This window comes from Pezoporus flaviventris, unplaced genomic scaffold, assembly GCF_033815535.1.
Source record: "Pezoporus flaviventris isolate CSIRO_AGI_PZ_B2104156 unplaced genomic scaffold, CSIRO_AGI_Pfla_v1 ptg000057l, whole genome shotgun sequence".
In the NCBI taxonomy this organism is placed as follows: domain Eukaryota; kingdom Metazoa; phylum Chordata; class Aves; order Psittaciformes; family Psittacidae; genus Pezoporus; species Pezoporus flaviventris.
In genome coordinates, this window is record NW_026892605.1 from 5,150,311 (window position 1) to 5,221,751 (window position 71,441).

Sequence of the window (71,441 nt, forward strand, 5' to 3'; positions counted from 1 at the left end):
TGATAGGAACACATTCGAGTGCCCTTTTCTTCTGAACTTTGTGCAGAACGATTCTGTAGACCCCTGTTACTGAGCTGCGTGCATCTCTTCCCCGGTTGTTTTGAATGTGCTCTTCTGTGATTCCCAGATCTTCAAGAATATTTTTGACTTCAATATCTTCCTCTTTGAGTGCACTGATGTCTGATAAGTACCTCGGATCCAGTTTAAAGGGCTGTAAAGGTCTGGGGTACTGTATCCCTTGCATCCATTCACTGTTCATGATAAGTTTGACGGAGTATCGTTTGGTTGGTACTGGCTGAAGGACTCCTTTTATCAGTTTCTGGCAAGTTTCTGAGAGGCAGGAAGGCAAACTGTATGTCCCTTCAAGAATGCACTTTTTCAGTTTGGCCACTGTATCTGCCCGAAATGGCATAATACCCGTTGTCATGAAGTATAACAGGATTCCCAGTGCCCAGATGTCTACATAAATGCCAACATAGTTTTCATCTCGGAAGAGTTCAGGGGCAGCGTAAGGAGGAGAGCCACAAAAAGTATTTAAAGTTTCATCTCTTTTACTTACTGTGCTGAATCCAAAGTCTCCCACCTTAACGCAGGTGTTACTCGTGTAGAAGACATTTTCTGCTTTTAAGTCCCGGTGAATGATATTATTCTCATGCTGCAGAACAGGGGGAAGATTTGGTATTAGCTTGTTCATGGGAAAGTTCTCAATGAAATTGAAAAGTTAAAGTATTTAAAGAAAATTAATTCTCTACTGATACAAAACCAATAGGGTAGGTAGAAAAGATGGGAAGAAGGATGCTGGGGTTTTTAATGATAGCTTTCTCAACTTGTTAACTAGTATCAAGTATTTTCATGAAGCAGATCTCTGGCATCATGGCTAATCCTGAAAGACCAGGTATCTTCATGTGCAAAATCTGTAATTTTTTTCAGGGTTCAGAACCCTTGCTTTAGCAATTACTACATTTCTGTAAAGATGCAACTAACAAAAATAATTGCAATTTTGTATATATTGCAAGCTTCTGGACTTACAAAGTGAAAGTGTTTACCAAGTGATTGTAATCACAGATAAAGTAAGAAGGACACTACAGTTCTGTTGCATGATCTAATGTCCTGTAAGGAACTGGTGGTGGCAGGAGGAAAGGACCATGCACTTGCGCCTTGTGGTATTTCTTGTTGCAAGAAATACCCTCATGACACCAAGTTCAGTAGCATCTTCTACTTTTAGAATCTAAAGTAAATACATACACTGTAACTTGTACATTATTTCCCTTGGAAATGCCAGAAATAGCCAAGGACTCAAACTGAATTTTCTCTGCTTAGTGGTGATATATACCTGTCTTCATTAAGTAAGGGTTTAGCTGCATGTTTGAACCAGCAAGAACAATTGATGTGTCTGAGCAGTCTGCCCCACCTTTGGAAGTAACAAAGTGTCTGAAGGCAATAAGGAAAACCTTCAGCATCCTAAGTTTTTTAAACTGCTATCAATGATGTCAGAGATCTTCCGTCCTCACTGTGGACTGGCAGCACTGAGGTGGGATTTAAGTAGCCTGGATTTTGTGGCTTAGCAAAATTTAAATATTTTGTAGAAGTCTGGGTGTACAAGTGAAGAGGTTGGCCAGCTAGGTAGGTTTGGGCTTAATGCTAAGAAATAGATGTCATCTTAAAATGTAAGTTCCAGTAGCTGCAGAGTACCTGTCCTATGGAAAAGGAGTAGGAGCTAATCCAGCACTTACAGGAGATTTTATAATTTTGTCAGAATATGTAAAGATGCAGACTGTTTATACATGAACAGCTTGTGCTGTAGTTTCTAGAAGCCTGACTGGGGAACACCCTTGCTTTTGAATTTGCTTGAGGCTGTGGCAGACTACAAACCACTGGGGGGCACCCTGAGGCAAGTTTTAATGCACACCACTTTTATTTCTCAGTCCTGCAGAAAAGCTTTCCCTTGGATTTATGCTGTTGCTTGAAGTAGCTATAGTTACTACACAAAGTTCAGAGGAGATGGTACTGAAGTAGTTTATTGCTTCTATTATGCCTTTACAAGATGCTTTGGGCTCTACATAAATAGCATCATACTAAACCCAGATACTGAAGGGTAGGCAAGGGGGAGTGACTTGCTGGGTGTTAATTTCATATATCTGTGCCAAAGCAAGGACTGGGAATCAACTGTTTTAAGTGCCAGTCTCCCACATTCATTAATAAGCAAGTTAGACTTTGCAACACCTGACAAACCTCTTCTGTGGAACACTTCTAGCAGAAGAGTCACTGATCCTATGTTTTGAAATAGCTGGAGGGAGGAAATGAAGATGTGTTAGCTGGCCCCTGCACTAACTTAAAGCAGACAACAGAATACTGTTGCTAAAGGGATGGTTCCACCCACCAGGTGAATCGCAGGTCAGACTCCTCTCTAAAGCTGTCAACAGAGAGCAGTCACTGGAGGTGCATGTGAAAGCTCTCTCTGATACCTTTAAGACATCTCTTTTTCTGTAGCTGTTTGCTGTTCAGAAACACCAGCCTGAAATCTTGGTAAGAGTAAACCTATTAGTTGAAAACCAAAAAAATACATCCACAAAATCTGCTACTGCAGTGACAGGCAACAAATCTGTAGAAGATCAACTTACCATGTGCTTCACAGCAGACACAATCTGGGAGAAGATTATCTTACATTCCGTTTCTAGCAGCTTGCCTTCTGTACTGATTTTAGTGAAGAGCTCCCCACCTCCTGCATACTCCATCACCAGGTGCAGTTTTGAGAGCGTCTCCACAACTTCATACAGTCTGATGATATTTGGGTGGTGCAGTTTTTCCATGCTGGATATCTCACGAGACAGCAAGCGTTGAGTCTTCCGGTCTAATTTCGTCTTGTCCAAAATCTTTATTGCGACTTTCTCTGAAAAGAAGAATGTTTTTCCATGTTTTTAATGCAACAGGTACAGATGCTAATTCCATCTACTCACAACAATCCTTGGCTACAGAAATGCAATGAAATTCCACCACTGATCAGTATAAACTAAGCTGCAGAGGCCTACTAAGCCCTGCAGACTTTCACACACACACATGCCCTTGTCTATGTCATCCTACCCACTGCTGAGGCAGCTGAAGTCTGGTAGTGTATTGCAAGGGATGATCAAATCATTTGCTGCCTTAGTATGCTCCGCTGCTGTCAGGCTAGTATGTGACTGATGGCCACAATTGCATCATCTGCTTTTGGTGTCTAATGCTGGTAGAGAAGGTCCACGCTTTTGTTGTGAGCTCTTCAGATGAGCCAGGCCTGAGCCTGGTAGTTCCAGACTAATGGAGGTGTCAAATTTAGGTGCTTTGTTTCAGAGCAGACAGACAAACTTGGGTGAAATTTTGCGTCTCTGGCAATAACCTGCAGGTTAATCATGGAGAGGTGTTTTTAAGTTGGTGTGACTTACAGAACTTTTCCCTAATTTTTTATCCTGTATCTTCCTTCCTGAATTCTCAGTTACCAAAGTCAGTGTTGTAGAGGTTTGTCTTTCTCAGGATAGCAGTGTCAATTTTTCCAACAGGTTCATGTATGAGTAGTTCTTGGTACTGTACAGAATACAGGAAAAGTACATTTTTTATGTCTGTATGCCACAATGGGCCATGAATCCACATCACACACAGATTCTGAGGAAGAGAAAGAACACAGTGAGGTAGCATAAGTTCCAGGGATCCTGTAAGACAGCAAATCTAGCTGTCTTATGCTGTCCTGGTAATACAAAGCTGCTGTTAAGTTCTACATGTTTCTGTAGCCTATCCACAGTGAAGCCAAGGGCCACAAACCAGATACAAGTTTTCTGCTGCACCATATCATCAGGGTAGCTCAGAGCAGAATGAAAAGATCAATTGCAACTGCCCTCATGTTTCCGTTTTAACTGGTAGGTTATGGCTTTTTTTCTACACTCTACTGAATGCATCTGGTATGTGAAGGATTAGCCTGTTTAAAATAGGTTTACAGTGGCTTTGTATAACTTGTCAGGAAAGCAAAATTAAATTGGATCATGGCAGTAAAAACAACTGTTTATTCCTGGGAAAAAGGTTGTTCCCCAAGAATATCTTAGTTAAACATTCACAGATATCTTAACAATTAATCATTTCCATAAAATCTTTCAGGAAAACACACACTTCACCTTGGTATCTAGTACATAGCAGTAAATGAAAAAAAAAAAGTATTGTTTACTTCCTGCTGTAAGAGTTAGAGGGCTATCACATTTGTACATGTGTTCTGGTATAAAAGCATTCAAAATATTTTTTACTAAATATTATAAAGTTATTTAACTCAAGTTTAGTATTTCATTGCTATCTAAAGGAAGTGTTAAGGATACATATGCATATATATCTGTACAGATCAAGAAAACTCCATGTTTGGGGTATTTACCTTTCGTAGTAACATACATGTATAAATTGATCTCCCTACTAAAGTGCAGATTTCCAAGCAAATGTGATTCTTGTGAAAGGTGATGAGTTGTCCCTTGATGTGCCTATTGTCAGCAGGGAGCCTTGTGCTGAGACTGGGCAGTCTTCCCCACTCTGCTTCTCTCTGACCTGCTCCCACACTTTCTTGTGAGCCCCTTAGGAAACCAGGTATGTACTCTTGCGTGGTGCTGGTGGTGAACTGGGAGGAAATGCAGCTATTGAACAGTAACCACACATGACACTGATCCTGGCAGAGCTCTGATTGATGACCTAGGGGTGAAAGACTAAAACCCTTGTCACATTGGTAGCATATTGATCACCTAAACCAAGAGGAAAGGGCATTCTTAGGTAACACTTGCACAACTAAATCCTGAGATACTACAAGGATAACAGTTCTTACAATCTTAAGTATGTAATTGCATCATTACATCTTAATTTATAGAAGTTGGGGGCATTTAGGCTTTAAAAAAAAAATATAATCTTTTAGGTTAAATTCCTTCTCTTTCCTTTCTCTGGAATGTACTACTCCTCCTGGTCAGTTTTCTTTCAAGGCTTTAAAAGAGAAAGGAGGTAGAATAAAAAAGAAAGAAAACATCTAAACCAGAAGAGCCTGATGCTGTTCACACACAGGGACTGAGCTCCTTTAAATCTGCATCACTGCAATTGTATATGCATGGTATGCAACGAAAAAAGAAAACCAGCCCTTCCAAAAGGGTAAAAACCCCAACACCCTCCTTTTCTTTTTTTTAAACTCATTCCTGCTGCTTCAAAAAATACCCCTTGGTCTACAAACCCCAAATTACCCTTGCATGGCTGCAGCGCTGAACAGAAGGGCATTTTTAGCAGCAAGCATATTTACCAAAATACTAAAACTGAGTGGCAAGAGATTTTAATTGACTATATGCAGTATATGCCGAGGTTTGAAAAGAACTATCTGAAATATTAGGAGAAATCACTTCAGGAAGAAGTGGTGTGTGCTATGATGGCAAAAGGAAACAAAACACAAACAGAACCAAGTTAAAATTGCTTGGACAGCAAGAAAAAAAAAGAATAAGGAAACTAGATACCTGGATATAACTGCCTTTGCAACTGATGTTTCACATTAGAAACCCCATTAGATTGGGTTTTTACTAGCTGTAAATTTTGGATGCTCTTAATTGCATCTATTCAGCTGTGCTTTCACCCTACATTTGTCAGCTGGAAGGTATATAAAATGAAGGTTACACAGAGCTTCGTAACTGACCAGTCCTTACAAGCAACTCTTCAGGGCTCTGGAGAAAAACTCTGCCAAAATTCAGGTTAATAAAATGGGCAACGCTTCTGCATAACTCAATGCACATCATAGCACTGAAGATTTTCCTGTATCCTCTAAGCAACCAAGACAGCCCTTGTGAGAGAAACAAGGTTCTTCATCCCTTCAACCAGTATGATACTGCAGTTTTTTTGTTTCTCCCTTTAGAAAACTTCTTCCCATTACCCAGCCGCGAGAGACCACAAGGGATACAGAACAGCACACACATGTAATTGTTACAAAAGCTCATCTTAGTAAAGGAAAATTGTTTCCTTTTTTCATATGTGGTAACATGGAAAAGACCATACTTAGAACTTAACACCATGACAGTAACTGAAGAGCTGAACAGTCCCCCACAATACTCCTTCCCCTATCACAGGGACTCAAAAAGCATTAATAACAAAGCCTTTGTGTTTGTGTAATAAGCAAAAAAACAAAAACAAAACCAACTTGTACTCATTAGCACTGTGCAGGAACATCACTTCATTAACAACACAACGGTGTGCATCCACTGGCAAAAAAGACTCCTCTTTGTGAGTGGTGTGGTTGTGCATGTGCATGCATGTGTGCATGTGTGCGCACACGTGTGCGTGTTCCTGTTCTCCTATCCACATAGTGTATGTTACGAGGACAGACTGAGTCAGAAGATGTTTATCTTGAATCCTTCCTTCCTCATGACAGTTGCAAACTTAGTATCAAGAAATTAACTCCTTGACCAGTGAACATTTTAACAAAAAAAGCTACTAGCAAACATAAGAAAACATAATTTGAGACATTTCTGTTGAAAAAGAACTTTTAAAAAATTACTCATTTTATTTTGGTATTAGTTTATCCAAACTTACTGTATTCATTGAAGTTCAAAGTTTTTCAATCAATCAGTTCTATTTAAATGTTAAAGCATCCTGTCTCCTAACTAAGTTTGACAGGTAAAAGGTCCACCCAGATTAAATTTATAACTTCATTAGCATTTCTCCTGTTCCCAGTACAAAAGGAGCATTTCCTCCAAGAGTAAACACAGTTTTCTCTGGAAGAAAAAAAACAGTCACAGAAGAGGAAATAACTCGCTGTGGGCCAAGCAGAACATAGATGCTTTGCTGAAACAAGCAAAACAAAAAATGCACGCCCTGTTAAAGCAGGCTTAGATTTGGAAAAAATAAATACCATTAGTTCCCCACTTTGATACCCAGTGCAGCAACTGCTGCACACGAGGGATGAATGTGAGCTTTCGCACATCTGCAGTGAGGGCTGAAAGAGGTGGTTAGAGAAAACAACAACAGGTAACAGTGCATGAAGGCTTTGGGGTGTATCTCATTCTCTTTCCTGTAAGATGATGGAGGGAAGGAAAAGTCTATGAGAAAAAAGATAGTAGAAAACAGAGATATGGGGAAACCCAGTCATCCCTGAGGGAAAACGAGAACAGTTTCTGTTATTGTCAGACAGTCAGAACCAGAAGAGAGACAGGAGAGATTAAGACAAGTTCTTAGTTATACCTGTAACTGAGGTGTCTCCTGCAGTTACCTTGCCTTTCATGTTCTTCCTAGAAGCAGTATATATAGGATTCTTCTTTGTACTAAAAAAAATCATTGATAATTCAACACAAACCCTGGGTTGGCTGTACCAGAACTCATTTCCCTGCCCCTGCTCAGCTTACACCTATAGCCCTGTCCCAGCTTTTTACAGTATTGATCCACCTGCACATGAGCCAGCAAAGCAGACATAACATTTCTCACCAAGTTTACTGTGACCAAATAAAGGCTTTGTCCATACTAGTTAAAGTGGCAATAAAACAAAGGCAGCCTGGCTAACCCTGTCAGTGGGCAGGAGCACCCTTACCCAGGCTGCCCTTGAGGATTCACCACATACAGCCCTGCAGCCCATGAGCTGGGGCAGGGAGGAGGGCAGATGGGCAGGACAAGTTGTAGGAGGGCAAACACAACACGATGCTTCGAAGTGTGGAGTGTTTGAGGCATGGTATGGGATGTGTCAACTCTGAGAACTACAGAGATAAACTTTTGTTTAATAGTTGCCATCTAGAGAAAATGCTTATGGTTTCTTTAAAAGCTGATACAAATGCAAGCATTTACCTGTGACTGTACTTCAGAGGCACTTAACAACAACAAAACAAGAAACATAAGGTTCAGACAGCATCTTTCTTTCCAAAGAGGGCCATTTGTATACATTCAGAACAAGGGCATTAGAACACAGGTGACCCACACACCAGTGCCTACCTTTGACTAGGGAATGAATTCCAATCTTCACTTGTGAGAAACTGCCACTTCCTATTTCTCCTCTGACTCGATAGAAGCCAATTCTCTTTCCCAGGGTTAATTCTCTCACCACTTTTTCATTCTGGGACATGTCATGCATTAGTTTCTCAAATGGGGTCATCCTGTGCTCCCTGCCCTCTTCCTCTCCTCCATAGCACTCCGGGTGCCCATCGTCTTCTCCACTGTCCACACGATGCCACCTGGAATAGCAACGTTTTCCAAGACTTCCTCCATTCATATATCCTGTTGTCATAGTCTATAGGGTAGTCACTTCCCCATTTAAACAAGATGTTCCAATAAGGAGTTTAAATTAAATAATTCTGTATGAATATGCAGTCCCGCACATCATGAACACTGTGACAAACTTAGCAAAAAAAAAGCAGCTTACTGACAGTCCAAGGATTAGTTTGGAATCACTTCAGAAGCGAATCTGGCACATCAACATATTGCAGTTCTGTTTGAAATCAAACATAAAACTGGAAGCTGTTTACATCCATCTCTCACTAATGGATTTAATACATGAGGATCTTAATCTACAAGATAAATGAAGCTTTGCAATTAAAACTGTAAACTTGGTGCAAGAAAGCAGCAAGTTGCTGCTACTATGCAGTACATTTGACACATGCAAGACATTTGACACAAATTTTCAGGCTTTAGATTGCTGCTCTGAAAACTAAATTTGATAGAAGTCAAACAAATAGCTGATAAACTGCCCTGAATAAATCCAGATGTTTCCAGTTCATTTTGAATAGTTGACTTTAACAGAATAGTTCTTGAGTCTGGTACCAGTCCAAAAGCTGAAAGCAGGGTTTGCCTTTGATTCATTCTTCAGCCTGTGAGCTTGTCAGAGTGCCTCGGAAATGTCACTGTGCCTTGAAGCCTTGCTGTAAAAAGTTTGCTGCCCCTCTGTTTCCTTCCCATTGCAGGTTTAACAAAGCAACTGACCCTAAGAGATGACAAGAAAAGCATAATCTGTGCAGCAGGCAAAAGAAACGCTGCACCTCAGTATCCCGCAGTCACATGGCAGGACAATACAGGATTAAGTAACTGCAATGTCACATTAACCCTCCTTTATTTAGATGAGCTTTCTTTAACGCCTTGAGCCTTCTCAAAATTTTGCCAGATGCATGTTCCTCCTAAGCAGACAGATGAAAAAAGTCATTTAAACCTTTACGTAACAGCCCTTCACTATATGACAGCACAGCACGCACTATTTCACCACTTTAACTCTGCTTGGCAGCACAAATGAAGTCCTTATTCTATATACACAAGCATTCACTTACCTTTAAAGCAGTACACCATTTTTTTCTTCTTCACCTTTCTTCCTTAACCTTAAAAACCAGGAGTTGATCAGCAACTGCAGATCACACAGCCGTGTGCCTGAGGGAGGTGAGCTGGACACAAAGGCAGTGCAGGTTATGGCAGTGCTCACCTTCCCTGCCCTCAGCCTGCAGCACTGGTGAATGCAGGAGACACCTCATTGCTGCTGCCCTGCATCGGATTGAGGGGGAGGGAATCAGACCAGTAACTCAGTGCCTGGAGCTTAGGGAAGGTAGACAGTCACCTAAGGTGCCACACTAAAAGGGGTCATGTGACACGGCCAGGAGGAGCTGCTCTCTAAACCCTGATCTGAGTGACCAAGAGGAGCAGAGGCCGAAGGCACCACGTAAGGGTAAAGAAAAGGCAAGTGGTAGTGATTTCATTATATGGGAACTGGGGTGGCACAGAAGCAATTGCTGCTTCTACAGAAAGGCCAAGGTGACAGACACAGCCTCCAGGAAGCTTCTCCTTGCTCCAAGATGCATGTAAGTGTTTTTGATAGTCACATCACCTCTTTGTGCTGTGGCCAAGCTGCCTATAGCTCTGCCTGGGGAAAGGCCCTCAGGACAGAAGGGTCCCCCCACTTCTCTGTCACTGCTCTGAGACAGGGATGCTTCTTACTGAGTGGCTGCAGACTTCATCTGACACAGTTTATAACTGCAGTGGAGGGAAAATGCACTTGTTCTATGACTCCTTTGACCTCTCATTACTTTTTCTGGTTTAGTCCTGTTCGAAGAAAAGGGCCATTTCCATAGTTGACAGGAAAAAAAAAAAGCATAAAATAATAATAAATAATCATATGTTATTCTCTGACTCTAAATAGGGTTAAACCCCCAACAAATGCTGTATGTATGCACCAACTATTGGCTAAATCTTGAAATTGTTAGTAGCAGAGAGACTGTGTGGCAACTGAAGAAAGTCTTCAGCGTTCTCCCATCAAACCAGCCTCACTTAGTACCAAATGTGCCCTCTAACTTTATTATTTGATACCAAGGAAGAAAAATCTGGACAGAAAAAAGAAGGACACCTCCTCCCCAAGCAAACCAAAATCCCATCTAAACCCACACCTTACATTCTCTACTTGTTCTCCTTCTTCTTCAGGGAAAGGACAATTTCTTGCAGGATTGCCTTGATCCTGGCCCATGGCTGTTTTCCGTTTTAACCTGTTTCACATCACAGTTTAACAGCATTTTAGGTAACAAGAAACTTGCAATATGAAACTCAACTGTATTTGAGAATTTCCACAGTGGACACCACTCCACTGTGCAGATCTTTTGGAAGACATCTGTCTGCTGTACACCAACACAGTGATTCAGAGATTAGAAAGGCCAAACTCTGTTCCCATTCTGCTGTTTGATCTTGAGGCAAAACCACAGCAGCTCAGGTTGCCCATATGAAATGCTTGGGAAAATTCACAAGCAATGCCAGTGGTGCCACGTACAAGCTACAAATCATTATTTAATTAAGTACCTTTGGGCAGGAAGCAACATCCTTGTCACCTTACCAAAGAATTGCTGTAGCTTACGGCTACAGCCTGAGCACTCCAGAGTGGCAGGTGTGGACAATTCTGCTCTTGCAGGAGAAACACAAAACTACTAATAATGGCAGGGAAACAAATAACAATAAACCAAACCAGGATGCTCCTGATAGCTGAGTCTTATGAACCAGCCTATTCAGCATTAGCAGTCACTCAGCTAAAGATCATCCTCTGCAAAAATAACCAGGAGCTTTGCAGTTAACTGGCTGTACAGAAAGGCTGTCTTTTAAGATGAGCTATTTCAGTATTCCTGGTGTTAGCAGAATACATACCATCTATTTATAGCCTATGTTCCTTCCTGTAATCTAAATGAGTAAAATCCACCCTGATACCATACAAAAGGGCACTGACTGTAGAAGAAAATAATTTTAAGAGAGAAGGGAGAAACAAGGAAATCAGAAATCATCCAAACACAGTGAGGGACAATGACTTAACTTTTCTGCAGCATGGCTGGCTGTGACCTGAAAAACCTCAGGAGAATTTATTAATAACTTATTAATTAATTATTTAAGTATTTATTACTTTAAAAAACAAAATATACAAGCAAAAATAACCCAAAACAAACCCCACAAAACCAAACAAAAAAACACAGCCCCCCCAAAACAACACCAACACCCACCCCCACTCCCCAAACAACCCACAACAAAAAGGCAACACAAAACAGAGTGAGTAGATGTATCATTCCTTTAAGAACTGTGCTGCTCTTGTTTAACTGTTTTTCAAATATTTCCAGGTACTGACATTCTGGACCTATTCTAAAAAGTGCTCAATACCCTCAGGCTTCAACTGCAGACTCAGTTAAAACCCTGCATCACAGCTCTAAGTACATTTAGAATGAAAGGAAAAAGGATCATGCCAAAAAAGAGATCACTGGATACATAGACTTCAGTTCCTAAAATCCCATCTTGGCATGTATAGAAAAGTCACCTGGTTTTAAGACTGCAGCATATGTGGAAACATAAAAGCAGCTATATCAGAGCTTTGAGCACTCTGTTTTGCCAATTGGTCTTTTATTAAGCCTGTCTTTCAGAGACACCAAAACCCATTCAGCTTTGTCTGCTTGACCTGCTGTAGCTCCTATTCCAGTGAATGTGAAAGAAATCACAGTAGATGGTTTCCTACCACTCAAATACTCAGAGTAACAAGGTTTTTTTTTTCAATGAGGATGCCACTTGATGTTGCAATACATCATTAGAGTTCCTTTTTCAGCCCCTCTGCTGTCTAGCCTGAGAACAGTAGGATTTCGGAGGTATTTCGCTAGGGTAGGGAATTAGCTTGATTTGTTTGACTTACTTACCCTGAAGAACAGCTTGTCTCCTGCTTAGAACATTTTACACTCCAGGAGTCAACTGTGGAACCAAACTGAATTTGAAGTAGCAGGCATTTATTTTTTATGTCATCCATAAGAAAAACATTGAACCTTTTTTTAACCATAGCCTTGAAAAGTTCACTTATTGCAGGAAAATACCAACAACCTAGTACATTCTTATGTTTAGAAGACACACCTTTTATGAAAAAGATGACAGCCCAGCAGAAAAGTCCACAAGACTTGTACCACAGACCAACATGACACAAAAGATTTCCTGTACAGCCACACACCATGTTCACCAACACAGGGAATATCCAAATAGCTGCACTTTCGCATCTCTGCTCAAGTAGTACTGGTTCGATGCATGGCAGTTGTGGCCAAAGGAAATCAGTATTTATTCAAGGTTTCCCCTGACCAGATTTTTTGGATTTGAGTAAGAATCAATCTCAGTGTTATTTCTGTGAATGACAGAAAACACAGTGACTGTGTAAAATGAGTACCTCAGAGCTTCATATGAATTATTAAAAAAAACCAAGATCCAAAACACACAATACTGCACAATTACAGGCTGAACACAGACCTGTGCGTTCCCAACTCAGGTAGGAGGAAACACAAACAGTGCATTGACTGTGGAGAGCCTCCAAAACCAACTTCCTTTCTCTGCCCAGGCCCAAATGCCACCCATTTCAGTACATCCCAGAATTACTACTGTTAGTTAGCATAGCATTCAGTTCTCCTGTTACTGTTTGATGGAAAACAGACATGATCAACACCATTCTTAATCTTATAAATAACCTTGTCTAAGACACAACACTGTCTGTATGCATACAGAGTATTAACACAGGCAGCCAAGGCCAAGGCAATATAAAATAGTATTTATATTGCCCAGCCAAATACACAGCCACTCTTGGCAAGCTGTGCCAGTATATTAACTAGTCAAGCCAAAGCACTCTGCTGTCCTCTATGCACATCTTACACAGACCACAGATGCAAGACTATCTTCAAGATGACAAAATGAAAGAGAAGTTTAGCAAAAAAAAAAATATTCAAGATCATGGTATGTGATTTTTCCTGCTGCACGTTACTTGGTGAAACAGAACACAAACACTTTCAATGGCTTCCATGCAAAAGCCCACCTGATAGCCACAGCACCAAGAGGGGAAGCAGAAAGAGGTAACAAACAGTTGTATTGTATTGACACCTTCACTACAACAAAAAGCCTATTCTGCATGCTGATGCCAAACCAAGAAAATAAGAAATCCTGGTGTAAAAAGGAAAAAAAAAAACAGCCAATCAGAAAAATCCTAACTTGGACCACACTAACTCTAGCCCACAACTTCTTCCTCAACTGTAACTAAGAGGAGAAGACATCGCACTTTGAAACCTACTCAGAAGTTTAATAGACGTGAGTCCTGCATACTGGAGCAGAATACAGGTGGATGCTTGGTCAAGTGCCACCGCAGCCTCATTAGAAAGACTGAAATCCTCATCTTTTGGGTTGATCCCACATTCATACTGGGATGGATCCCTAAAGACAAACATGGGTATTTCTCTGATGGAACCTGAGCCCTAGCTCAAGGACCTTATGAGAGCCTTGGACTGGTGATTGGCAGGAGCATGGAGAGCACCACTCAGCACAGATCACATGCTGGAAGTTTATAGATCCAAGCAAGCTCCCATGTTCATTTAGTCACACTTCCTTCTCACCAAGAGCAGAGAGAAGAAACAGGAAAAACCCACAGGTGTGCCCTCATTTGTGATCCACTACTGAAAGATCTCACCATGATTTCTAACAGTCACTGTGTCCAGGGAGACCACCTAGCAGGTGAACCATAAGGCTGGGCCAGCTTAATAAGCACATTTCATCTGCCAGCAATACCTGTACCCATATCAACACTACAGCAGCAGTTCTTAAAGGAGTCCAGCAGGGCTACTGACAGGCAGTTTGTGTGATACTGGCATCAGTGTGCAGCACAGACTCACCTTTCCACCTCCCCTAGTGTTATTACTTGCTGATGGGCTGGAATTAGCTCTTGGACAAGAGCATCAAGCAAAAGAGGCTGCACAGAGCCTTCAGTGCTGAGATGTAACCCCCAGTCCTAGCTGAGCTGATGCCAACAGGAGTTGGGTGCAGCCCAGTTGGTGGAGTCTAACATCATATGCACAGCCTGCAGACTATGGGGTATATTGAAAAGAAAATAAATGCATTATAATCAAAATACCACAAACTATACTAAGATAATAGATTAAGGCCTGTGAAGTAGCAACTGAAATGTGGTGGGGGGAAAATATCCCTTTCATCCTTTTGCAGCACTGCATGATAAAACAACTGGAGAGAGAATAATTAGCCTTTGAATTGAGCAGAAACTTGCATTAAAAGCAAAGACAAAAAAAAATTATTAGCAGAGCCCATTGATTTCCCAGGCTTTTGAACTACATAGGAGGGATTAATTTGAAGTTTGACTGCATTCTGAAATCAGATTTACCCTCTCAAAACTTCAACCTGGCCAATCTCTTTTATTTCCTTCTCTGGGATATAACATAAATCGGTCAACTTGCCACAGAATTGTTCTGCCAAGGTAAAACCAACTTCCATTAAACACATATTGTGAGGCAATATATAACATGACAAAATTTACATCTAATTCAGTTACTTCACTAAAAATGAATTTGACTCATAGGTTTTCAGTGAAAAGAAAATCAGCTATCTGGAAAAAGCAAGTACAAGAAGTAAGAAGTAAGCTATACTTTGAGTCCCACTGAAATCACTGTGGAAATCAATCTTTGCTTATTTCAAGAAAATGACTGTATGTTTAGGCACTGCTAAGCAGATGGCCTGTAATAAAAACACCCTGCTGTTATTTGCAGATACGAGAAACATAAAACGTGTTTCCATACAAAGGAAATCAGAAATTCTGTTTTATATTGCCTGTCATAGTTTTTCTTTCACTATTTTTGCACTTATTACATGGGCCCCAGCAAATACAAACAACACAGGTTATTTCTTACAAAGTGATCAAGTTTAGCTGCATCAATTTATTTGCACTTCTCCAAAGTACTGAGTAGTGAAAGGTTAAGTATTCATAAGGTAAATTTTAAGTGGATCCAGGCAGAAGATAAGCAGTTGCTATTATTTTCCAGTGAGGTATGTGGAAAGATATAAATCCTGCACTGCACTTTGAAATGTACTTTACACTGCCTGGCATTTCCAGTTTTTCAGAGTAATGTCTGAGACATATGAGATTTACCCTGAATTGGTATTAACAGGCCACTTCACTACAGTAATTATGTTACTGAACCTGACTAAAAGAAGTCATCGATAGAGACGGAGAAGACTGACATAAAAGCGTCAGGAGCCATAGAGAAACAGCAACTCCATAAAGACTTGATTTTACAAACCCTGAAGAACTATCCCCTGAAAATGTCATTGAAACTGCTTTGTCCTTACCAATTTTAAATGTCCCAAAGTGAATGCAGCACTGAGAACTTTTAGAACATTTAGAGAAAAATTTTAGATATAAAGACAAGTAATTGCACTTTTTATCTAATTAACAATTGGATTGGCAATTTCTATAATCCATCAGAAAATAACACTGAAATGGAAAACAGTCCCAGCCATATTTCTCTAGCAATATATGAGCATGCTGCATTCTCAAACAACATGGTCCTCTCACCATGCAGACCACCCACCTGCTCCTCATATGGGTTGCTGCCTCTGAACCTGTATTTACACACCACATACGGAGAAACCTCTGCATCAGGCAGTGGCCTGCTACCAGGTCTGCAGTACGTATGTCCTTCTTGACCTTTGCAGGCACAGGGCCATGCAGGGGAATAAGCACAAGCTTGCCAGAATTGCTGAATCTTCAAATAACCTCTGGAAACTGCTTAATGCACAGTAAATCTTCAAGACTTGGCAAGAAGCTTAGCAGGAAGCAACCTGATCTTACTTGACATCCTGCAGGTCATAAATTACTAATCTCTGCATATCAAAATCTCTGCAGTCTGTTGCCCGTTAAAGACTCCTCTTCCACTAGAGAACAGAAGTGAAATTAGGAAAAGTATTTTTGAAACTGGGACCTAGAGAATCAGTATAAAGGCAGCAAGCAATATTCAAGAAAGACAACTGCAAACTGAACTGTTCTGTTTCAGCTGCTGTGGTGCACATTAAGGATGCTAAGTGAGAGATATTAACCCCAACGAGATGGAGCACAACTCTAGATTTTACTCCTTTTACACCCTTATTGTTGTTTTCAGTATTGCAGCTAAATGCTTTGACATGCATCCTACTAACAACTTCTTTTCTCTTGTTTCTCTTCTCTTTTTTCGTTTCTTTTCTCTTTTCTCTTTTCCTTTCCCTTCTCCTTTCCTTTCCTTTCCTTTCCTTTCCTTTCCTTTCCTTTCCTTCCCTTTCCCCTTCCCTTCTGTTTTCCTTCCCTTTTCCCTTCCCTCTCCTCTCCTTTCCTATTTTTCCTTTTCTTTCCTTTTTTCCTTTCCTTTCTGGTTTTTTTTTTTTTTTTGATTGGTTGGTTGGTTGTTTTGGTTTTTTTTTTACACTTGTCTGGTTTTGGATCCCTGAAAGATTCATAATATCATCTCTCAAATCAAACTCATACCAAATATCTAAATACAGCACTGTGTGCCAGGGAGCCTGTACCCCAAAACATTTAGGCAACTGCCTTATCCTGCTCCAAGGATCAGCAGGGAAGCCAGGGTATGAGGGCAGGGAGGGCTGCCAGGCTTTGAGGGCAGGCACAGACCAATACTTCTCTGGCTGGGAGAGTGCAGAAGACCAGCACGCCACAGGTATGAGCAATACACAGCTTGCTATTCATCCAGTGACAATCAGCGTTATGCTAAAAAAATGCTACATCCTAAATCACTAAAATCATTCTGCTTTTCACATCAGCTTTCTTGGATTGAATGAATATTAATATTAACAAATTTGGCTAGTATTTAATTTCATTAGCTAATCTTACTGAGATTTGTCGACTATCTGTCCTGGAACACAGATTGTTGTTGTTGTTGTTGTTGTTGTCAAATGGAAGACTTGTATAAATTGTGTTCCATTAGAAAAAACAGTGCAAATCTGAGTACCCAGCAGCATTAGGAAACCAGTGAGTGTTCCTTCCATTTACTTTTTCTAATTAAATTCACTGAAAAAGGGACTGTTGTTCCAAAGATTTTGAGAACTGCTAAATAAGTATCATGTGACATTTGAACTGCCATACAAAAGTTTAACACACAGAAGACCACACAGCATCTCAAAAGCTATGACAGCTGATACTAATTTTAACAAAATAACACATTCAGTGTTCAAGTTTGGGGACCAGATTTTGACAAACTTGCAAAAATGGAAATGAAGAATAGGTCTAACTCTATGGTTTTACATAGATACAAATTACAGTCCATGATTTCAGGAAGTGTAGGTTCACTAATGAAGCAAAAAGCCAAGATACACAGAAGCAGATCATAAACCAATTTCACATCTCTAAGCTATAATCTTCCCTGAAACAATCCACTCCCTTGATGCAGACAGTTACATGGTATCTTTATTTTCAGAATCGTCATTCACATCAAATTATCTGAAATCCCAGGTTCATGCAAAAGCCTATAGGTAAAATATTCCAGTTGCTCACCTTCCCTCAATTTCCTTCATAAAGAAATCTGCAGGAGAATTTCAAATTAGAATCCAGAAATACATTTGAGTATAGAGATATGCAGAAGTGTTTATTAGACTAAAGTTCTGAAATAGCAATCCATTTTTAAATAGACGACAATATAATGATTCTAGCATTTCATTCACTGACTAAGGTATCCTAGATTTGCTTAATGCTCTACCTCTTCCTTGCAGCCTTCTATCAACACAATAAAAGGCAGCTGCCTAGGTGCAGCAGAATTCAATTAAAGGGAAAAGAAATCCCTAGTTTCATTTCACTTTGTAAAGCAGGAAAAAAAACATCAGGAAAACAATCACTGGAACTAGCTCATAATTAGGGTTAAAAAAAAAAAAGGCACAAAAAAATTAAGAGGGTCAAAATATTCTGAGTCTGTGCTACTTTAACAGTGATAATTGCTTGAGCACAAGAAGTTGTTTTTTCTTCCCATTTATCATTATAATTAAATTAGAAAAGCTATTCGTGGGGATCTTACAATACTTAAGAATTACACTGCCCTTTAAGTGGTGTGCACATGAAATTATATGCCAGCAGGAAAACATACTGAGGACAAAAACCTGACTTCAAAAGCATGATACTTTTGTGTAATACTAAAGTCAACACACGTCACAGTGTTGCTTGTAGGTCAAATGGCTGCACATTTAAAAATGTGAAGTTGTAAGACCTGCTAAAGTTTCTAGGTTAGCTTTTGTGTATAGAGAAAAAGGGGAACAAGAGATAACAAAACCCAGCCTGTTCAGATTTTCTGAACTGAGTAGGCTAGAACCATGAGGCCAGCAAGCTGAAATGAGGTGAGATTTGCTGAACACTGCCCTGAAATCTGAGCAAGGTGCAGCTGGCAATCCAGAAGGTCACATTCTCTCAGGAAAAACTCTGTGACTTGGTGCTGAACAGGATGGCAGCCTGGCACAGCCAGAGCCTTGGCAATAAAAGGCCAAGTTCCCACATGATGGATGCATCCCCCTGAGCTCAAAAGCATAATGGCAACTCTTTTCTTGAGAAGGGCACCCTTCCTCCATAGTGATTATTAAGAAAATGCATGGTGAAGAACTGTGAACTCAAGGCCAAAACCCTTTACTCTTCACAACAGTTTACAAATGACATTACGTCGGTTGAGAACTACAGAGCAATAGCAGAGAACAGGTCTGGAAATGAAAATACGCAAAGAGTTGCAATATTTGCAGTAACAGATAGTGATATCTACAGCTAAGAGGGGACTTTGACTTGTTTGCTCTCAGCCTAGAAACAGTGTTCCACTAAGCATCTGAAACCTCTTGGGAAGTGGACTCACAACCAGCTCCTACAGAGGTGTACTGGAAGAAATTAATCCTCCAGCAAGCAGCTCAAAGTAGGCGTGACAACATCTTTAATTTTGCCTGATGATAAACCACGCTGCCTTGAGCTAGAAACACCTGCTTTGCTGGCACTAAGCTTTTCAGCCTCTAATGTAAAGTTTACTGATTCTTCCAGCTATTTCAAAAGCTTGTCTCTTACTGAACCTTCATTAACAGTATATTTACTGTCCTGCCTCTCCATAACAGCAGTATCTCTCAATGCCACACCACTAGGTGAGAGAGCACAAGATACAAAATGCATGCCTCTGGCACTCTCTTTGTAAAATTAGCACTTAAATCCAGCTAATCACACTACTTAATCTGGTGACAACATGCAGAGGGCAACAGGACTGGAAAGAGATTATTCTCATAACCTCTAAACCACAGAGCTGACATGAATGAACATTTTCTCATCACAGTTCACTGGAAGAAAGAACTTAATCTATTTTTGTCTCCCATACTTAAACTTGTGGGTACCACTAACCACTCAAAAGGCAAAGATATAGTCATTTACCATAGCGATCACACTGGTACTCAATATAAAAACCAGAGAACCGTTATTCTGAGAGCCTGCTTCTGTCTTAAAACCAGCATCAAGCCTACATCCTGCCCCTCTTGCACTCTCCATCTAGAACTCCATTATTTTTCATACGTGTGATACAGAATTGAACATATACACAACTTGTGCACACTATTAAATCAAAAGCAAAGCAAAAAGACGACCTCTCCTACTACACTCTGCTGTCTTCTTGTTCATGAACATAAAACCAAGTATGCACACTAACTAACCTATTGTTCATTCTAGGCAATGTCACAGCTCCTGCTTTTTACCCCAGATGATGATACTCCTGGTATTCCTTGAAGGTGTCTCTCATATTTTTCCATTATAACAAGCAAATGCACAAAATTACTGCTTGTATGCACAGTTCACTTTGGAGAAGTAAATACGTTCAGCCAACGGCTTTAAGGAGTTGTTAGTGTATGCCTAAGCTGACACATAGCTGACCACAAAGTTTCACATGCTCTGGGAATTGAAAGATTGCTGAGGACTGAGGCTGCCAACTTGATGGCTGTGATCCAAATGATGGAGTCTCATTCCCGATGAAGATGGCATCTGTTCACCTGTTCCATTTTACTATCAACATGGAATTTCTCATCATGTAAAGAAGTACTGGCAATATATTTGCTAATTCTGAATTTCTTGCATTACAACTCTGAATGTAAGACAGGATTTTCCATAATACTATTGAAGCAGATTAAAAACATTTATACTGGGACTTCTACTATGGCCTGATGAAGCTGAGTTCTCTTCCTTCAGCCTATATGAGAATTCCATTTCTAACAAAATTTTCTTTCAATTATTATTTCAGAGCAACCTAGAACTTTTATTCTATTTTCTGACATACCAATTCCAGGAAATGTAAAATAGAGGCATTTTTCAACCTTCCTCAAACAGTTTCACCAGATAACCTAGTATTTGCACTCCAAGATTGAGAAAAAACACAGACATCTTTTGAGCATCTCCATATACCATCTATACTGAAACACATTTGTCAATACCTGTATTAGCAGAATTGTTTACATATATGAGAATTATAGTAGCAGATGTAAAACTTGCCTATAAACGCAAACAGAATCAGAGTCCAAATCAGCTTTAACATTCAGGAAGCCCTGGGAGATGATGTCTGTTCACAGCATTGAAATCCTTTACATACACCATGTTGTAATTCCCTTTGGAAGGACTGGCAGAGAACACAAACAAAAACTGAAGTCCCAGTGCTAAAACTGCCAAATTTAGGAAGTCTTCACAAAGTATTTCTGAAAGTTAAAATTTCTGTGTAACCGTACTGCAACTAATTGTGATCTCAGTACCTACCAGCTGAAACTCATGTCCCTGGTGGAAAGACTCTGACATGAGACAGGCACTAATTCTCATTTTTGTGCAGTCAGAAACCAAGCTTTACTGTATCACCATTCTTTGTAGACCACGAGTCACAATACCAAGATTGTTGCTGAGTCTGCAAGACTTCAAAGCACACATTTGCTTAAGTGCATTCTCCAAAACTAGCTCTGATTTTAAAACTTTTCTCAGCATTTCTCCTTACATTCACAGACAATTACACTTATCTCTAAGGTGACCTGAACAGTAACATAAAATCAGAGGAAAGCCTCTCTCATTGTATGGACACACATGCCAGAGTAACACATGGTCCTTTGATAGAACCACTGAAACAAAAGCAGCATCAGATACAAGTCTGTGACCTCAAGGGTTCTTGCTCAACTTTTTTCCCCTGAACTACAGCCCTTAATTAAACATTTCCTTTCACACACTTCTGATCCCAAATTCAACCAAATCTTAAAATATACCTATCACACAGACACTATCTGTAGGCTGATAGCCACCACAGACTCACACATGCAATATCCAAGAAAAACCACTAACTGCTGGAGAACTGAGGGTTGCTGGAATTCTTCTTCCCACACTGGCTCTGACCACCACTGAGGCATCCACTACTGTTAACACTGGCTTTTCACTCCTCACAGACCATCAGTGCTTGTTCCTCACTTACCTGACGAAAGCAAAGCATGCAGTGCAGGTCTGTGGCAACAGCTTCTCTCACTCACTCCCAGATGGTGTGGAGCCAGCAGCTGCAGCGCTTTCCAATTAAATATTGCTATCACTGTGGCCAGTCCAGTGCAACACAGTACACTCAAAATCATTTATTTTATTCAACCAGCCATGTAAATGCTTTATTACTAATAAGTTCTCAGATCAGACTGAACAGAGGAAAAATAATGAAGAGGAAAACAAGGAAACTGACAAGGCTTTTCTCTGATGGAAACAATTTCTGAAACAACACATCTGTTAAGGGAACCACATTCTTCTTGTTTGTGATGCACTGGCTCTACTTTTAAGTCTCACTGACACCAATATCTTTTCCATGTGAATGGCATAAGAGTCAATGTGCAGAGACAGTTTCTCATTTTGTAAATGTCCTGTGTTGCCTCATAAATTGGTTACATGGAGCTGACAAAGACAAGTTTCTTTAAAGAACCTGAAGTTATTCCACATGTGGATCAAACCAACTTTCATGTTTTTAAATAAAACAAAACAAACAGAACCAAGGCCAAAACTGTTAGCATGAAGTAGACTCATGACAGGAGTGCCTATTCAGACTTTGGTGCTGTATTTGAATCCCTATCCTAAACTCTGCAGGAGGGTTTCAGACACAGTCTTTCACCACACAGGAGAATGCTGTCACTGCTAAACTGTCCTACAGGCCTGCCTTGAAAATTGTCAGCACCATTAAGGCAAGTTTCTAGAGAGGTGGGAGGAGGGCAATTCACCCACTGTGATTCAGACCTATATAGCAATCTATACATAAAGTTTATGTACCCGACTATCACCCCCTCAAGTGAGGAAAAGTAAAGAAATAGCTCCTCAGCATCAGGCATATGGGAATAGCTCTGTGCAAGATACCCGAATGAAGTAATGTGATGATTAGCAAGAATTAAGCCTCAGTTACAAGGAGCTTGGTCTGACCATTCAATACAAAATAATTTGGCAACTCCAGTCTATATTTGCATATATACTCAATATATTTTGCTTGATGACTGCATTTTCATGCCAATTATAAGGCTAGCTTCTGGGTATCCATTACCTCCAAGCTTTCATTGTTCTGCCAAACATGACCTTGGGAGGTCATCAAATCCTGGCTCACCAGATACCAAGAACAGAAAAGAGGATAATATAATCCACATCTGGGAAAAAGGCCAAACCCAGCTTTTACTGATGCTCCAGCACTAGATTCTGGAAGGAAATGTACATCTTTTTGTTCTACTTAGCAGGATACCAGCTGTTTCATGTATCATCAAGAAGCAAAAACGGGTCTGTGACAGAAAAAAGCATAAGGGGGAAAAAAAAAACAACAAAACAAACCCAACAAACCAAGGAAGACTAAGCAAGAAGGCTCTGAAATAAAATACTTCAATAAAAATCTTCATCACTGATGCAAGAAGTTGTCCATGTTAATTATAACTGAGCTGTTGTCAAGACAAATCTCCTCCACCAAACGGAGCTGATTATACTTCAATTAAGATAAAAATTCATTGAAATCCTGCAAAAGAGCTGACACTTTGCATTAGCACTACTGCTGAAATGCTTTCCTTTGATGTTTTTTTATACCTGATCCTGCTGGAATCTGAGCATTTTTCAAGATGTCACAAATGTCCCCATCCTCAGGGGAGCCCTCCACATGCACCCCCAGCCTCTAGACACCTGCAGAAATGCAGCTCCAGTGATAAATACAAGTCCTTAAGGACGAAAAGTGCAGCTGCCTTAACTCCTCTCTGCAGCAGCACACATAAAGGAAACCCGCAATGAATTTAGTTCCTTCCAAACATACATACAATACATACAGGCCCAAAGTTTTGCAGTGTTTGTGTTTAGTGCAGTGGTGCAGCTGTGCGATGCACCCACATAGCATAAACATGCTACAGACTATGAGACAAGGGGCAAGTTTTCTTCATGATGGCCTTTATGAAGGTAACATCAATAAGAAGTTACTAAAATGAAAAATACAAAGGCATTGTGTTCACAAATCAACATTTATATCTTCCAGACCCTTAGAACCTTTAAAATACTATTTTCACTTTTACTCCCAAAATTACTCTCTAGTAAGACACATCAGAAATTCATGTCAGAGCTACCATCCAAGGATTAAAACTACTTCTCAAAACTGTTTTTTTTCCTTTCCCATTCTTAGAAAGAAAAACCTAAGATACAGTAAATTAGTAGAACTAGAAACTAGAATTTAAGAAAAAAGATTGCACAGTCTCACTGCTTCCCACCCTCCCCTTCCCTCTGCAACTCAAGTTGGAGTAGAGGTAATCACCTACTGTGGGGAGAGCAGCCCAAGGCTGCCAGTACTAACTGCAGTATGACACCCCAAGGAAGAGGAAGTGAGGGGGAAGAGAGAGGACCTCTATGGTTTATCACCAGGCTGAGGCAGCAAGCATATAAACTGTTGCCTGCAAATTCATTCCTGCATTTGTTTCACTGCATTTGGAAAAGCAAGACTTCTCTACTAAATGCACATAAAAACGAACCACTGGGATTTAAACACTGACTACTCATTTTCAGTGTTATATTTATCGATGCTGGAAAGCGATCAGCTGTCCTTCACTGCAATTATGGCATGCTTGGCCAGAGAAGTGGAACTTCAAGAGCAGAACCCCAGGCTCAATCCTACAGTATAATTTTTGCATCTTCTGAGTATCAGAGCAGACTTGGGCATGACAGAGACTCTTCAACTTGACTTCAGCAAAACCAAGACTCTAAATGAGGATTCTGTGGAACCTGTAACCAGTAAGAAAAAAAACAAGTTACGTGACTTTGTTGTATAGAAAAATAAAACAAAGAATCAGAAGCACTGGGGGATCCTCCCTTTGTAACCAGTAGCGCAGTTTCAGGCTGTCAGTCTCCACCCAGAATTAACTCAATTCATGGTGGCCTAGCAAGGCACTGAACACAACCACCACACAATCACTTCCTCCATGATGCAGAAAATCCCATTCATTCAGCTGGACTGTTACAGAAAACAGCACTGGGGGGGGGGGGGGGGGGGGGGGGGCTGTCATTTTACACAAGTGCAGCGTCTCAAATAGGCCATCTCACACATGATCTGGGCATGGTTACCTTGACTTCATTAAAGCTTTCACAAACACTGATGCTCACTGCAGCAATCTAGAGGGAAAACTATGTAAGTGATAACGTAGTAATTGTCAAATAATTAAAGAGGGATTTATAGCTGAGGATCAATTCACACAAGGAGTTCTCCCGAACTGTTCAGTGCCATTTGAGTTTTCACGCATGGCCAATCGCCTTACAGGGAATACTCATGTCTTCTAACCTCCTTCCAGGTTAAGTATTTTCTCATATTGCAACAAAAGCTTTAAAAGCCCTGATACTATCAGCACTCATTGTAGAACAGTGTAATAATCACATTATCTTAATGAGGGGCTAAAGAGTCCTACCACTGCTGATACAATCTCTAAAACATAAATAACATAATAATTTAGACTAAGAACAATGGTTTATTGTAAACACCTGAAAAATACCAGGCTTGGGACACAGAGCCAAGTTATACACTGCTATAACAGCAATAAATTGCTCTGTGGCTCTGTCTTTCCTAGATGTCGCAATGCATCTTCCTTGTAGGTGCACCAGTTGGACTCCAGGCACTATTTTAAGAGAAGAGAATGGAGAGCAGCATTTAAACCAGTGGTTATCTAACAGCTCTCAATATTGATGACCTAATCTGGAAACTGGATTAAACTACACAGATTAACACACTCGGTACAGCGGCATGGATTTATGGTTGTCATGACAACCAGCAGAAAATGCATGCCACTGATCCGCTCCCAGCAGATCAGTCTCCGTGCAGCATTAACAAGATCTATCAGTAACACAGACATACTAAGTGATTTCACTGCAGATATCTGGATTGGTATAATCTCTAACTCTCTCTGCATTTTAAAATACCAAATTACAACCAGAAGGGGAGGCTCAATTTACGAAAGAATGCTGGAAGCAATGAGCATCCTTGGGTGTTATCTGAAATGTGTAACTTCTTAGACAATATTAGTGTTAGCTTCTTAGAAAATATTAGTGTTTCCAATTAATCTTCCAGGCTAGTGAGTGCAAATATGTATTTGTTTCATAAACATAATAAAGTGAGTATTACCCTATGCTTTACACATTAGGCAGAGTCCTCCAAGCTTTCAAGCAAGAGACACACTGATTTCTCTTTTGGAGTCATCTTTCTCAAAACAGTGTGAAATACGAGCTCACTCCTCTGATCGAGATAAGAGGGTTTTATTGCAGGACAAAGTCAATAAAAAAAAAAGCAACAGCCCTGGGCGCATGACCATAGCCAGAGGCGTACTGATTAGTGTTTGATACAGGTTCATATACTTTCACTATTGCATTAGTCATATACATATTCATAATTCCCACGTATAGGCGTAGAATATTATAACTAGCTCCAGGAACTTATTATCATATGTCTCCTCCTCTTGGAGTCTGTGTACTGCTCTCCGGTGATAGTGGGCAGGCGTCTTGAGGATGAAGTAAGCAGTCATCCTCATGTGAGTAGCAGTCTTCAAGATGAAGGAAGCAGTCTTCCTCGCAGTGTACTTTTCACCTTTGGCACAATTAAAGGAGTATCTACTGATAAGTAGAAGGATGGTGTGAAATAATTTACACATGTTTAGTGGGGCCACTAAATTCCACAGATTTACAACACAAACATTGTTCTTTATCTTCGACCTAAGTTAGGCTGAAAGTACTTTAACCCTATGTTTTCTAGGCACTAGCTTTACTTATATCAAGCCCCCCCCCCCCCCCCCCTTCTTTTACCTTTACAAATTCTTTTGCTATGTGACTCCATTTTGCTCAAGAGTTCTGGCCATTTTCAACTTGCTGTCTAATCTTGTGTCTTTAGCGAGTTTTGCAAACTCATGCAGTTATATCCACACAGTAACACCTAGGATTTGCAAAAGCCAATACATTAATGTGTTTATCACAACAGTAACTTGTTTTCCTTGCAATGAGAAGAGCCTTCGGTTTTATGCCTTACGAAAGAAAGCCAGGAATCTGGACACTTTTCAGTTACACTGCTGCCTGCTTGCACAATTATGTACTCTCTGTAACCACAATAAGGTACAGCAAAGAAAAAGGAAAGTAAAAGCCATTTACCTACTTTACAGGCACACTCAGAAGCTGAGCTAATTAATATTTGCCAAGTGTCCTAAAAGACAGCTGCACAAAGGAATACATTTTTTCCAAACACAGAGAAGAGCCATGCTGGAAGGTTCTAAAGGCTGAGGTTTATTCCAGGCCTTTCAGTAAAAATCAGCAAGAGAAAAAAACACTTCTGACTTCTAGGGCTTCGGAATAACACCGGAGGCTGTGACTGGCCAAGTAAAAGTTGTGTGCCGTTCCACCTGCAAGGAGCTAATCCCACTGCTCGACAGCGTGGTTTAAATCCATGTGCCCTCATTTGTTACGTTCCCCACCCTAGCGTAACTTCACCTTCAGGGCTGCTCGTCGGGCCGAGGGAAGGGGAGGCGATGCCTGCCAGGCCGGAGGCGGTGCGCGGGTGCCTGCAGTGCCAGCGCCGCCGGCTCTGGCGGCCTTTGCCTGGGAGCGGAGCTGCGTTCCGCACCTCCCTGCGCTGAAACCGGGGCTGCGGGGAGACCCCGCCGGTGTGAAGGAGCTTCCCCTCGGAGCTCTGCTGCGGAGAAGCCATGATAATTTCAATAACACTTTGTTTTCATTTGCATGATAATTTGCATACAGGACATATGCTACCTAAAAGGCATTCTTTCCTCATCAAAAGTATAGCGGCCCATACGTTCCTCTTTCTGACCTTTCCTCAGAACGCTCTGAACGCGGCGACGTGTCCGCGGCTATAACCTGGCGCAGTCCCACCCACAGAGGACGGTGGATGTATCACCGGCCTCAGGGACGCCGCCCGCAGCCCCTGCCCGCTGCCGGCCATTTCCTCCTGTCAGGCGGACCGCCATTTGCCCGCCTCCCTCCTCTTCCCTTCTCGCGGCGAGGACAGGCCTTCCTGCCTGTCTAATAACCGGGCCGACGGGGATGGTAGCCAGGCTGAGGAGCTGGCGGCCTGTCTGAGGGTGCCAGCACCATCGGCTTTTGTCTGAACCTTTGACAGCGGTAGTGGCAGCGGCAGGCTCAGCCCTCTTCATCCCACTTACACCCTCCAGGTCCTCTTGAGACCCACACCCTCGGAGCTACAGGCTGCACCCCATTCCTAGCTTCAGGTCTTTTAGTGATATAATTTATTTCCTCAAAGGGCTGCCACCCCTCATTTAAAGGAATGGGAAGAGAAGACCCAGACGAGTTTCAGATGTCAAGGCTCCAGTTATAAGAAAAACCTGTCATGCAAAATATACCTGTGAGTTGCGCAAGCAGCTCTCACCATCTGCACAGAACCGTGGTGAGGATGCTCACAGGGCTGAGCTGGAGGGTCAGGAGAGGGCCCAGCTGCCAGTTGTTCAGCAAACAACAAAGTACTTGTACTGTTGTTATAAACAGGTTGCTTTAATTTTTAAATTATTTGCTAGCAGTGCAACAACAAAATTAACCGTGCATAACATTTTCATGGTAGTCGCTATAGAAGACATAGGTCAACCCTTGAAAGTAAACAACCAAATGAACTGCAGATGGAAGATACTGTGATTCAGGAAGACTGTTTTCAAAAAAAAAAAAAAAAAAAAGAGGCAGCTAGTCCTTTCTTATATCGCCTGAATAACTCAGCATCTCTCAAACTATAAATCACCTCACTTTCCCCTCCATGCCCTGTTTTCAGAAATAACTTATGGCCTGTCATGAATATCATATATAAATCTACCTCTAACCTTGGTCTCAATTTGATGCCCAATTTATATCCAGAAACACCTCACGGATCTTTGTCCACTTCCACTTTTCTGTTCTTATTGACTAGACACCACTGCTTTAGCTGATGAGTTTTGTCATAAACCCAAACATGCTGCCTCACTGCAAGCAACAGACCAGCACCTGAGTAATACAGGGCACTAGGGACCAGAAGGAAGAACTTCTCCAGTGGTGTGTAGGTAAAGCAGAGTTCGGAGAGGTCTGTGTATCTACACTGACATTTGGAGCAGAAAGAGAATGGGAAGGTGGCTGTTCCAGACAGCAGGCAGACTCTGACACCCCCAGCATCCTCCAGTGGCAGTAAGGAGGCATGAGGGAATCCAGTAGTGGTAGCAATTTGGGCTTCAGGCATTTGGGAAGGTAATTACAGGGGGCTGCAAAGGGAAAGGCTCGCCAGCAGCATTAATTCTCCGCTACCCCTCAGGGTGAGGAGGGGATGGCTCATGGTCCCACCGAACTCTGCAGGAGTCCAGATGAGGTAGCACGGGGCAGAGCATTATTTCTTCCATGTCAAATCTGTGAACCATTGCTGAAAAGGGGAGATCAAACAGAACAAAGAAATAGCCAAACTGTGCTTACCAAACCCCAGCCCTGCTACCAGTACCACATAACTACCCAATTTGCATTGGACTTAAATTACTTACAAGTTCATTTAGACACATAGCCAGATTGTTCCTTTAATTCTGCAGATACAAATGTTGTGACTGTGTGCACAAATACCTAAAAAATTGGAGTATACAGCTATGGAAGCAGGGCTGTCCCCTCTGTGTTGTTCTTATCAGAAGCCAGGTATAAATACAACAGCCAACTTTTACTTTCATGATTAACATTCAGCCACATTCTTGCTTCTGCACAGAATTTTATCCCGTATTACTTGCATCTTCGAAAACACAAAGTATAATAAAAAAGAATGCAAGTTACGTTAATCAGGTTGCTTGAAGTTTTAATTGAGATCCATGTTTGGTTTGCAACAATTTCTCAAAGTCTATGATGAAACAGAAGAATAATTTTAAATGAGAGTAAAAGCACAAATCTGCAAATTCTGCATTTGGAGAACACTGAATAAAAAAAACTGATTTTAACTAAGATCTACATGATTACCAAGAGCATTAGGAAACATCCTTGCAAAAAATCCTCCCTTCAGTTAAGGCTTTGGAAAGACAGATTTTCAGAATTGTGGAGCAGTTTTAATCCCAAGGCAGTAACTGAGAATTAGAAGTCCTTAGCATTCTTGAACATAGAGCTAGGCAATTGTTTTCTAAACAAATCTAACTTTACAGTAAAGAGCTATTAATCTTACTAAAAATCAGATTCTTGGAAGACTCTGGCACTGTAATTGCCAGTCAGTTGTTCCTAAGTTACTGGATGAAATAAATAATGCAACATTTCATGGTTGGCATTGTTTTATTGTCATTGATTAAATTATTTACACTTCTACTTTTCAATTGACAGTTTAGCACTCATACCTATGGCTTTTACTTTTATGTTTAGCACATCTTTGCGTCAAGTGTCAGAATTCATTTAAATAAAACAGGAACGTGATACCATATAGACAAGTCTCTGTGTTTAAACATACTCATTTTAGAAAATGACAATTTATGAAAGAAGAGTCTGATAGTAGCTCTTCCAGCTCAGGTTTACCACAGATTCTATTGAGCTCTTCCTGTTTTAAAGTGTCCTGCTGCCTCCCTGTGGAGGCAGTTTCCTACCTCAACCCCCCCCCCCCGCTTCTAAAAGTGATGCAAAAAAAAAAAAAAAGCAAAATCAGTAGCTGACAATTTTAAGCAAAAATATAAAGCGCTATAACATTACCTAAGCTGCCTTTTACTGAACTAAGATCTTGAATGCTAAGAACTCAATGGAAATTTAATGAGTCAGTGTAAAAAGGCACAGGCTTTTTGTGCTCAGAAACCTCCACCACCATTTGTTCTCCAGCCTGAAAGTTAGGGACCACTTTAGGGAAACAGCGGCCTGATCGAAAAATTCATAGGTAGCTGACTGCCGTTTACAACAGAACCCACCAGGCTTTACTGATTCTTCTGCCACACACCCTGTGAATTTGTAACAAGAGTTTGCTTGTACTGCAAGAGGAAAAGAGGTAAAGTTACTCTTTCATATATCCAGGGATGGTGTAACAATGTACAAGTTACTCATTCTTAAAATCCTCATAAAACTGTCCATGTCTGTGGTAGCTTCTGTTTCATGGTATTACATGAATGGGTAAGTTGTTTTTCACATGAAAAGTTTAGTTTTAGATGAAGAAAGCTAACTTTGGTCCACTTGTGAGCTTCCTAAGGACAGCATATTGGAAACGTGCCCACTGACAATTCAAAACCCAACATAAAAGTTAACAAAAATAACTTGGTATTTAATTCATGTATCTGCACAGTGTTGTTACTTGTCCTAGTTGTTCACTTTTTTGTTCTGCATGTCCGCTAACTGTTGAGTCTTTAAGCCTTCAGCTTGTTCATGATCTTCCTTATCTCCACCATCTACTTGATTAGGTTTCTTTTCTTCTGCTTTTCCTTGATCAACACTTTCATATTCTACTTGTTCAAGTTCTGTTCCATCTATAAGTTCTGCCTGTACTTCTTCCATCTGTATCTGATTTACATGCTCAACATGTAACTGCTCCACATGAACTTCAGCACCTTGTTCAGTCTGAATGTGTTCGACTTCAAGGTAACTAATCTGCATCTGTTCTTGCAGTTCATCCACCTGTGTGTCTTTCACTTGATTGTCCTGTATGAGATCCCGGTGCATCTGTTCCACAGTTACCTGTGCAGGATCCACTTGTACCTGAATTACTGGAAGAACATGGACTTGCTCCACTTGCTCTATTATAGTCATTGATGTTACTGGTTCAGCTTCCACTGGAAGAACCTCTTCTGTCACTATTCGCTCTGAAATACTGTGAATTTCTTTGAGATGCCTTCTCAGCTCACTGCCTTGCATAAACCACAAATCACATAGGGTACAGTGGTTGGGTTTGTCACCGGTGTGTATTACCAAGTGATCTTTGAATTGATCCCAGCTGTTAAACACACTGTTACAAACCTAAAACAAAGATACATACATTTAAAAAAAGTCAACAGAAATATGATAAAATATAGTGCCTATTTCAGATCATGGCTTCATATAATGTAGCTTCTTAATACTTCGATTAAGAAAACCTTATGCATTAGAGGTAAAAGCTGTCAGCTTCAGATGAACAGAAGGCCTGGTATTTATTTGTATCTTTTTAAGAAACAACATGCTAATCTAGGTTGTGCACACACAGGATACCCACAAAATTTATAAGTCAGTACAGCATTAGAAAGTTTACTCATTTTAACCTTATGTGAAATTCACACAGTATCATGCCCCAGTGGTGTGGGTTGCCCTCACTGAAGGTCATGTCCCTACCAAGCCACTCTGTTGCTCCCCTCCTCAGCAGGATAGGGGAAACAAAATTATGGAAGATGGAAAAAACCCTTGTGGGTCAAGATAGACAGTTTAATAAAGCAAAAGCAAAGGTCATGGGTGGAAATTACTCAGTTATACATAAAGGTAATGACTTGGTAATGCCCAAGCACATAATTACTGTTCTTGCTACGTGGAACCTAATTCAGTACTCAAGGCATACACTGAAGAGCACCAGAAATGCTTATCAGGAAAGAACAATTTTGCTTTCATCTCTTTGTTCAGTGAACTAAGAGTTATTTACTGAACACTACTCAAATTTAGTTCTCAAGAGAGAAACATTCAAGAAAAAATTATCCAAGAATTGCTGTAGTTTCTGCGGGCTGAGGAAACATTAATCTACATTGACAACATCTGTGAGAGGATGTGGCATCAATGTGGAAACAAAACCCTGTGACAAAAAGTGATTAGACCAAAGGGTCATAAGACCAAAACAGTGATGCTATTAGATACAAATTCGTGTTATACAGTAATTCTCATATTCAGAACGAACATCTTTAAGACACAGGTATGCTCCCAAGAATTAACTTCACATTGGCATAACTAAATGATGCAACAGCATTGGTGAAACTTCTGATTATGTTATTTGATTAGCAACAGAAATTATTCTCTTGCAGTGTTCAGTGTTTTCTGTAAGTTCACTCTTTCTTTTGAATAAAGACTATACCCACCAGTTTTCTTCACAACACAACCCAATTCAGCCTCAAATCACAGCCATACTGTGAACTAAATAAGGTGAGGGTCTTAAGGGAAAAAAAAAACAAACAACCAGCCAAACAAAAAAGGACAAGAGAAATAGGAGGAATGTGAGAGTGAAAGAGAGTGCAAAGGCATGCAAGAAAGAGCAATGAAGCCCAAGAGGGCACATGATGGAATGAGAGAGCACAAAGCAGAGTACGTGAGAGCAAGAGCGCATGTGCAAGAGCAAAGGAGAAAGACAGAGAGTGAGTGTCCATGAGAGACAGCACACACAAGAAAGCAAGCACAGAAAGACTGAGCCAGAGCGCCAGTGCACCAGAGAGCCATACTGTGGTTTACTGCAACCACAGAATGTTCTGGGTTGGAAGTAACCTTAAAGACCATACAGTTCCAGCCCCACTGCCACAGGCAGAGACACCTTCCACTAGATCAGGTTGCTCCAAGCCCCATCCAGCCTGGCCTCCCAGGGATAGGGCAGTCACAGCTTCTCTGGGCAACCTGTCCCAGTGCCTCACCACCCTCACAGTGAAGAACTTCTTCCTAATGTCTAAATTAAATCTCCCCTCTGTCAGTTTAAAGCCATTCCTCCTTGTACTACCACTACATGCTCTTATAAAAAGTCCCTCTCGAGATTTCCTGTAGGCCCATTAGGTACTGAAAAGCTGCTATAATATCAGCATAGGAAGGAGGTATCTAGCTTGAGTCTGGTACTTCCATTACGCACCTGACATTCATACAGCTTCTTTCTTCCCTTTTTAGCTCCAGCTCCAGACTGACAGGCTGTCAGGTGACATTTGAGTGTGCTATTCCTAGCAAAACGTTCATGGCAGTTTGGACATTCAAATGGTTTTTCACCTGTTAAGACAGATACAGGGATTTGTAAGTGTATAAACCCAGCCAGTTTTCTGACAGCTTTCTCTCTCCCTTTGTGTAGGTTGATAAATATCCTGTAAAGACATGACCAACTGGATTATTCTACAGAAGAAAAAAAGACATTCTATGTAAACTTCATTTATATAAATAAAAGGGTAAAACCCTAATACTTCTCATTTAGAGAAACCACCATTAACATGTAACAATGTAACATGTAACAATTACCAGTGTCATTTAAGGTCCATTTAAGTTTTCATGGAAATTAGATCACTATTTTGATGAAATATCTTGAAGAAATAGCAGCTCTCTTTTTGTCTGATAATATTACAATTAAATAATTTCTTTTTTTTTGTCTGATAATATTTACAATTAAAGAATCAACATTATTAAATATACAAAGTGATACATTAAAGGAAGGATTTAAATAATACAAAATTTTATTTTCAATAACAGCTTGAGAGCTGAAATTGAGCTCCAGAAAAAGAAGTTGGCATGGAATGACCATGAAATAACAATGCATCAGTATCAAAACAACCAACCAACACCCCCTCCCTCCCAAAAGACAGTGAAGAGAAAACACAGAGGACATAAATGGGCACAAGCAACAAAAAAATTGTTTTCAGTTTGGCCCCTTCATTTCAAACCTGGTACCAAACACAAAGCCAGCTGATGACAGCTGGAAACAGGTCATTTTCTCTTTTTCATCCAACGTAATGTATTGTTATTACTGTCATCAAGCAATAGCAAAGAACAGCTGGTGTCTCTGTTTACTAATTTCATCATGCACAAACACAATGAAATTCAAGGGAATTAAAAGTACAAAAAATAAGGAACTGTGTTTCTTCTAAAATTCTGATAATTAATCTGTGGAGATACTGATACCACATCACTACTGAAATGAACAACTTAAACTCCAAAAGAGGCTGAGACATTTTACTGTAATAGCATAAGGATGTATCCTAGCTAGTTTAAAAAAAATATTTGGAAGATCCTAATTAGCTTTTCAGAAGAAATCCACAAATAGCCTGTAATTCTCCCTTACACAACTGAAGGCTACAAAAAAAATGTTAAAGGTTGAGAACATTTCCCTTAACTATTACAAAATGGTATGTTTTGAAGACTGCTGGACAGGTAATGCAGAGGATGCTGAACTGCCGTCAGTCTGGCAGATCAAAAATCATGGACTTTGCCCAAGAAACCAATAGATACTACACAATAAACCTCACACCACAGACCCCCCTCCCTGTGATCTGGTCTTACTCGAATTCTTCAGTAATCTCTAACATATTCTGCCAGAAGTGTCTGAAAGTGACAATTCAAATGTAATGGTGGCAACATCCAAAAGACACTGTGTGACTTTTTGCACAGTGCAAATCAATGCTGTGACCTGGGCTGTACAATGGCAGTGCATCACTGCAGTGACGGAAAACACAGTGTGACAGCTCTCTTCCCTTCTTTATTCTCGGAGGTGCACACTGGTAAACTGGAGCTAACCTCCTCAGCTGAAGGTGACAACTTTCTGCTTCTCCCCTGTGTGTCATCCAACTATGAGTTTAGTTTCAGGTAAGTGAGATTTTATGAAGATTTTATGAAGAATGGGGTTTCTGGCCTGATCTAATGATTATCTTTTCTCCCTTTATGAGAATGGATGAGAATTCACTTGCCAGTCCTAAGTAACCCACAGGACAGAATAATTTATTGAAGGTATGTAAATAAAAATTTATTCACTGCTATAAAAGACAGTACTCACAGTTCAGACTAAACCTCCTGTAAAATATATTTTTGTTTTTCCAAGAATGGCAAAGACCTTGATTAATTTTTTTTAAGAAGTTTGTATACAGTTTACTTCAGCTATAGATTTTTCAGATGAGGCCGATTAATTTGGCTGCTTGGAGCACATCACAACTCTTTCACTTCCACCTTCACTCATAATCAAGTAAATCACTCCTGATCACTTCCAGACACATAATCAAGTAAAATCAGCAGGAATCAAAGCTGTTCAGTGTCTCTGCTAGAGAAAACAAGTTTTGCAGAATAGCAGGATTAGACCAGCATATTGAGAGCAGTAGCTTCATTCCAAGAGCAATTCCTGTATGAGGAAATGGCTCCTTCTGTGTAAACCGAATTAGAATGTAAAAGATACACATTACTTAAGAGTAGCCTTGCAGAGTTTCTCTCCCATGCATTACTTACGATAAGCAAATGACATATCATCCATACTCACAAAGGGGAAATCAGATCACACCAAAACCCTTTCCTCTTTCTAAGTTCTGGAGATGACTGTTACTCTGGCATGCAAGACATTTCTGAGGTGTATTTTCATTGACTCAGAAGCTGCTTAAGGCTCTGTGCACATGAATGAGACAAACTCCATGGTTGTCCTTCCTTTCTTTTATTAAGACAAAGATAATAGCCATTGGTAATGTCAAACTCCTATATCAAAAAGGATTATCAACCCTGAGAAGGTGTCTATTTATTTCATGCTATTGTTGAAGGTATGATGAAGCAGGAATGGGATCAAATGCTTTGTAGGACATTTTCTCCCAGGCCTTTTAATTTCATTTTAGCATTCAACCAGTGCTAGACAAAATTCAGAACTTAGCCTTAAGCTGAATAGGAGGTTTTTTCCACTGGTCTTAGAGCAGACCACAGTTAAATGATAGTATCTGTTTTGATGCTAAGCTTAAGGTCTTTGAAAATGCTAAATCAGAAGCAATTAGATTCCATGAGCTATTCTTGTATCAATATATATTTATGAAGTACTCTGTACCTCCTGTGATAGGCTAAGTTGCTTGGTCCCCAAAATTCTTTGTCACAACAGCAACCAACATATTGTGATTTTTGGCTTAACTTTGTTGGTCTGCCACAAACTTTTCTCTGTTTTGGATTGCTCTTAATAGAGAAACACCCCCTGCTTCTTAGGGGATGAGGATTTGCCAAAGACTGTTTATAAACGGAACTTCTAAGGGCTACTGGGAACAGACTGGACACAGTGTCTTATATCAATACTCAGCAGTCCCACATACAGATACAAAGAAATGAGATTCTTTAAATTTGCAGGCTTTAACAACAATAAGAATCTGTGAAAGAAACAGGGCCACTACCTTCCATTCAGTTCTTACTGATACCTCGTGACTGACATATTAAACAAAAACATCTGGAAAATCAGGATTACATACATTTTACATTCAGAGTTATCTATATAAACCTCAGTATCTGTTCAGATAACAGACTTTTCAGTGAGATGAAGAAGTAATATCTTAACCTCCCATGTAGAACAAGAAAGAAGCACAAGTAATTTTGTACTCAAAACATGCTATTCAGATTTCAAACAGGTACATTTCAGAGAAAAAAGACAGTGTGCATCAGTCACTAGAAGTGTTTTGCTGTGTAAATTAACAAACTAAAATCAAGCCATAGATGAGATGTTAAGAGCAAGGGTGAAGCTTTTCAAACAAGGTAGTACAAGAGGGAATTGTTAGGTTGTATTTATGCCTAATGCATTAATAGGCATTTGCTCAGTTCTATTAGATAAAAACACCTCTAAACAGTATTCCATTGAGAAGTTCACAGGTCAGATCATATTTCAACAGAAATATTTACTCCTAGAATTGCGAAAATAAAAGACACTTCTCAGCTTTGTATTTTTGAAGAAGGAAACATGCCTTAAGAAATAATTTTGGAAACATCTTCAATAGACTTGAGAGAGAAGCTTCATTATTGGTTTCTGGTTTTTAACCACCTCACTCCATTACAAGTTTACATCAACAGAAAAAAACCCAGACAAAACCAAACAACAAATGAACAAACAAAACCCAGCATTTAGTTGTAACTAGAAGCCAAGTATTTCTAGCACTCAAGGGTTATGTGCTCTCTTCAGTATATTCTCTATTTCCCCAAAACATGCAAATCCCCCAAATCCTAGAGCCAAGGCTACAAGGACAGGACTATAGCAGTGCTCTTACCTGTGTGTTTCCGGAGGTGCTCTTTAAAATGTCCAAAGTGATCAAACTGTTTATCACAGTACTGGCATATATGTATTTTTTTGCCAGGTCTTTGCTTCTTGCTGGCACCACCTTCATCAAGATGGTAACAGGTGAGGTGCTGTTTCAAAGCACTCTCTCGTAGGTACCTTTTATTGCATATGTCACACTTGTAACTCTCAGTGGAGTGTGTTTTCATGTGTTCCTTGAAATGGTAAAACAATTTAAACGAACGATTACATTTCTCACAGTGGAATAAATTGTTCATGTGTGACAGCTGAAGTTCCACGATTTCAATACCTTCTACCTGTTTGCACGAGGTATCAGTTGCACTATCACCTTCTTCCTGGATCTGGCATTTTCTTTCCCCCTGACGATACTTGCTGGTGATGTCTGCCAAAAGAGCCAGTGCAGATTCATCTGATGTACCTGTTGTCTGTATGTACTTTATGGATTGCTCTGCAGAAGCCACTTCTTCAAGTGTTTCAATGCTGTCGTCTTCCACTTCAATTGTGCCTTCCGCAATCTCAACCTCAATTTCCACAGGCTCCGATTCTGCAGATGGAAGTGTTTCTGTGATAACATTAGAAGTTTCAGCTACCTTCCTCTTTTTTGGTTTGTTTCCTTGTGCTTGATTTGAGTCTAAAGGAGATGAGTTTTCTTTGTTCCTGTAAAGCGTTTGCATAAACATGGTTAAGATTCATAAGCACTGACATAATTCCTACCTAATAGTGAGCTTCAATATCTAACACTCTTCAGCTGTTTCTCAAGAAAGCTGAATGATGAATGCACACATAATCTGTGTGCATATCAGAAGCTAGTTTGTCCTTTATCTATATATTCCTTAGAGTTGTAGAATAGCATGGTTAAAGCCGAAGAGCCTTTGAGATAGGCAACTGAAGAGTTTTAAACAGGTCTGCTTGCATGATACAAAGCACCTATCCAGAAGAAAGATAAACCTATGTCATGAGGTTAACTGGCCTAAGAAACCTGTGAAATTCTGTACTTGGAAAGAAAACTTCCCCCAAGGAAGGAATTCTTTGGCCTACCTACTCAGAAACAAGATTCAAGTCCTTCCTATGCCTTTGACCTCTTAAGCTCTTGGAGTATGTACAATTGCCTGCAGTGCTTACAGCTTGCTACAAAAACACTACAGGTGTGACTTCACACAATGACCATTAAAACCTCTCGTACTTCTGGAAAGAATACAGCTAACAGGGGAGGTAAAAATGAAAGACAGTGGAGTGTGAAAAGTTTATTGTTTACTTCTCTGGGCTTAAACACAACCAACCCCCAGCTCTGCTCCTATTCTCCCTGCATCATATACACGCAGCCCCCTTCCTCCAAGATGTGAGGGACGGCATGCCACCTCAAACACAGACAGAGCCAAGTGGGTCAATGCTTTCAAGTCACACCTTCAAAATCATCTGCAGCACTTAATGCACTGGAGATTTTATTACTGATAATCAGTTTCAAAAATGAGTGGCTGTCTTCCACTTAAGAGTGACAGAAGTAAGCTGTGCTCTTACCTTCCTCTGCAGCATAATGAATCCTTTCATGTAATCTGTTCCCTACCACTTCATGTTTTCTAGTAATAGGAGAGATACAACTTACAGGTACTGTGCAAAGCCTGATGTCAGAGATGTGCAACTGATGATCTAATGGAGGATACAGCTTATTAAATTGCACCTTACTCAGACATAGAAGACAGAGAGAGCAGCTAGCCTGGACTCCCGATACCTAGAAGATATCAATTACTTTGCACATTACTGCAAGTAGCTACAGGATCACACATCAGAAGAATAATCTGCTTAACAAAGTGGAGACTATCATTGTTGACTGTGTGAAACTTTGGATGGGGATACACACATACAACACTAGTGAAAGCACTTTAAGTAACAGCAGCTGATTGTTTTCTTTCTAGTCAAATGTGGTGTGCAATTCTGATGTATTATACAAATAGTTCTGTAATCATCTGTACTTTCATCTCTAAGTTTCTCAAGCTTACCCCTTTCAGTCAAAGCTCTGACTGAGGCACTGTATTGCAATTCTTCCCCCTCTTACTGTGGAGGAGAAAACAGAAACTGACAGTAGTACACAAGTTTGTCTTTCTAACAACAACCAAAAAAATCCCCAAACCAACCAAACAACCCAAAGCAAAGCAAACTAAACCCAGAAAACTTAAAAAACCCTCACTTCAAAACTCATAAACAATGGGAATAACTCTAAGAATAGACTGGCTTGCATGTGCGTTCATTAAGCAAAACATTGTTTCCCAGCAACATAAGAATTACGACATTTACTAGTGGTGCATAACCAAGAAACTACATAATATCATGTAATAGTGGGACATAATTGCAGGCTGGACAGTTTAGCTTGAGAGATAGATCTGTTCAGTCTGGAGAAGAGAAGGTTCAGTGGGCAACCTTACTGCTCCCTACAACTACCTGAAAAGGGGATGGAGCAAAGAGGTGGCTGGTCTCTTCCCAGAAACAAGCGATAGGACAAGAGGTAAGAGGCTCAAGCAGCATCAGGGGAGGCTTAGATTGGATATGAAGAACAATTTCTTAACAGAGAGGGTGCTCAGGCATTGGAACAGGCTGCCCTGAGCAGTAGTAGAGGAGTAGTCCCTGGAAGCGTTCAAAAAATGTGTAGATGAGCCCCTCAGTGCCATGGTTTAGTGGTGGACTTGGCAGTCCTGAGATAATGGTTGGATTTCATGATCTTAAAGGTCTTTTCCAACCTAGATGATTCTGTGAATCATCGTTCAATAGCTGTAGTAGTGTACACTGACTCAAAGTGATACAAATTTGAACACACATTTTCAAGTTTCTTTTGAATTCCCCAAACAGGCAGCTACAGTCTGCTTTTCTTCCAGAATTTAAAAATCAACCAACCAACCAAAATTAATAATCTTTTGGTGTTACCATACTTAGTCTTAACAATATTAAAAAGGGTGTTTGTAAGGTTGGAGGGTAGGACTAGAAATGCACAATCCTGTATCTTTCCTATTAAAAAAGTCACATACTTATTCAGCTCTATTGCTAACAGAGTAGCATTTAATTTGGAAATAAATGTTGATGTTGAAAACCAAGTTTCCAGCATACCATGTGGTGGAGATTTTTTTAAACAAATGTTATCTAGCTACTAGAGGAACTTGGAGCTAATGCCACTCTTAAGGAAGCAAGTCTTTTCTTAGCCTGAATGCAAAGACCTTTCAGCAGGCCTAGAAGAGAAAATCATAATTGCAATGCTGGAAGCATTTATTGCCCCTTCCTCCACACAGACAGAGCATGCAGACGTTCCTCATGAAGGAATGAAGATGCGATGGCACTTTCTGAAAGGGAAGGAAGCGGCAGAAAAACAGCATGATGGGACTAGCACCTGCTTTTCTCAGGTTGGAGCTTGTCAATGGAGTACAGTTGCTGGTACTGGAAAAAAAGTGTCACAGCATCCTTCCATAACTACTGATCCTGTATAAAACTGATTAGAACCGTTCAAGAAATTTGAGAGGTTAATTTTGCAGCAAGAAGTTTTAAAACCGCTGCTTATTCTCTCAGAAATAGCAGAAAGCTTCATGAAATCAAAGCACCAGCACAAACTTGTTAATGTGGTCTAATTACCTGAGGCCCATTGTCACTCCACAGCTGTCAATCAGGTGTGGACAGTTAGATAGCACAGAGACATGGTATTAGTTATCACAAAGTCATAGCCCTAAAATGTCTGCAAAATTTACCTAGCCACGTCACTTATGACTGAGCTCCAACATAAAGAGTGTGACATTCCTTTTTTAGCCTGTATAATTTTGACTTGTATCTTATGGAAGAGTATGTGGTCCATACAAGTTTAGGAGGTTCCAGGAGAAGGAACAGAATTCTGCAAGCCAGCTCCTGTAAAAATATTCTTGTGACTCTACATTTCAGTGGTGGGAAGAAAGAGAGGTTTATGGGCTTACCTGATTTGAAGTGCTTTGATGGCTTCTAACATCTGCAGATACTCAGCTGCTTTCCAAACATCATTTGCTTCTTCTTCACCTTGGACCATTAGTTTTGCTGTATATGTGAACTCAATTAGGTGACGAAATGCCATGTTACTTACACCTGTATCAAGGCAAGAAAAACAACTGTTTTCTCAGACTTATCTATCTGATGAATCTTGCATACACCTGCTCACCATTTTGTTCATAGTACTGTAGCTCCCAGTTTCATAAAGATGACACCCTTAAAGGAATCATGTTGGAATAAAAAGTCTACTATAGAAACATGTGAATCTGGAACAAGTACAGAGTTATATCACAACAAAGATAAAAGGAATGATAAGATGGACAATAAGATGAATAATAAAAAGTATGAATACAGAAATATAACCTCTCTCCCAAGAGACTTTTCAGCAGCAATTTATTGGAGGCTGAGATACTGCTCCAGGAATTTGCTCCATGTTTACCAGGCAAGTATTGCTCCATGTCTATCCTGTTCTTGCATCCCAGCCAAGGCATCTGCCATTGGTTGTCCTCTTTCATCTCACCCTTTTTCATCTCACCAGAATGGCTGTTTTCAGGGAAAAGATTGTATGTCACACTGCTAGTCCTAAAAACGTAGAAGGTATGCCTGACCTCCATTAGCCATGTACCTGGGGGAAGAAAAAAAGGGAAAAAAAAAAACCAAACCCAAACCATCCATGGAACCTCACACTTTCCTTTCCAAAAGATTTCATGACTGGGTATTTTCTTTTTAATTTGTCTTCAGCAGAGGTTTTTTTTCCAGCGGTGGTAGCTGCCTCAGAACAACACAAGAGCTGAGATGTGGAAAGCTAATTGATATAACCAAGCATGCCTGTTAGCCCGTACTAAGGATACTACATTCATTTCCAGTTTGGGCACACAATTCTGAAGGTTTTATTTGCACAAATCAGATTACCTTCAATCTCCACCAAGGGCTCCTGAGTGAAATCTTGGAAGAATTTGTAGAAGAACTGGCTACAGGCAGCCAGAACAGCCTTATGAGCTTTGAAATGGTGACCTGCAAAAAGAGACAAAAATTTCTGTTTAGGGTAACATCTTCCTCACCCACATTGAGGAATAACTGCAGATGCAGAAAAGAGACCATCCAGTCTACAAATCTATTCCAGCAGCATATAGTCACTTAGCATTTCTCTTTGGAACATGGGATACTACCACAGCAGACTTTTGCTGACATTAGACCTTGTAGAAGTTCTGCAACTCAGTCAGCTGGAGGGCTCACTCACTATAGAGTTTCTCTTCTCAGATATTTAAGTCATGGGAAATTCCTAGGCAAACTTTTTCCTGTATGTCTTGGACTCAGCTCCCAGGTTTCACCCAGGTTCTCCTTGGTTTTTATTGCTCTTACAGACTGATGTATTTTATCTCCTTTCTGCCAGCACAAATACCACTGCAGAACAGAAGAGGTTCTGCTCTTCCACATCACTACGTTGCCTTCCCCTGGGCATGAACATCCAAGAGGCTCCATGAGACAGTGATAAGAGAAGCAACATGGATTATAACTACACAGCTGCACACAAAAGCAGCTCTGAGCTCAACACGTGGATTTGGCAGTACCAGAGCAGGAACAAGCACTCAAGCTAAGCTTTGTGTGAGTGCTGCAGGTGAAGCTACCACAGTTCCTGAAGTGTAATTTTTATTTCATTTGCTTACTTTGGAAACTACAGACCAATCAGTCTCACCTCTGTGCCTGGCAAAATCTTGGAGCAGATTCTCCTGGAAGGCATGCTAAGGCACATGAAAAACAACAAGGTGCTTGGTGACAGCCAGCATGGCTTCACTAAGGGGAAATCCTGCCTGACCAATTTGGTGGCCTTCTATGGAACTATGGGGCTATGGAACTGATGGACAGGGGTAGAGCAGCTGATGTCATCTACCTGGACTTGTGCAAAGCGTTCGACACTGTCCCGCATGACATCCTTGCCTCTAAATTGGAGAGACATCAATTTGATGGTTGGACCACTCGGTGGATAAAGAACTGGCTGGATGGCCTCACACAAAGAGTTGTGGTCAATGGCTCAATGTCCAGTTGGAGCCCAGTAACGAGTGGTGTCCCCCAGGGATCAGTGTTGAGACTGATACTGTTCAACATCTTTGTCAGTGACATGGTGTCCTGGGTTCAGCAGTAGCAGTCATGTTTTTCCTTTGTGTTAACTGGTGCAGTGCTGTGTTTTGACTTCTAGTTTGAGAACAGTGTTGGTGAAGCCGATGTTTTCGGTTGTTGCTAAGTGATGTTTACCCTGACCAAGGACTCTGTGAGGCTCATGCTCTGCCAGGGAGGAGGGGAAGCTGTGAGGAAGCAGAGATGGGGCGCCTGACCCGGGCTAGCCGGGGAGGTATTCCATACCACAGCACGTCATGGCCGGGGTGGGGGGTGACTGGGAGTTACCCGGAAGGACAGGGGCTTCCGGGTGGGACTCGCTTTCTTGGCCGGTGGTATCGTATTCTCTTCCCTTGTTATTTTCCCTTATCATTGTTTTAGCTGATAGTAGCGGTGGTGATTTGTTGCTGGACTGTTCTTGTCTCTACCCGTAGGAGTTGCACTCTCTCGATCCTCCTCCCCGTTCCTCCGGGAGCAGGGAAGGGGAGAGCCCCGGTGCGGGGGGGGGGGGAGACGGACACGGACCTCGATTGTTGTCAGCTCGGCACCACTCACTGGGAGTGAGTGAACAAGTTACCTGACTGGGTTTAAACCACGACACATGGACATTAGAATTGATGCACCCTCAGCAAGTTTGCTCATGACAGCAAGCTGTGTGGTGCAGTTGATACGCTGGAGGGAAGGGATGAGATCCAGAGGGACCTTGACAAACTTGAGAGGTGGCCAATACCAACCTGAGGAAGATCAACAAAGCAAAGTGCAAAGTCCTACACCTGGGTCGGGGCAATCCTAGGCACAGCTGCAGGCTGGGCGGAGAAGGACTTCGGGGTGTTGGCTTATGAGAAACTGAACATGAGCCTGTACATACCATCAACAATCAAAGTGATATCTGTAAACTGGTCCTGCTCACGTTGTTCGTTCAGTCTATCCAAAATAACTTTATAGTGTTCAGGGAATTCCTGGATACACTCCATCGTTTCTTCAGCTTCCATGGTAAAAGGATTAGTCTGCAAAACATATGGCAGGAGGATAAAAAACAGTGTGCCAACTGGTAAATACTAACAGTCAGGTTAGTATACAAACATGAACTAGCTAGCACTATTAAGGGAGTACAAAAACAACAGAAACACTAATTTGTCTTAGAACAGTTTTACCTCATTTTAGTTGACAGGTAGGTGATGGTACACTTAATGATGTAGAATCTTATTTATACACAGAAAGAACATTCAAAGTGGGTAAGTGTATTTCTTTACAGATTCTGCAGGGACCCACCTCTACAAAAGCACATGCTGCAGAGATACAACATTTTCAGAGCTACCTATTCTACGACATCTCAGTAGCATAATGTCAGAATCTTTATACAGTTACTTCTTGCAATTCCACCAACCCATTTGGTGGAAGAACAGTTCTTAACGTTTTCATATTTCTGTCACAGTTTGCACCCAAGGAACACAAGATATTTACTTCCTTTAAATAATGATGTAATAAGCAGCACTTTTCAGTTTCTGAGTACACAGGCAGCAAGTGATTTAACATGCTGTCACACCCAAGAGCAAAGAGTGTCTTATTCACCAGCCTATTTAAACTTCTCCCCCTACAAGGTAAAACATTCTTTGTCAAACTTTCAAAAGAGACAGATACACTTGTAATCTGATGGCTCTTCCTCCCTTACTTACACAATAAGTATAGCTGTGGGTGGGAGTTGCAGAGGTTCTCAAACCTGAAAAGGTTTAGCAGAACTCTGCCTGTTGATGAGATGTGGATGTTAAGTCTGCTGCTTATGTGAAAGAACACTGGGAGAGAGTCCAAGCACTTCAATGAAAGGATTTCACAAATTAACTCCAGGCAAAATGATTCAGATCTGTGGAGCAGCACTCATCTCTTAACTCCCACATTCACATGAGAATGCCGCAGAAAACAGCGAAAGCAGGTCGAAGTCACATTAGCACAGGAACATTGTCCCTTTGCAGCAATCTAACTCACTTTGAAGAACACGTAGTTTCCAACTAGGCTTGAATGAGTCTTAAAGGAATGAGACATACCTTTCACTGTACTGATACACTTAGTATGGACAAGAAAATCAGGAGAGCAGCCAGTATCGAACCAAACACTGAAAACAAAGATGGAAACTTCTGGTGTGGCAAAGAAGCAGTTTTCTTTAAAGTGCTAGGAGAATCTATAAAGCAGGTGATTCCCAGCTTCTGCTGCAGATCCTTTTTGTGTGTGACTTGAATCAGAAAGTCCTAACTACAAAACAGCTCCTAGTGTGTACTGAACACATCTGAGCTCATGTCACCACGCTTCCTAACTCCCTGTGTGACTGTGTAAATTCTACCTCACCTATAGCAAACGCACATAAGGGTATATAGGGTTTGATACAAGTAGAGAAAATAACCCAACTATGATAAAAGCAAAGTTACTTTCTTACGACCTTCCTAACAGTCATAAAGAAATGGTGGAATTGCTGTTTCACCACAACTTCATGCTCCTTCTTGCGTCTCAGAAAAACTGGCACACAAAGAAGACATTTTGCCAAGAGCACGAAAAAAAGAATAGCAGAAGCAACCACCTATGGAAGCCTACCTGCAGCTGCTATTACTGCTTTGCCAAGCAGATGCTGAAATACCTATCAGGGTCTTACAGGGGTTGGAGGAGACCAGCCTGTGAGGACAAGGGGAAGATGAGGTGGAAGAGAGGAGATGCTGCTGCTGCATTCACTTCATCTCATCTGGAACAATGGGTTTAATACAGATGACCAGCAGTTCCTGCCTTTTTTCTGTCATCTGGTGTTCCATATAGTCTCACAAGGGAAGTTGTCAGGCATTTTCTTTACTGTTTAATTCTTCGTGCGCATTTTTGACACTTCATAAAAGGACAGATGACTTGCAGTTGAACACATAATTTCTTAGATATTAAATCAAACAATACTTTGACCTCCAGCTCTCATGATTTCCACCTACCCAAATACACTTTATTTTCAAATTGAATGACTGTAGGGATGTTACCATAAAAAGCCTCAAAATAATGGAGTAACCTCTCACCCCATCAATGCTAAGTTTTTATCTTAGAACGCTTAAAAAAGCATGAATAAGAAAACGTACAATTTACAATAGCTAGTTTATTGTCATGAATTAACAAAGAACTAGTAAAACGTGTGAATTTATTGCATATCTAAGTGTGATTGCAGCATTCACTGAGTACTTGCATTTTAAAAACTCAGTGATACTGCAGAAGAAAAGCCCAACAGAATAGCACATAATCAGTAAGAGCATGACTTTGAGGGAATAAGTGAATGACACAGTTGATAAAAGCAGGAGGGCAAAGCAGGCAGGCAGGCAAGCGTGATTCAAGCAGCCACGTATGAGTAGGCTCACACAGAAGTGCTGGGAACTGGACTACCTGACTGTTTAGCTTGATTTTCTTGGGAAAGGTAGTAAAAAACTAACTTAACCTTATCAGCATGTAACACCAAGCACATCTCATGTGACCTGTATGATTTGCACATCTGCTTTTACAATTCTACCCTGTGAACCAATCTTATTACTGTCCTGGACTAGAACCGGAACTCATCTTTGAAGCACCCGACACCTGTCCTTGCCCTCACTGGTCGCACAGGAATGCAGGCAGGCAGAACAGCGTTAGGGCAACCCAGACGCCCCGAAGCAGCCCGCAGAGCCCTGCCCAAGCCACCGCCATCTGGCTGCAGCCGCTTCAGGAAGCGCTACCCGAAGGGCGTGTGGTGGCGGCCGTCGCTTCCAGGCACCAGAGCGGCGAGAGCTGCCTGTGCTTTTCGCCGCAGGCTTCTCAGAAGCCGCCGCCGGACACGGCGAACACCGCCCCATCCCAGCCACCACATGCGAGGCCGCGCTCCCCGCGAGCCGCCTCAGCCACAGCCAGGCCGCACCACAGCGCGCCCCGAGGCGGGGGGAGCCCTTTCATTCCCCCCCCCAGGTCTTCCGGCTCCCGCTGGCTCCGCCCCTGCTGGTCCCCGGCGGCCGCACGCGTCCCCCACCCCCAACGCGCCTCAGCCCCAGAGCCCCCACTGCCGAGCCGCGGCCTCCCGCGCCCGCACCTTGGCCCGATTGGAGGGCGCTGATGGCAGTCAGCGCCACCCCCGCCAATCGCAATGCGGCGGCAGAGCCTGCCCCAGACCGCGAAGCCAATGAGCGCCCGCCCAGTTCAGGAGCGGGAGAAGGCGGAAGGCCTAGACCTCGCCAGCGTCCTCCGGGCACGGGCGCCCCGAGAGCCGAGCGAGAGACCGCCCTCGGCCATGAGTGTTCCACGCAGCGCCCCGGGGAGGGCACCCGGCCGCTGCCGGCCGGAGCCATACGCTCCGCGGCACCGCCGCCTCTGTAGCCCCTATTACGTCATCAAAGCGCGCATTAAATCGATCCCTTTTCGATTCCCGGCCCGCCTGCGCGGCGCCCCGCGGCGAGAGAAGGTGGTCCGGAGGGGTACTCACCGCCAGCAGGGCCACCCCGCCGAGCCCGCTCCGCCGCGACCTCTTCCTGCTCCCCGGAACGCTGCAGAACGGCGCGGGCGCCGGCCAATCGCGACTCGCATTCCCGGCCTGCACCGCGCGGGGGAAGTGACGACGGCATTAACCTTTCACATGCGGCGGGGCGGGGCGGGGCTGGGCTGGGCTGCTGGGTGTGGGGTGCTCTGGGAGCTGTAGTCACAGCACCGGGAGGGGGCGGCCCTCGGTGTTAGCGGGGATGCCGAGAGGACTGCGGGGCGGGCGGGGATCAGGATGCGGGGAGCAGTGGCAGTGGCTGTCCTGCCGTGCCCCAAGGGTGGTGTGGGTGGTGTGGCGGCGGGAGGGAGGCTGCGGCTGTCCCAAACATGGCCGGGCACAGCTGGTGCGGGGCGGCGGCGTCAGTTAAATCATCACCGAGATAAGATTGATCGCCGCTGTTATTGCCAAGCATCGGGTGGACGCGTTCGACGGCTTTAGAAATGAAGTGACATGGCCGGGCAAATAACCGCGCGGTTCGGCCGCCCATACAGCCGGCACAGTCCGGGAGGCCCCCCTATCTGGTTCTGTCTGCGCAGTCTGAAGCGGGTGTTGTGCGAGGGCTGTATCCCGTAAGCCAGTCTGCCGGCACAGCCCCGCACAGACCGGGCTCGGCGTTTGGGGATTCTCTTCAGCTCCACCCTCCGGACCAGCCCTCCCTGTTGCACAACCACTTTTCCATGCAAGACGTGCACACTGTATTATTTTTCTTTTACAGTTTAAGTTAAGAGTTGTTAGAGTTGCGGGAGTTTTGCGAGAAGCAAGCAGTTGGCTTTGGTGATCCTCACCGGTCGCTTCCAACTTGAGATACTCTGCTTCCATGCTTATATGAAGTGTCAAAAGCTGCACTGAAGTACTGCCCAGCAAGGCTGCTGGTCCTTTCCGTGCTGCTCCTTTCCAGCTCTGTCCTATTAACTCCAAGAATCCACAGCTGAAGATGAAAACAGCCAGCCTGCACCTAATGGCTCCTGCAGAGCTGCTGGGATACTTGCCACAGAATCATAGCATGGTTTGGGTTGGAAAGGACCTTAAAGTTCATCTGGTTCCAACCCCCTGCCATGGGCAGGGACACCTTCCTGTAGACCAGGTTGCTCCAAGCACCATCCAGCCTGGCCTTGAACGCTGCCAAGAATGCGGCAGCCACAGCTTCTCTGGGCAACCTGTGCCAGTGCCTCAGCACCCTCACATGGAAGAAATTTTTTCTAATGTCCAATCTAAATCTCTTTCAGTTTAAAGCCATTCTGCCTTGTCCTGTCAAAAGCCCCTCTCCAGATTTCTTGTTTGCCCCTTTAGGCACTGGAGCTGCTCTAAGGTCTCCTCTTAAGGCACCTTCTCTTTTCCAGGCTGAACAACCCACCTCTCTCTGCCTGTCAACAGAGCAGAGCTGCTCCAGCCCTTGCGGCGTTTCTGTGGCCTCCTCTGGATTCACTCCAGCTCCCTCTTTGTGTTGTTGCCCCAGAGCTGAAAGCACTGCTGCAGGTGGGGTCTCACAAGAGCAGAGTAGAGGGAGAATCACCTCCCTCAACCTGCTGGTCATGCTGGTTTTGATACAGCCCAGCAGCGCTTTGCTTCCTGAGCTGCAAGTGCTTCATGTGTTGTCACCAGTTTAAAATGTATTTGTCCCAATAAACCAGCATAATAATAGAACTTGTCAAAACAGACACAATGGTCATCAATTTGATCTGTCATCAATTCTGTGTCAGTCATGTGATTGGGAGAAAACTCCAGGAACAAACTCGCCAACAGAGTTTCAAGTTGACAAGCAGGTGCTCTTTATTGCGGCACCGGGAGACACGGGGGATAGCTCCTTTTAACGTGTGTTCCCGTATTGCCATGCATGCTATCTTTATATGGTCACTGGGCATATTACATCGTTTTCCAGAAAGTTTCCGGCATGCATACAAAAATGTGATGGTGGTCTTTAAGGGTCGTTTACTTTCCCCAACAAGCTTAATTAACATTACAGACATAGCAATCACCCTGTCCTTCTACTTATCAGTTAGTTTAACTGCTCCCATCCTGGACATCAGCTACTCCTGGATACTGCCCAGTAGATGTTTACACCAGCTTAATGGCTTTATTAACACCACCAACATGGCAATCATCCTGTCCTTCTACTTATCAGTTAGTTTATCTGTGCCCACCCTGGACATCTGCTAGTCCCAGACACTCCCCATCCCCAGGTCTTGTTTTTCTATTCTGCTTTTCTCACATCTTTTGTACTAAGGTCCTAAGGACCTGAAACTATGTCAACTACCTTCAAGCACCGCAGTTATTTCCCATTACAAAGCCATCATAATTAACATTGTGTAGAACTGATTACCTTTTGTGCTTTTGTGCCCCCTTGTCTCACATGTCCACTGAAGAGCTGCTGCACACAGTGGATACATGTCTTACAAACTTGCCCACCTAATTCCTGTGAATTAACCTGTTTGTGAACTTCTCTCTTGTTCCTATGCCAGATCTACATGATTTCTGTTGCCAAGTTTATCCACCACTAAGAAGTTAAGGCAGCTGTGCAGCACAGAAATCCTACAGCATCAAACAAAACATAAATAATAGACATTCAAGTTAAACTAATTTTCATACACTCTTTAATACATAAACTTCTAAGGCTGCAGTGTTTTATAACAGTAGTACAAGAAAGTTTTATCAATAATTATGTTTTTTAATGCATTATAAAGAAGTTTGAAGTTAAATTTATGTCCCTTTTATTTCCTCATGTTATTGCTTAATGGCCTTGCTAATATAACACTTTTGTTCTTGTTAATAGGTCTGCTCAAACAAGTGTTTGCAATCTAGGAGTTGTCTGCCACACTATTCTTGTTTTCTGGTACTTAGCAGTACATTAGGAATCTTTAAGACTCCTGCATTTAAAAAATATAAGTGTTCACTTAAAAACATTTAAACCCAGATCTAACTTTTAAACTTTAACTGATTTTTAGTCAAAGAACTGTATCTCCAGTAGCTCTTAATGAAATTGAAATATTGATAAAGTTACAACTATAGGACAACACAGAAGCTGTACAGCTGAAGTAGAACACAAAAACTAAAAGTTTCCACTCTGCACCTCCTGCCTACCCAGACAAGGTTGGTGGTTTGCTTATATTTCATTAATTTACTTTTTTTTCCCCCTGTTTGGTTCCCCCCCCCCCCCCCCATTCCCCACTCCCTGTAAATGGCATTTTCCATAGCTTTTCTTTATTTACTTTTTTCCTATGGCTTCATCCATCTCATTTTACTGTCAGCTCAGATGGGAGGTTTTTGTCCTAATAGCTTTTAAATTATAAAATTAGACTGATTGCACTGGGTCTTTTCATGTTCTCCTTTTCCTCTCTTGGGTGTGGGTTTCCCAGCATACTACCTTTAGGATTTCTGAGAGTTGTGTTGCAAAACAATACAGTTTAGTTGTAAGTCTCAAAGTAACCTGGCTTATAGTGCATTTTATTTACACAAGGAGAAACAAACATCCAAATGATCTTTATCTCTGTCTCGAGTCCAACCCGTGTTAGCCATTTGTATGGTTAAAAGCACCCAGTGTTGTTTTTTCCTTTTCCAGAAACGCCTCAGTGACACTCTGGAGAAATCTGTCTTCCTTAAGATAACCCGGTACGCTTCTGGACACAGCGTTCTGCTGAGTTTGGGAATAATACTAGGAACAAATGTTCTGTTCCATTTCTGGGCTTCTCACAGCAGTGCTGGAGAAGGCAGAGAGCATCCAGCCAGACTAAGCGTTGGTTCCCTCTCCCAGGGAGAGCTGTAGTAAACAGACAAAAATGAGCACTAAACTCATTGTAGGAAAGCATGAATCATATGTTTTCCATCTTCAATGAAGAAAACCCTTCTTGTCTGAAGAAATGAAGGAACTAATAAACTGCAGATGTGAAACCAAGCATTCAGAAAGCGTACTTATATGCAGGATTGATGAAATAGTTATTTTACAGAAGCAGTTGATCCAGGTTATGACTGAAGGCCAAAAAGGACTGTTAGCTTATCTAGGGCAAGTAGCTAGCAGGCTGTGACCTACACCCAGCTTTCTGGAGAGTTCTGTCTGGTTCACCAGATAGGTTTGGAAGCTGCTGAGTGCATGCATTACACACCCAGGTCTCCCACCATGTTGTCCCACGTAAAGGCCAAAGGATTCACCCAGGGAGGTGCAGAATCTAGTTAGCTATGATATGGCCCTTTGTGGTAGTATTAAAACAAGTCTTATGAAATCAACTGCACATTCCTGTAGTGATATTAATCATTTGCAAGAAATTTATCTATATCAGACAACTCGACATGTCTCCATTGTACAATGACTTGTTCTGTGCATGAAAAGCCTTTACTGTTATGCCCAGAGCAAGCCAGATGTGTGCTATTACACAACAGAAACATATTTCTGCAAAGCCTCTTTGATATGTATGCCTAGTGGAACAATACCAGTGACTCTTTATAGAGGTTTGAAGGAAAATAACCATGGGTTGTGCCTCTGACAGAGAGCTATTCTGGTAATCCTCCTCTATACTATTTCAAGAAGGAAGGGAAGATATAAGGATTTAATGGAAGCCAAAACATTTCTTGTAACTCAGTTGTGTAAAAACACAATTGACAACTGTAACATGCTGAACAGGGTGTGTGTTTGTATCTACCCAGTGTTACCTGCTGCCCTACAAGCTCCACGAAAAATCTGATTGCCTTTGTGCAAGTTTTGTGTTTGTGACCCCATGAAGATCAGCTGACCAGTGAAGTTAGGGAGATCAGTGTGCGGTGAGTGCTGCAGGAGAGGGTGGTTGAATTCTGGTGTTCTTATCCAAACATTTTCCCATATTTTATTTTAAATATCTGAAGAAGAAGAAGCAAGTCTAAGGAATTAAGTGTCCATCAGTCTTAAAACCACAGTGATTTGGATTCTTCAGAATGATGAGAAGCATACCTCGAAGAATTGCATGGTGGTTTACTGCTTAAATAACAATAGGGTGAAGTACTTTGCTATCTTTTCCTCCTATCCCAGAATATAGAATCATAGAATTATAGAGTAGGTTGGGTTGGAAGGGTCATTTAAAGGTCATCTAGTCCATCTCCCAGAAAAAATTCAGCAGGCCTTGGCTAGGTCAGTATTTGTCTGGGAAACTTCTTAAGGAAAACCTTTGTTAGAAAGTAGCCTGTGTTACTTGTTAAAATACATACATACCGTGGCATTTTTGTATGTGTATGCGTTCTGCATCATGAATAGAAATAACATACACACTGTTTATAAAGATTTCATATATGTAGATACTACCGCTTCAGATGTAACCCAGATTTTCACAAGAAAATCTGTAACCTGATTTGAAAAAGTGGTTTTGGGGGGGTTTTTTGATAAGCAGCAGTGAACATAGCACATCAAGACATGAAATGTGGTGGTTTTTTATCTCTTTTTCATAATCCATGGAAATCTAGAGGGTCTGAAAAGGATTAAAGCTAAACTGGAAAAAAAGGCTTTGACCTAGCCCACTGTCAGTGCTGCAGTTCTATGTAATACACTTTCAGAAACACTAGCAGATAATCTAAAATTACTCCTTCTTTCAGGCCACATAATCTTCCTAGAAAACCATAGACCTATGGACCATATTATTGCTGGGACAAATTATGTCTGACTGATAAGTGCATAAAATTTTCACTGTAGATGAAAGTTTACTTCAGAAGCTGGGGACAATCAGAGAAACGTCCCACATGCAGTTAAGATAATGTCAAGAGCAATGAAAAGCTGGAAAGTAAGGCAACCTGGAAATGATTCTTCACAGTATCTAGGGGAAGACTTTTTCCTTCAAGAAGTATTTTCTTTCTGGCACAGCCTTGCATCAATAGAGTGCATCTTCCATCCGTGCAAGACCATGTGTGCTACGTGGCACATTGACTGCAACTGTGCATATTATAACAGCAGCTTCAGTACTGCCTTTGCAGGCGCACAGATGGAGCAGCTATCAAAGCACACATGGTCCTGTAGGAGCATCCAGCCTCTGTTCTGTTGTTTAAGTTCTTAACAGCAGCCTCATGCATGATCCACACCATAAGCCTCAAGCAGTGCCTGAGCTGCTGACTGCACAGCGTTTTGCCTGAACCATGGAGAATGAAGTCCTGCATTTGGCTTCAGCACAACTAGATGTTTGAAATCCCAGGTGGTCCTTTAATTATGCATTTTGTAATTTACCTTGAGAACATGTTAGAGAGTCAAAAAACAATATATCATTAACTTAAAACCTTTACAAGCAATACATCATTAAATCTCTGCAAAAAGGGGAATGTAATTGAAAAAGCATTTATTTTTAATTATCACTGTTATTACAGTCATGGGATCACTTATGCATTTAGCTTTTTGGTCTGTCTCTCCTTCTGAATGCCTGCTAGCTCTGTTGGAGACAATGTTCTGCAGCTTTATTGCCATGGTTTTTGAAGTGCTACAAGTTTTTTCACATCACATTCATATTTTGTTTCCTCTTCCTGAGGCTTTACAGGAAATCTGGCAGTGATTGTGATGCAGAGTCAGCACAAATGTCTGCTTTGTTTTTCTTTGTTTATTTTCCTTTTTTTTTTTCAGACAAGAAAAAGTTGCAGTTTAGAGGCCTGCATGAAATGCTGAAGGTCAAAGACAGTTGTGGAAGCTGCTCAACTCTTCCACCATGAGACACTGATTCTGGGCTCTATGGGGGATACCACCAACTCCTTACGTCCAATTCTTAAAGACTTTTATTTGCCTGATATGTAAATAATATAAGGCATGCATGAGTAATGTTTTGAACATGTCTCCTGCCAAGAGACAACCATTAAAAAAGTGAAAATAGAGGTCAGCTAGAGATGAGGACTTAACCAAAATAAAATGCCAACCTGGTACTCACCTCTCCTGTAGTACAAAAATCCTTACAAATGAGCAGCCATGAAAGCTTTTGTTGACTGGAGAGATGTTGAGGCATAACATAATGACTATTTCTTGTCAGGACCAGGACTCACTTTTCTAGTTCCACAAGCTGAACCAGCACTTTCGGAAGGGGCTGTGGAGACTCAAAAGTGGGTGTTGCTGTTACTGCCTGTAATTAGAGAACATGCTATGAAGCCCATTCAGTGTGAATTCTCAGACAAGCCAGGAGGTCCATCTGAGCACATGTGAACATACAAAACAAGGGAATCTCACAGCAGCAGCCAGTAGTGGCTGCCTGAATTTTGCAGGGCAGATTTTTTTGTGTCTTTTCAGTGATGTGGGGTAGTGCAGTGGCTTGTGCAGGTGACTTCCAAAGGTGTCCTCAGGCAAAATGTCATCATATCTTCTCTGCTCTCACTTATCTTTCTTTCAAACGCTGAGTTATTTCCTTTGTGTTGCATTCTGCACCCTTCCTTATGGAATGCTGTTACAGTTCCACTATGATTTTGACTTTTCCCTTAACCAGCCAAACCCTAGGAGACCAAAGTTGTAGGAAAAATAGGAAGATTGACAGTGTAAAGGCAGCTCAGATATAACAGTCTCCAATCTTTGCTGGCCCATTGTGAGCATAATAAAGTAATAATACTCTATAGTCAAGATTTTACTTTTTCTTCATTGTTACCTTCAAGAACAGCATCTGCAGAAAGTAAAATGTAGGACTGTAATGTCAGATTAGGGACTTCTGTTATACATACGTCATTCAAAACACACCAAAAGAAATGTGTGTTAGTTATGACTAATTTTCAACAGAAATGTGAACTCTTTAGGAGAATAGGAAATACTTGGAAATACAAAGCTGGTGACTTTAATTTTTTTGACCAGTTAATATGAAGTTACTACAGCTACATCATATCTAGTATTAAAACTATTCCAATCTATTGAATCAGTGAGAATGTAGCACTTCCAGGATGTGTGCAGTTATCCAGCTGGCTATAAGCATAGCTGTTACAGTCTGAGTGTGGGTTGTAGATACCAAATAGCTGTATAGCAGTAACTGGACTGTGGCTGCTGAATGTTTAATGAAGTACTGTCTGCTGAAGGCACAGCTTGTAAGCCAGTACAGCTTTGTTAACAGAAATAAAATCTAGGCAGGGCTGAATACTAGTCACTATTGCTGACTTTTAAATAATGGAACTGAGAAGCAACAGGAAAGGTGTTACTGTGAGATAGCTGGTATGAGCTCCTCCTCACATATCAAATGATGTTTCATGATAGAAATCAGATAAAGATCTGACTCTTCCAGACTTCTACCAGCATTAAAAGATCAGAAGGAGACAACCAGTCTGTTCAGGCTTTGATTGTTGCAAGCATATGTATTAGCACAGCTCTCCCTCTGCTTTTATGTATAACACATATAATAAACAGTTCAGTTCTTCTACCAGTCCTCAGAAGGCCAGTATTGGCTTACAATATTTCTTTATCTACAGAGACCATATGAGATCTTGTGTTTGGAGTTTATTATTGTGCTAGGAGGCCCCTTTTTCTGTGAAATGGTTTTGACTCATGTGGGAGTAGATGGCTGTCAGCCTCAGCTTTCTATGTGCTGCTGCAGCAAAGTATATTTTAAGTAAAAACTGTCCCTTAGACTTACCTACTTTTTTATTTAATCTGCAAGTTGTTTCAGGAGTTCACAATTTACTTAGAGTGTTTTGATGCTGAAGTGGTAGCTGCTTTTGAACTTCTGGGATGTTCAGAACAGTAGGAAGTGGTTGATTTAGCCAGATGTACCTTCATTGTACATGGTGTCACACTCACATACTCTTGTCCTAAGAAGGGCACACAAGACTTTTTCCACAGTTCAGCATTCTAGGACTATGCTATCTGAAAAGTCTCAGCAACAGATAACCTCGAATATCATGTATTTGAAGCCATAATTATTTTAGTTTGTCAGACTCCATTTAATGTAAAACAATCTCCACCATGCACTGGCGTATCTGAATCTGTCCCTAAGCCATCTTAACATTTCTTTCAGACCATGATGTTCGCAGCCACTGCTGTACTCTCAGGAAAATAAAGCAATGTAGAGCCACAAAAATAAATTTAACCAAAAGTATGCAATCCACTTTTTAATTATAATTCAACAGTTCTTGAAAGAGAACTTTTTTATACAAATCCCTCTTATTCATTAGCTGGACCCACTTTTCACTTCAGTTTTCTTGTATTTTACAAATAAGCAAAGAACAGACTTGAACTTCCTCTAAGGTTCACTGTATATTGTCACTGAATCCCATGTACTGTGATGTTGTGACTTCCATTCCATGGGTAGGGTTCAATGCAGTGAACTGTTTGCATGACCTGTTACCAATCATTAACAAGAACTTGCTCGTACAGGTATTTCTGGTGAGAAGCATTTCTAGTCACCTGGAATGAACTGCTGTGGATTTAGCTGATGAATCATTTTCATTCCCATTTTCTAAAGAGAGTTATTTGGTATAAAGACTTTAATGGGAATTGTATGTATTGCTGAAGTTATGGTAATAGTTACACTCTCTTGAAGACTTGCTCTGTAACATAAAGAGAATGCAGAAAAAAGCCCAAGGTTTTGTTTAACTTACTTTGTATTCATTGGTCCAGATCCTTAATCACTTTAGTTATGCATTGACTCAAGGCACCATATTGGAAAGCCTAAAGCTGCCTGCTGGATTCCTGGTGCAACTGTATTATTCCTGTAGGAGGGACCACTTATCATTGTGTGGGGTATGAGATGCATATAGGAGACCTGTACAGATACCCTGCTTTAGGCATTGCATGGTTACATTTGTTTCTTCCTGATTTACTATCCCCAACAGTAGGAGCCTAAGCAGAATCACACCAAACTAAAGAAATTTTCAGTTTTCTTCTGTAGGTCACAGGACTGCCAAGTAGTAACTGAATACACTGAAAAATACAAAAATACAGAAGATATTGTACAGCTATGATCTTCTTAACCATCTATTGGGTATCATCACCTAATTTGTCCTTCCTTCAATTGGTAAGAGGCCCATTGGTTTTAGGCCCACTGAGGTGACATGGAGAACTTGCAGGCAGATAGAGTGATTGCAGGATAAATGCAAGGAATAAACAGAGCCAATAAGGAACACAGAATACATGTAGGTGTTCAGCAACTAGGGTCAGTTTGCATTTGTAATCTGTGTAGTGGTTATGACTTAAGACACATCTGATAAAACTCCATGTTTCCCTTGCTAATTACAGTGTGCTTCAGATTGGTTTAAAGAGAGAAAGATACTTCATTATTATGATGGAATTTCCAAACAGAAAAATAAAATGTTTATCTAACAGAACAGAACTCCATTAAGTCTCACATTGTTTTTAAGCAGACAATTGGATGTATCATCTATTCCTTCATTCACTGAAACAATCTCCAGGCTTGTGTCAGAGGATGTCAGCTTTTGTTGCTTCCTTTGAATTCGGAGAAGCATGCATTTATTTATCTGACGCTAACCCAGATCTCACATGACGGGAGCACGAGACCAGTATTGCACCATGACCCTTTCCTCTGGAGTTACTTTAACAAATGAACTTTTGGTTCTGATTATTTTGCTGTATTTACTTTAATGTATCTTCTTATTCTTCACTTAAATTACACTTTTATTTACAGCATTTATCAAGAGCTTAAGGCCTCATAAATAAGTGGAAACTTGCTTATGTAGCCATTAAAGTAAACCTCCACTGAGTTGACTCAGTGACACTGTTATAAAATGAGGGGACATGAGGAGAATCAGTAGAGACTTAAGATCTGTCACTGGACTTTGAATTCCCTGTTTGTGACATCCTTCAGTCACAAGAGCAAAACAGATGCTGAAGTTCTAAGGTCTTATGATAAAATTCGAGCTGGATATCTGTCCTGTCATTATTTGCAAATGTTGCATATCGCTCCAGCAGACATTACCAGCATACAGTTACTGACAGCCTCGTAATTCCATATCCATTTGATTTTTTTTAAGAAACGTATACATTACCAATCTAGATAACAGAAATTACGAACATCAGTTAATTTCCAAGGTCACTGATATTTCTGTGCTGTGATGCTTTGAACAGTTTGAAACATGTCAAAAAGGGGGATCATTTATGTTCAGCAGGAAGGGAAACTGGCTGTTATTTCCACCAGGACCATTGCTCCTCCCAGATAGGAAAGTGAGTAGAAACAAGATGATAATTATAAATATTATTGTTTGAAATTGGAGACTTGTCCAGATTAGAGTTCATAACTACCTCCCGCAGTGAAATTGGAACATACTCAACAACAAAGAATATACTTGCAGTGGAAAGCAAAATTAGGATTTAAGACAACTATTCATTCAGAAGCTATGGACAAAGGGCTACAGAGGACTACAAATCTAAGAGGGGTTAATATAAGAACTGGAATGGTCAGACAATTTTAAAAGTAGTCTGTAATAATTTAACAATTGTTAACATCTTTATTCTACTGTTTGTAAAACAAAAAAAGTGTATTTTTTCCGCTCAGAAAGGGTAATGCATCAGACCCAAGTTTAAACCTATTTAGAGTTTATGAATTTCCAAAACTGATAAATTAGATCTATCTACACCCACAGCCAACATTATAAAATTCCCTAATATTTGCTTTAAGACAAAGGAACTTTTTTCCCTCAATGAATCTTGAAGCAGAACAGTGATTTAAGGTAAGGTGAATGTTATAAAACAAGATGCTTATGGCTTATCACTATGGATGTAGTTAAGCTCTCCTTAATATTATAAAAGTTATAGTAAAGATAAGGTAATAATAAATAATACAATAAACAGTATCTATCACCCCGGTGATAATTGCTAACAACAGCTGCTTCACATCTCTATAAGGGAACCAAGGGTCTCCAGGTGTCTCTGCATACTACATGGGACGAAATACCAGCTTCTCAGTAGTGACCAGTGTACATTTCCATCCTCAATCTGCTTTCCATAGCAAGGTAGCTGTTTTTTAAGTTAGCTTTTTCAGCTCAGTTTACTCCCTCTGGACCCTTTATTCTTCAGTGCTTGTGAGCTGCTAGTCTCAGCAGCCCTTAGTGCTGTTAGATATAGCTTGTAGGCTCAGCACTTATCAAGTCTTGTGCACGGCCCTCTCTACAAAGCTGAAAAAGAAATGGGAATGTGCTATTGCTCTGCATTTGGTAGTATCTCCATCTGTGTTGCAGCAATTGGCAGGAGACAGTATGTCGATCACTACTGAGCTGCACTTTATTCCTCACACTATAAATGGATCTGTACCTGCTTCATTTCTTTTTGTCTTTGTCAGTGCTTATTTAGGAATTGACAGATATGATGCATACCAAATACTTACTTCCAGCCAGACCTGCAGAGCTTTATTGGCACTGAAAATCAACACCCTATCTTGAGGCAGGAGGCCCAGCAAATAGTCTACCATTGTAATAGTAAAGGACATCATCACAGTTATGAGGGCTTGTTCCCAAACTGGCAAAGGATATAAGGATGTGTTTCCCTAACAATATCAGGAATGTGAGCACATTCTACCCTTTAAAAAAATTCAGTCCCATTCTGATGTCTGTTTTCTGCAACATGTCCTCTGAGACTACTGAATAAAACTTCAGATCTTCCTTCCTTCCTTCCACTTACTTGAGCATAGGACTCCTACAGGAAAACCCCCAAGGTTGCAGTTTCATTTCACACACCCAACCAGAAGCATAAAGCTCATCTGTGCAGGAGACAGTCTCAGGCCATAGAACTAAGCAATATAAATCTCACCACCTTAAACTCTGAGCACGCTGTATTTTTAAACATTTCTTTTTCTATAAACACACATAACATGTACATTGAAGGCGATGAAACTCAAGCAAACTGCTGCCAAAATAAAACACTCCATGCATAAACAATTCTCTCACTAAGGAAGGAGAATAAGGAAACAGTTTAACCTGAGTGTCTACACAGCTTTCAGTGATCCGGGGTATTAAGAAATCATGACAGAGTAATACAGAGTTAAGAGGCTGTTGCCAGTTGGTAGAGCTTCATGGCTTTCACGTAGCTACACTGATTTCAATGGCTGAAGATCAGGGCTCTAAGCTTCAACCAAAGTTGTTAAACTGACAGGTCCTCTAGAAACCAGTTTTAAGGCTGAGACATAATCAAGAGCAGCTGGGCAAAAGGAGCTCTGTACTGCACATGCCCTCAGACAGGGCATGCCATTCTCTAAGGCAAATACCAGATAAAGAACATGGGAGAAAAACCTGCTAGCTCAGCATTTTTATAAATAGAGAAGTACCTTCCCCCCCTCACTGTGGTTACCACTGTGTTAGGGAAGTAATGAGTCCTTGCCCCACGCCCCTCCTCTGACTGTACCACTAACTCCTGCTGGCTGGGGAGACCAACAAAATACATACGCTGATATTCAAAGTCCTTGTATTAAAAATACCTCGCTGTTCTGCAGCAGGAACGGTTTTCCATGTGGAATTAGTTAACAGGAAAGTATTTTGGCTACTTTTGCTAAAGGGGTTTGCTTTGCTTGCAAGGTCATGCAGAATGAGCTCCCTGAACTTTGAACCGTATCTGCGAAGTGAGATAAACAAGAGCAGTATAAATACCACAGCCCTTCTCCCCATACAGTTTTCTTCTGCAGCAGCATTAAGCAGAGCTGCCAAGGAGGGGGAGGAGGAGCGGGTAAGTGTGCTGGTTTTGCTGTGAAATAACTCCATGACTTAAGGTTTGGCAGCGTGTCTGCTTGTTGCTTTGGCTGAAAGGGCTGACTGTTGAAATTCCCATTGGAAACCAACTAGGGAGTTGAAATGTGAAGGGAAGTATAATTCAGAATCTCGCTCATGGGGTGAGACAGCTGTTGCTGGGTGCTCTATGCTAGTGCTGCAGAAGGCCATAAAGACATAGAGGGATCTCAAGATGTCACAGGAGTTTTGTGTGTTTATAATGGCTGTAAAGGGCGGCAGATTTCCAGATGTGTGGAAAGAGTGAAAAACTGCCTGTGTTGCTATCTGTTGGACCACAGTTGAATCTTGAAAGTGCTGCACCTAAAATGCTTTTGGGACAACTTCAGGAAAGAAACATTAGGGACAGACAGATGTCACAAATGATATTGGCTCTGCAGCAGCTGGCTCTTGTTTTAAAAAATTATTAAAATGTTGGATTTTTTTTTAGAATATAACAAGACTGATGTAAGCACAAGTGTTATTTATCAGAAATCAGTATTTCCAAAACATTCTGTGTTTACTGTGAGACTTTGATGCAAGTGGTGAAATTATCAGCTTTGCAACCTAGGACATCTTGGGAAGCAGTTTTATATTTCATATATTTCTCAATAATGAGATTTTTTTATGAACATACTAAGCCAAAATTACTAGTTAATGGAATAAAAGGAAAAGGTAACTGCGGGGTTTCTCATATGCTTTGATTTTCATAAACATTTTGTAAATCCCCACTAAGTGTGGGTAGAAGATTTTGTGAGGTGTGAGGAATCCTGAAACTCTGTTTTCACTCCTGTTTTTGCAAAATTGTTTCTAGTGCCTGAGTCCTTCCGAGATTTTTCTCGATGGTACCCAAATGCCACAGACTGAATTGTAAAAATCTGTAAGCTTTTTTTTCCTTATAAACTTCTGCCAGGTTCTGTAGTTCTGTGCACCACATCAGCCTGTTGATGCAAGTAACTTTTAAGTCAGTGGAACTACTCTGGAATCTGGAGTGAACTAGTCTAGATTCATAGTAGCATAAACAGGCTTAGCAAAACTGATTTTGAAACACAAGTAGTAGGGCCACTTTCCAATCATGGAAATGTTAAAAGCAGTCAAGAAAAAAGTTACGAAGAGGGAAAAAAGCATAGTCTGAATAGTGGCATTAAAAGAAAATCCAGTCATCCTGAACACTTACTTTTCAGATGTTTATGTACAACAACAATAAAAAAATACTACGTAATTATTATTGGGGAATTCCATTGCAAATAGAGAAAGAAGATACAACATCAAGCAGGAAACAGAGAAGCTGAATTAATTTTATTTTACTTTTTTTAACTGGATTGAATTAATTTTACTTCACTTTTTTTTTCCTCTGTGTTTTGTTATGAAAAGAGCCTGAGCTTCTTCTCATTTTGTTTATTTTTTCTCTTTTCAGACAAAGCCCAGCCATGTGGGCAGGGCTGGGGCTACTTCTGGCTCTCTGTCTCCTCCCAGGGGAAGGAACAGAGAGCCAGTACTGCAAGGAGCCCCCAGAATGGCATATTGGGGAGGAAAACCCAATGCTGAACTCTAGGGGGTCGGTGACAGTGGTGGCTCTCCTCCAAGCTAGCTGATACTTGTGTGTGCTGCAGGCTTCAAGGTAAGAGTAAATATTTTTCCTGGGTTTTGTTAAAACATGAACTGGTCAATGTTTTAATGCCATCTGAGGATAACACGTGTCCAACTATATACGTATGCACTCCATACTGTAGCTTCCTCAAATACTGCCATCCTAGCTGGCATGTAGGACCCAGTGACCAGGTTAACTCTCAGCAGTCGTGTTCTGTGCCAGTTGCTCAGATTCTTTCTCTCTTGACTTAGTCCTGACTGACAGATAGTCTCTCCAGATTGTCTTTACACAGAAGTATGATCAACTTGACTTTAGTGAAAACCAAAAGGAACAGTTTCTCAAGACCACACTTCAGTCACCCACAGATGATTAATGTAGCCAAGATGCTGAGGCCAAGAAACATCGTAATTCCCTGACATGGCTAGAACATCTGAAACAGAGATCCATGATCACTCATTTCTCATGAGCGATCTGTAGGGGAGAAGGCACATAAACCCACGTGCTTTTAATGTGCTTTCACCTCTTCAGAGGTCCTAGATATTAAAAAAAAAAGGTAAGGTCAAGGCTGGCCTTTTGAAAAAGAGATGAAGCGTTTGAGGGAACCATCAGCGTTACGTTTTCATACAAGACTGGGACTTTGGACTCTGTTTACTAGAAGCTACTTCTGTGCAAATAATTAGCTTACATGACAGTAACAGCAGCAAGAAAATAATTCTGAGCTGACCCAAACAGGAATTGCATACAGTCCTTATCTTGGATTCATTTAATGATTGTGAAATCATTTTGGTTTAAAAATTTGTAATCCTCATTTCAGAGCTTCATTTTAGTCACTGTGACAGCATCTTAGTTTCCCCCTCTTGGCTGCATAACTTCATATTATAAAAGTCTTTACTAGTTTTTGAAGAACTAGATACAAAAAAATGGTGGTAAATCTCTAGCTCCATCAAAGTCAAAAGTGGGCTTTGTGGTTGGCTTTTAAGGTAGTTAGGTTTGATTCTGTGTATTTATTGAAGGTTTGAAAGACTCTTTTAAGCTCTAGATTACTTCCTGAAATTGAGGGAAAAAAAAACAAAAACACCCAACAAAAAAACCAAACCCAAACTCCTGAGTTTTCTAGAGCAATTCAATAGGAAGGATATTAAAAGAAAAGGGAAAAAAACCAAAACAAAACAACAAACCCCCCAACCACATTTTAGAGCAAGAAAGCAGCTTTCTGTACTATAGACTAAAAACAATTTTTATGGTTGGATGCCAGAGGGAAAGACTTGCAACTGCCGGCCAGGTTGTGCACATATTCTACAGCTATCCTTTTGACCCTGTTGCTGTAGTATCCTTTTTTCTGGCTATTATAGAAAATAGCTATGTCTAGATGAGTCAGAGAGCTATTGGCCTTTTACTGGAGGTTCGCTTTCTTTATTATTCACCTCCCTGCTGTATTTACAGTGTGCATTCTTTGACCAACTATGTGACCAAAACCTCAGCATTTAAATAAAGACATCAAGATAAACTAACTGTGTTATACCATGGAGAGTGTGAAAGAACTGAAATAACACTGAATTCAGTCTGAAAACAGATGTCTGCTTTACTTAGTACTGCATTCTACTTCATAGGACTGGACTCAGGGCATGTTAGCTATTGTAGAGCCTGGTTTGCCAACAGCGTAGTTGGTAGTCATGGCAAATGGTAAGAATGTTTTTGTAGTGTTAGATTTTTGTCATTAAAACTAGGAGAAAATAACATTCAGTGTAAAAAAAAGCAAGATGGAGCATGCAAACTTCCGTTGAATGTGGTAAATCTACGATTCTGTAGTGATTTATGGTCTTGCTTCTTTACACGATCCACTAGATTGGAAGACCTGCGAGTGAAATTAGAGAATGAAGGACTGGTCAACATCTCGTATATCATTGTCAATCATCAGGGGTCCTATTCCCAGAGGAAATTTCACCTACTGCAAGAAAGCGTTTCAGAATACATTACTGTCTACCAGCAAGATGAGCAGCAGGATGATGTTTGGACTAAATTAAATGGAAACAAAGATGACTTTCTCATCTATGACAGGTCTGTTTAGAAGGGAACACAGGGAAATATTTGCATGTATTTATAAAGTAATGCTTTGCAAATCTCTGTATTATTTCACTGATGTGCAAATTACACCACAAAAAAAGACAATCAATTTGTAAGTTGCAATAAGAAAAGTGCTTGCAGAAAGGAGGCTATAAAAGCGAATCTGTTTAAGTAAGGTTGGGATAAACAGTTTTTTCTTTATAATTAATGCAGATTTAGATTAACATAACTGAGTGTAGAAATTGACAGCATGATTCTGGACTTACACTGGTTTTTATTTTCAGGCAACTTCATTACATCCATGCATGTAAAAGCAGAATCAGATGAGGAGAGCTATCTGAGTTCTCATGAAACCATTTTGACCAAAGTTTTTGAAAATGTCTTGTAGCCATATGGAAAAATTAGTCTTTAGATGAAACTTGAGACTTCAGAAGAAAAGTGTCTTTTTGATCATAGGAATCTGGGACATGTACCTTTCAGCAGAACCAGTAATAGCTCTTTAATTGAAATCCTGATTTTTCAGCCTTGTGTTGGAAATTGAGAAGTCCTGTACTTCTAACACATCCATTCTAATTACTATTACATTACTGTAATGAACATTCTCTGTTCATACTGAAGCACAGTTAAGTCTAATACAGAATTAGAAAGTTACTTAACTGCTTTTGGGTAATATGATGAAATGCAACAAATTAGCTTAATTCTGTGGGATGAAACTAGCACTGCGATGAACTTTAGAAAGTGATTGCATGTTACAGCAGCAAGTATGCCTAACTATGGGAGGTTCCTGTTGTGTGACAAACAGAAGGCAGCTGTATGGAGTCTGTGGAGGGACTCCAAAGCTGTTTGGCACATAGCATTTGAAAGGTTGAACAGTTCTGTGCTGTTGACACATAGGGTACACCTGCACTATGAACTAGTATGGCCATTGTCCATTATGGTTCTAGGAGTATATTGATCTTATTGTGCCTTTACTGGTAATGCAGTTTTTGCCTGTTGCTGGTTCTAGTCCTGCACTGCACGTGTGTAGGGAGAGAAGGTTTGAGGACTGTGTGTTGACACTCCAGGTGGGGTACTTCACCAGCTGCCCTTGAACACAAGTTCTGCCTTTCACAGTACCAGTTGTGTAGCCAAGAGCATATCAGAATGCTCAAGTACAGATCTGAGACAAATAGGCACCATGAAAGTTCCCTTAATGCACACTAAATCAAGTAATGCAGATGATCCATAATGTACATTCCAATCAAAATACATGTTGCACAGAGCATTCTTTGTAAGGATGCAACAACATATGGCGATTTGTACCAACATTCAAACAGCCCTCCTCATTAGCAAGACTGGTCTGTAATGTGTGCCTTTGCTAGTCTAAATGCTACTAAACTAGAGGCTTCTGCCAGTAGAGTTATTACATCAGCCAGAAATCATGCTACACACTGCTGACCAATGCAGTTGAGTGGGCAAATGTTTCTAAAGCACATACTGTTTCTGCCTGTAAATTCCTTGGACAGAAACACTTACCATGGGGCTGTACAGTGTGTGTTGATTGATGTGAATAAAATAAAGTATGATGAGATATTTATGTTTATATATATGTAATCATAAAGTTCTTTCTCTCCTTAGATGCGGCCGTCTGGTGTATCATCTTGGTCTGCCTTACTCCTTCCTGTCTTTTGACTATGTAGAAGAATCTATTAAAATTGCATACTGTGAAAAGAAGTGTGGAAACTGCTCTTACACGGTATTCTCTCGTTTCATTCTGTATATACTAGGAAAGGAAACTGGATTTGACTGGCAGTTAAAAAAAAAATATTTCAGTGTGATTAATCAAAATAAGACCTGATTTAGAATTTACACAATTCAAGAGCTTTTAAACTTTCAAAGTGAATTAGATTTAATTCCTAACACACTGATTATCTGAGTTCTTCACCTTGATAGAAATATAAATAATTTTCAGGAGTCTAAATGCAATCTTGGAGGATAATTTCTCTCTTACATACAGCTAATGGGCAATTAGTTGCTCTGGTTTTTGGGGGCAGGTAGGTCCTTAAACATATGGAATCAAATCCAAGCTGATTTGAGTTATTGTTCTTTTTATTTTACATTTAAACTGAAGTATGTAATAGTTACTATTCCTTTATATAACAGTTACTTTAAAAAAGTGATAATACAAGGTGACAAATTATAAAAGGTTACCGTTATAAAAGGATAGCATTGTTTTGCATATAACTGAAGATCAGAACTGCTTTAAGGATTATCAAGAAATGCTTATATGTACTCATGATAGTTCAATGATATGAACAATTTTTTATGCCATCATGGAGTTTTCTCAGGCAGGCCAGATGTGGGATCTTAGAAAAAGGTTGCTTTTTATTATCAATTACTTGAATTCAAATTCCTGTAAGTTTGCACTGAGAGCCCTGTCTTGTCATCAGTGGTGTTGTAAAATAAGGTTCTTTTTGATACATTCATATATTTTTTTCAGCAAAGTAGCAGAAATAATGTAAAATTTGGCCTCTCTTCAGCAAAAATGTGAAGCTAATTAATATTTTACAACTAGTTTCATTAAATATAATGCTTTGTATTTAATGCAAGCTTCTGTTTTGCAGGAAGCTGATACGGATGTTGTATGTGAAAACACCACAAAGAAAGCAGATGAAAAGCTAGCAGAGACAGAACCCAAACCAACTGGTCAGCATTCACATCACCACAACCTGCACAGAAACAGACACCACCACCATCATGAAGGCAGTCGTCACTCAAAAAATGAGAACCATGAGACTCCTTCTGAAACTCAAAGACATCATCGTCATGGTGGTAGACGTCATAGAGTTTTTGGCCATAACAGACACAATCAGACAGGCAGTCAAGAGCAGGTAGACGCTGCTCCTCCAGAAGAAGGTATAGAAACTGCACAAGATAAAAAGCTATGAAAAAAGGGGAAAACCACCTGTAAAAACCAGTTAAGTTGAAATTGGCAGACAGCATCAGACTCAACTTCTAGTAGCTGATGCTGTCATTGTCGACACCTTTTGTTTGAAGAGCTAGGGAATTCTGTCACTTGACAGTGTCGCGGAGCACTTCCAAATTCCTGCAGGTGACATGGCCAGCTGTCAGCAGAAGACATCACTGAATCTTGACAGTGACGTCTGCTCGCTGCTGCCTGACAGTCGCCAGCAGCAGGAGCAAGTGAAACCAGTGACACCTGACAGTGAGAGGAAAAGGCAAGAAACTGAACCTGAAAAACAAACTAAGCACCACCTTAAAAAAATGCAAGGGAGTCCTAATACCTAAATTCATAGGTTGTGAGAGTAGAAAAATTAACATATTAAGTGTTTTTATTGCCCTCCATTAAAAAAATTATACTAGAGAGAGGTGTGTGGAATTAAAATATTATAAAGAGATAGACATTTGGAGCAGTGCTTGTAGAATTACACAATACCTGTCAAATCCCATCAGTGAAAAGCTTCATAATTTCAAGGAATTTAATTGGCCTGTTGTTTGTTTTTCAGATACAGTGGAAAGGTGTCTTGATTAATTTGTCTTTCTTGTTTCTCTTCTAATATTCTGCTTGCATTTGTGAGGACGGGAGCATAAACTATGACCTAGGGGCTCCTGATCTGATGTTTTGCAATCAAGAATGGAAGATAACCAAAAAAAAAGACATTTTAATCATTTTTTCTTAAGAAAATGGAATATATTCCAAATCTTTTTTTTTCTTCTAACCTGGGGATACACATTATATATGAGAAAAGATTGCTCTTTAGCAACATGCCAAAACAGCTGTTTATCTCAAACATAAAATACATGCACTAATTGCATTATTTCAAAGTAACAGATTTATATGCTTAACCTTTTGTGGCTTAGGTACAGTATCAGGATCCATTAATACTTTCTATAACAACTTAGAAATTTAACCAACTTGCCTAAAGTGAAAAACAGTGTTAACAACTCTTCATGCAGAATCAAGAACAGTATCAGAAAGAGGAGAGACAGGACAAATTCAATCCTGGCTTAATGTTTCTCTTCATTTATAACAGTGCTGAATTTGATAAATCTGTATTGATTGGTAAGGTAATATACCACATAACCTTGCATAACTTCTTTGTCTGTAGCTTAGCATTCCTAACTTTGATTAACTGAGCTGAAGTAAAAATACAGTTGTTTGAAGGATTCGTGGATGAAGAAGAGATTAGTCAAGAAAGGCAAACTGCTCTGAAAGTGTACACGATAATTAATGATGGTTTAATAGGAAAATTATTACTCCTTTGAAACCTGAATCTTCTTATTGTGAATGCTGATGAGCAAGAAAGTAGCCCTGAATATACACAGAATGCATGGCTTTGGAGTATTTGACAAGAGTCTTTCTAATAAAAAAAATACTCAGCATTTCTTCATATCTTGTTTTTACTTTTATGTAAACATTTTGAAATACACTGAGCTTACTTCTCATTATATGTAGTAATGAAGTACATCATGTCATTTACTCAGAATTGCCTCTGTTTGAGGTGCTGCTCTTGCTCTTTAAGAAGACGTTTCTCTAATTCTTTTATGGTGTTTCTCAGACGTTCAAGTTCTTGGTTTTTCTCCTCCTGGAAATTTTGCAGCTTCTGTAAAAATGCAAGCAAAGGCTTCATTGCTAAACATCACACAGAATTATGTACCAACACAATACGCTGTTACTAATGAGAAATATTCTAGTAAGAATATTTTTCTAACTATTTTGTGTCACAAAACTACAAAGCTGACTTCCCCAAAATCCTATTTTTTGTGACATTTCAACGTCCCAAGCCTAAAAAACCAGTAATGCACATATATAATTTAAAGCACAGTAATTTATGTTACTCTTATCTGAAGTTTCCAGATTAACAATTCTGCACGAAACCCACTTCACATACGGGCTTTTGCTGTTGAGCTTTATCGACACTGGTGCAGAGACAGGAAACCAGCTGTCTAGAGGTGGGAGGGAATGTAGAGAGGAAGATGGACATGAAACTGCACACACCCCCAGCTCCCCAATCTCCAAAGTTTTGTTGCAGAAGAGACAGTAAAACCACAGGGAGCTGCTGTTTCAAACAGGCTCTAATAGTGTTTACTATCTGCAGAATATAGACACTTAAAAATACCTACTCTTCTATAGATACTTTGTGGAAACGCAGAAGATTCCCCAAATGATCTTTTTCTACCCTGAACTGTTGCCAGTTTAGCATTGAACTGAAAGAATCAAGAAAAAGCAAAACATTAAATATGGGGAAAAAAAAAGTTAAATAATACAAATATAATTTTCACTTTTTTTAAAAATTGGATTTTGTATATGAAAGCTTATCTACTATTTAATATGACAATGAAGCTAATTCAGTTTATTTAAAAGAAGAATGCAATTACAAGTTACGTTTCTTTAAAAAATACCTCAAAATATTGTAAAAAGTTAATAGTACAGACACAATACAAACTAAATACATTTAGACAAGCAAGATGATTACTAAAATATTTGAAGTGTCCACCATGCATGTCTGCAGGAGAAAATACAAAGGATGCTAAAAACCTCTGAAACCATCATCTTTCCCTCATGCCCTAAGGAAAACTCAGCCCAAACACTTTAACATCCTATTTATTTTTCGATATGCAAAAGTTTTGAAGTATTTCCTCAGTTGTTTCTGTAATGACAGTGGCTTAAAATCTGAGCCATGAAGTATGTGTTGAATTCTGTGACTCAAATCACCACAGAAGTCTTTAAGCTCCTGGAAGTTTATATAAAAAGATATCTTTCCAGCTTCCACAAGTTAAAAAGAATAAAAATAAGCAAAACGTTTTTTTGTATAGCTGAAAAGCTAGCAAAATTGTCAAAATGTTGTAACACAAGAAAACTGCAAACTTCAATCTCCCCCTATAGCAG

The 71,441-nt window shown here is 40.7% G+C and overlaps 4 protein-coding genes and 2 long non-coding RNA genes across 9 annotated transcripts in view; 2 read left to right on the forward strand and 4 right to left on the reverse strand.

The window, feature by feature from the left end:
* Positions 1-10,026, reverse strand: part of NIM1K (NIM1 serine/threonine protein kinase) — a 10,220-nt gene extending 194 nt beyond the window's left edge. The window contains exons 1-4 of the mRNA XM_061469444.1: positions 9,267-10,026; positions 7,945-9,119; positions 2,622-2,890; positions 1-655 (exon numbers count right to left, since the gene is read on the reverse strand). The exon at positions 1-655 is cut by the window's left edge and continues 194 nt beyond it. Coding sequence (XP_061325428.1) covers positions 1-655; positions 2,622-2,890; positions 7,945-8,236 — 1,216 coding nt within the window. The 5' untranslated portion in view covers positions 8,237-9,119; positions 9,267-10,026. The remainder of the gene's footprint in view (positions 656-2,621; positions 2,891-7,944; positions 9,120-9,266) is intronic.
* Positions 10,027-24,294: 14,268 nt separating this feature from the next.
* LOC133277493 (uncharacterized) lies at positions 24,295-25,177 on the reverse strand. Its single transcript, XR_009746226.1, has 2 exons — positions 24,860-25,177; positions 24,295-24,520 (listed from the first exon to the last, which is right to left on the reverse strand). It is a non-coding gene; the product is annotated as an uncharacterized LOC133277493 (long non-coding RNA).
* A 5,809-nt stretch (positions 25,178-30,986) lies between these two features.
* On the reverse strand, positions 30,987-48,383 carry ZNF131 (zinc finger protein 131). 3 transcript variants are annotated; one of them, XM_061469447.1, is made up of 8 exons: positions 48,244-48,383; positions 44,650-44,788; positions 42,579-42,680; positions 41,618-41,762; positions 37,970-38,330; positions 37,645-37,867; positions 33,531-33,661; positions 30,987-31,702 (listed from the first exon to the last, which is right to left on the reverse strand). In XM_061469447.1, the coding sequence occupies exons 2-8, from the start codon at positions 44,771-44,773 to the stop codon at positions 31,049-31,051; spliced, it is 1,740 nt and encodes a 579-aa protein (XP_061325431.1). In that variant the 5' UTR covers positions 44,774-44,788; positions 48,244-48,383; the 3' UTR covers positions 30,987-31,048. The 3 variants fall into 3 exon arrangements, with proteins under 3 accessions (XP_061325431.1, XP_061325429.1, XP_061325430.1); XM_061469445.1 differs by having other exon boundaries at positions 37,645-38,330; XM_061469446.1 differs by lacking the exon at positions 48,244-48,383 and adding an exon at positions 45,458-45,808 and having other exon boundaries at positions 37,645-38,330.
* Positions 48,384-52,033: 3,650 nt separating this feature from the next.
* Positions 52,034-58,783, forward strand: LOC133277545 (uncharacterized). Its single transcript, XR_009746242.1, has 2 exons — positions 52,034-53,046; positions 54,857-58,783. It is a non-coding gene; the product is annotated as an uncharacterized LOC133277545 (long non-coding RNA).
* A 2,916-nt stretch (positions 58,784-61,699) lies between these two features.
* SELENOP (selenoprotein P) lies at positions 61,700-70,000 on the forward strand. Of its 2 annotated transcripts, none has more exons than XM_061469448.1 (5): positions 61,700-61,858; positions 63,314-63,517; positions 65,333-65,545; positions 67,169-67,286; positions 68,155-70,000. In XM_061469448.1, the coding sequence occupies exons 2-5, from the start codon at positions 63,327-63,329 to the stop codon at positions 68,797-68,799; spliced, it is 1,167 nt and encodes a 388-aa protein (XP_061325432.1). In that variant the 5' UTR covers positions 61,700-61,858; positions 63,314-63,326; the 3' UTR covers positions 68,800-70,000. The 2 variants fall into 2 exon arrangements, with proteins under 2 accessions (XP_061325432.1, XP_061325433.1); XM_061469449.1 differs by having other exon boundaries at positions 68,155-68,869.
* Positions 69,730-71,441, reverse strand: part of CCDC152 (coiled-coil domain containing 152) — a 14,356-nt gene continuing 12,644 nt past the window's right edge. Inside the window, exons 7-8 of the mRNA XM_061469452.1 lie at positions 70,676-70,759; positions 69,730-70,155 (exon numbers count right to left, since the gene is read on the reverse strand). Coding sequence (XP_061325436.1) covers positions 70,033-70,155; positions 70,676-70,759 — 207 coding nt within the window. The 3' untranslated portion in view covers positions 69,730-70,032. The remainder of the gene's footprint in view (positions 70,156-70,675; positions 70,760-71,441) is intronic.

What these genes read in the sequence shown, in the direction of transcription:
- ZNF131 (XM_061469445.1), bottom strand. Translation starts at nt 44,773, where the DNA reads ATGGAAGCTGAAGAAACGATGGAGTGTATCCAGGAATTCCCTGAACAC. An exon ending in GCCCTTGGTGGAGATTGAAG is followed by an intron (nt 41,763 to 42,578) that starts GTAATCTGATTT and finishes GCCTTGATACAG; the next exon opens with GTGTAAGTAACATGGCATTT. An exon ending in ATCAAAGCACTTCAAATCAG is followed by an intron (nt 38,331 to 41,617) that starts GTAAGCCCATAA and finishes AACGCTTTACAG; the next exon opens with GAACAAAGAAAACTCATCTC.